The sequence below is a fragment of the Spermophilus citellus genome (assembly GCF_964194105.1).
Source record: "Spermophilus citellus genome assembly, chromosome: 10".
In the NCBI taxonomy this organism is placed as follows: Eukaryota; Metazoa; Chordata; class Mammalia; order Rodentia; family Sciuridae; genus Spermophilus; species Spermophilus citellus.
In genome coordinates, this window is record NC_138197.1 from 87,998,977 (window position 1) to 88,071,065 (window position 72,089).

Genomic DNA, 72,089 nt, shown 5'->3' on the forward strand with positions numbered 1-72,089 from the left:
CGCCAAATAGTTGTGTATTGTGAGCCAGTCCCATCAGATAATATAGAAATTAGTGGATATAAATTCTATCAGCTTTGTGAGGCCCTCAATGTAAATTAGATTATGTTTGAATTCTTAACTTTACCATAATATTAGAACCATTCACCCATGCCCCTTTGCTATATCATAGCCATCATATGTGGCAGTTTATTTTCTGAATTAGTGTTGTTGCAATTGTTAACTAAGTGGATTTGCCAATGAAATGTTAACAGACTTTAGGCAACAGAAGTTTAAAATGTGCTGCATAATTTGGCTTGACCTCTTGTACTTCTCCCATCTACCATGAGAAGGGCATGCCCTAAGTTGCTATTGATTACAGAATGAAAGCGTGGGGCACATACCTGAAACAGCACAAGCAGCTGGAAGCCTATATGAGAACAACTCAGCTGACCCAGAGACCCATGAACCAATTTAAGACACTGAGATTGGGGTTGTTAAGTAGATTATCATAGTCATATTAATCCTATCAGTGCAGAAGTTGAAAGATCAAAGCTCAGTTAAATGATTTATTCCTCTGTCCCCTTCATTAGTTAACTTGCCATTTTGTTTGCTTAAGTGCTAAAGATTTCATCTACATCAGCAACACATTATGATGAACAAAACTTCAGCCAATGAAAATTTATCAATTATCCGGAGTCTAACTAATTCAAACTATAAAATTCCAGCGAGGGAGACACATGTCTTTTTACCTTTGGGAACTATTACTGTTTTTACCATGAGGGAAAAGTCCTGATAATGAACCTACACTATCCTTGATTCACCTGTTCAAGGATTTATGTAGTAGCATCATAACAGGTTCCCAGTCTTATTCCAAAAATTTCAAAGCAATGTTCATTAAAGTTCTTTTAAGAACCCTGTAATGGGTTGATGTTTTGTATCCATTTCAGATAACTACTATCCAAAATTGAAATCCATCTATGTTCCCCAGTACTCTTCTCCAGAACACTGCTTCTGCAGTCTTTGCCAATGGAAGCAACTTGTTTTTACTACTCAAATTACTTCTGAGAATAGTCCTTTATCTCTTCTTTTTATTTAGAGACAGGGTCTCACTAATTTGCTTAGGGCCTCACTAAGTTGCTGATCCTCCTGTCTAAGAAGTTCAAATTACTTCTTAGAAGCAGCTTCCAAACTATCTATTATAGATTATGTTTTGGCCCTAATTCTTTACTCTACATTTTATCCATTCCCTTTGTCATTTGACTTTACAGTTCCTCCCAGGAAGTGGACAGAAATATTTCTCAACTCCCTGTCTTTGAATTGGGCTTGCGTTGTCCAATCAAAGAAGGAGAATGTGACAATTTGACAGATCAGAGCTTAGGATTTGAGAGTTCTGGTCTTAAGAAGACTCACATGCCTTCACTCACTCCCTTAGGTGCTAGGAAAGGAATTAAAAATGGTGGAGCAGAACCAAGCCATGATAAACAATGCTATCTAGATAAGCCAGACGTTGGCCAGTGGACCCCCCGATGGCCTGCAGACATGAGGGCTAAATGAGTACTTAAATTGTATGAGGCAAATATTTGGTGAAAATATGTTATGCAGGATTCTGTTCCTATAACAAATGGATATACTTCCTTGTCTGCTTTCTTCTTCTTCCTCTTCTTCCTCCACCTCTTCTTCCTCCTCCTCTTCTTCTTTTTTTTTTTTTTTTTTTTTTTTTTTTTGGTACTGGAGATTGAAACCAGGGGTGTTTCACCACTAAGCCACATCCCCAGTCCTTTATCTATTCTTTTTATTTAGAGACAGGGTCTCACTAATTTGCTTAGGGCCTCACTAAGTTGCTGTTCCTCCTGTCTCAGCTTCCTAAGCCACTGGGATTACTGGCATGCGCCATGGCACCTGGCACTATCTGCTTTTTTGAGCCAAAAAATTCTTTTAGGTCTATAACATTTATCTGTTATACCACTTTTTACACCTACTTATTGATAAGAGCCCTTAATATATTAAAGATCTTTTTAATCCATGATACCAGCCTATGTCGCTTTATTGGAGAGTTTAAGCCATTAACATTCAGAGTTACTATTGATATATGGTTTGTACTTCCATCCATGTTTGATTATTCATCCTTTTTTAAAAAAATTTAGTTTGTTTCTCCATGATTATCTTTCCCCTCGCCCTCTGTCTTTACCGAGGCACTTCCCACTGATGGTTTTGGTTATTGTTTTTCATTTCTTCCTCGTGTAGTGTTTTGCTCAAAATGCTTTGCAATGCTGGTTTTCTGGCTGCAAATTCTTTTAACTTTTGTTTATCATGAAAGATTTTTATTTCGTTGTCATACCTGAAGCTTAATTTTGCTGGATACAGAATTCTTGGTTGGCATCCATTGTCTTTCAGTGTTTGAAATACATTGTTCCATGACCTTCTTGCTTTCAGTGTCTGTGATGAAAAATCCGTTGTTAACCTTATTGGTTTACCCCTGAATGTAATCTGTCTCCTTTCTCTTGTAGCTTTTAATATTTTCTCTTTTTCTGTATATTGGATATCTTCATAACAATGTGTCTTGGCGTTGGTCTACTGTGATTTTGTGTGCTCGGTGTCCTGTATGCATCTTCAATTTGTATATCTGTTTCCTTGATAAAGGGGCTAAAAGCATGCAATGGAGGAAGGATAGCATCTTCAACAAATGGTGTTGGGAAAACTGGAAATCCATATGCAACAAAATGAAACTGAATCCCCTTCTCTCGCCATGCACAAAAGTTAACTCAAAATGGATCAAGGAGCTTGATATCAAATCAGAGACTCTGCGTCTGATAGAAGCAAAAGTTGGCTCCGATCTACATATTGTGGGGTCGGGCTTCAAATTCCTTAATAGGACACCCATAGCACAAGAGTTAATAACAAGAATCAACAAATGGGACTTACTTAAACTAAAAAGTTTTTTCTCAGCAAGAGAAACAATAAGAGAGGTAAATAGGGAGCCTACATCCTAATAGGGAACAAATTTTTACTCCTCACACTTCAGATAGAGCCCTAATATCCAGAGTATACAAAGAACTCAAAAAATTAGACAATAAGATAACAAATAACCCAATCAACAAATGGGCCAAGGACCTGAACAGACACTTCTCAGAGGAGGATATACAATCAATCAACAAGTACATGAAAAAAATGCTCAGCATCTCTAGCAGTCAGAGAAATGCAAATCAAAACCACCCTAAGATACCATCTCACTCCAGTAAGATTGGCAGCCACTATGAAGTCAAACAACAACAAGTGCTGGCGAGGATGTGGAGAAAAGGGTACACTTGTACATTGCTGGTGGGACTGCAAATTGGTGCGGCCAATTTGGAAAGCAGTTTGGAGATTCCTAGGAAAGATGGGAATGGAACCACCATTTGACCCTGCTATTGCCCTTCTCGGACTATTCCCTGAAGACCTTAAAACAGCATGCTACAGGGATACTGCCACATCGATGTTCATAGCAGCACAATTCACCATAGCTAGACTGTGGAACCAACCCAGATGCCCTTCAATAGATGAATGGATAAAAAAAATGTGGCATCTATACACTATGCAGCAATAAAAAATGACAAAATCATAGAATTTGCAGGGAAATGGATGGCACTAGAGCAGATTATGCTTAGTGAAGCTAGCCAATCCCTAAAAAACAAATACCAAATGTCTTCTTTGATATAATGAGAGCAACTATGAACAGAGCAGGGAGGAAGAGCAGGAAGAAAAGATTAACATTAAACAGAGACATGAGATGGGAGGGAAAGGGAGAGAAAGGGGAAATTGCATGGAAATGAAGGGAGACCCTCATTGCTATACAAAATTACATAAAAGAGGTTGTGAGGGGAATGGGAAAATAAACAAGGAAAGAAATGAATTACAGTAGATGGGGTAGAGAGAGAAGATGTGAGGGAAGGGGAGGGGGGATAGTAGGGGATAGGAAAGGTAGCTGAATACAACAATTACTAATAGGGCATTATGTAAAATTGTGGATGTGTAACCGACGTAATTCTGCAATCTGCATTTGGGGTAAAATTGGGGGTTCATAACTCACTTCAATCTAATGTATGAAATATGATATGTCAAGAGCTTTGTAATGTTGTGAACAACCAATAAAAAAAAGATTTAAAAAAAAAAAAAGACTGCTTCCATAAACCCAGTCTAGTATACCTGGTTTTTGTGGAAAACTCGGCTTTAAAATGCTCCCCTATCAGGCTGGGGCTGGGGCTTGATGGTAGCGCACTTGCCTAGCATGTGTGAGGCACTGGGTTCAATTCTCAGCACCACATAGAAATAAATAAAATAAAGGTCTATCAACAATTTAAAAATATTTTACAAAATTAAAATGCTACCCTATCCTCCAACAGGTATCCTAGAACAAATGCATCTGTCTGTTTAATTATGCTTCATTCCTAAAATTCTCAGCCATGTTTGCCTTCTGTTTCAGACTTTAAGGGACACACTAATTCCAAGAAACATATTTAAAAAAATAAATTAAAAAATAAAGATCTTAAAATTCTGTCACAATTTTTAAATGAATCTTTTTCCCAGTATCTTACCTTTTACATTTGTTTAAGGTAATTTATAATACAATTTTTTAAATTTGACTAAATAAAACCTATGGATCTATTCTTCTATGTTATTGCCTACTATTTTTGTATTTACAAAGTTGATCGGCAACCTAACATCAGTAAATTGTTTATCTGTATTTTGACTGGAACATCTTTATTCATATATTTAGTTATTCTGTTTAAATATGGAAAGTTTTCTACAGTTATATCTTTGTACATTACTGCTATTCCAGTCAAGGGCAGAAAAGTTCTTGACAATATCTGCATTTCTTAGATTTTGTATTTGAGAACATGGAGATAGAACTCATAGGACACATTCTATCTAGCTATGATATTAACGAGATACAAGATTATGTGCTGGAAATTTTAAATCAGGAGTCATGAGAACAAAATCTGTCTAGTTATTTGTAAAATTGCACAAATTTGTCCTTTTATTCTTTATAAGTCTGTTTTGGCTCTTCTAGTAACATTGTTTTTGTAAGGCAAAGGCCTAATGTGGAAGCCTAATATTGTTAACTACTCTTTCTGCCTTCGACAACCATTTAAGGAAACAAAATTCCCCAAAAGGCAGCTTCAGCAGAAATCACAAATCTTTTGGGATAAGGAAAAAATATTGATTACCAAAATATTTCTAGGGGCAGATTATATTTCAGTCAAGAATACACTCAATGGACTGGGGTTGTGGCTCAGTGGTAGAGCACTTGCCTCACATGTGTGGGGCACTGGGTTTGGTCCTCAGCACCACATAAATAAATAAAATAAAGATACTGTGTCCATCTACAACAAAATATTTTTTTAAAGAAGCTGTTAAAAAATACATTCATATCCTAGTCAGGCCTAGGATAATCAAGACCAACTCAGAACCTCAGTGACTCTGGATAAGACAAGTTGAATTCTTTGAACTGTGTATTTGCCTTCAACATCATCTAAGTTCCAGGAATTCAGGAGACTCCTATTTCAGGAACCAAGTGATGACAGAAGAGTCTCCTTTCTGGAGCTTCTTCCATTAAAAAAAATAAAAAATAAAAATCATTGTTTAAGCCAGAAATTGTTGAAAACCTACAATGTTCCAGACACTGAGAAACCTGAGAATACAACCATGAACAAAGTTCCTGATGTCATGTAGCTTATAGTCCTGGATGAGGAAGGATGGATAGTAATTAAATAAATGTACAAATGAATATGATTAAGTTGGTATTTAATTAGTATTTACAGAGTGACTCCTGTGTGCCTGATCCAATTCTTAATGCTGGTGATACTAGTCAGGCAAAAATCCCTACACCTCAGAGCTTAATTCTAGTGAAGGAAAGATAGGTAGATGACAGATGATGATCATGATCATGAGGATGGTGATCATGATGATGATAGATAATAGATATTAAAATCCTAGGAAAAAAATGAAAAACAGATATTTGAGAGCATATAACAAACAAACCCAATTAAATTGGTAATGTTCCAAATGGCTTAGTAATGTGGTTAAAAGGGTAAACACTGGAGCCAGAATGCCAGAATGCTCATACCAGGTCCTAGTCGGCTGCTGTGTGATCTTTTGCACTTTTCTTAAATTTTCTGTGCTGATTTCCTCATCCGTAAAATAGGTAAAATAGTATTATTGTGTGTATTATACAGGTTAATAACTGTAAAGTGCATAATATGTGCCTAGCATATATATAGTATATACTTCTTATAGTATACACCATGAGAAGAGTTTTTTAAAGCATTAAATTGAGAGACAAATATGTGTAATACAAAAGGCACAGAATGTATGAGTTCTGTGTTGCTTACACACACCAATAAAGACATGCCAGTTATTTACAAACCACCATTCATTCGGATTGTCAAAGTCCACGTTCTATATTTTGACTCTGACCCTTACAGATTTTCCTGGAAAGATGGTGGAAGGCTAAGAGTTTAGAGCCTGAAGAACAAGGATGGTGCTGCAAAGTGAGTTTGAATGAGAACACATGATACCCTGGAAACCCAGGCCAGAATTAGGGTTAGAAGAGCAAGGTGTCTGGGTTGCACAATTTAAGAAGACACTCTGTAGGTCAGACAAGTACCATTTACACAATGCTAAGAGTAAGTGTTTCCTTAAAATTTGTACCCTAAGTACTTCATTGGCTCCTTCTAGAGCAAGCCCTGCTGGAAGCCACCTTATGGAGCTTGCTTATCATAACAGAGACAATGGAAAACCAGGGAAGGTTTTGAATGATGAGGTGTCACATTCCACAACTAAACACTCAGGGTCACTCCAGGTGAATTGGGCTGCACGAAATAATCACACAGAGACAGAGAAATACCTTTTTCTTTGGGTCCTGTGATGGCTCCTCCGACCTTAGGGGTCCACGGAAAGAGAGAGAGAGGGAGAGGGAGAGGGCACATGCTGAACCCTTTTTTGGGGGAGATGCCTTTCAAATGAGGCAAGGGATCAGGTTTCAGGGGGTTTAGTCTAGCTTAATGATATCTGCTGTCAGCAGATTGACTGACATGTAGGGAGGCCATGCCCATCTCGAGCTGTGTGGGGATCATGGCAGAGCAAATGAAAAGACCAGAGCGAGGCCCTCCCAAACAGAAGGACAATGTCAGTTCCATCCACTTTGTGTGCTCAGTTCTCATAGTTCACACACACACAGCCCAGGGCTGGCTTGCCACATCTCCACATTCTCATCACTCAAGGCTAAGGAGCTCTAGGTTCCTAAGTGGCAGCTCCCGACAATGAGGAATGTTGGCTTTGTGACAGCATTTGCTCCTGTTTTCCAGATAAATAAAAAGTCCGAGGGAGGTCACAAGAAGCAGTTTCTATCTGGGAATTCAAACCATTCACTGCCTAAGAGCTTCTGGAATCCTGTCAACTTACCAAAATGTTCTCCAGTGGGCTCACAACTAGCCCTTAGAGACTATATAGACAAAAAGTCCTGTCTTATACAGGACTTTCTGTAGCCCACGATTCATGGCACTATCTGGGACTCCAGCACCTAAACCAGAAATGGTCCTGTGCAGTTTTGAAACCTAATCTTGGCACTTAGACACTGCTGAAGCATCATCATTCTTAAAAGGGAGGGCAATAATGTGAAAAGGACAACAAAAGAACCTCTAAAAATAACTCAGAATCATAATAATTGTGTATAGGCCCCAGATTCATGTCTGTGATAACTAAAATTTAGACTGTATAGCTAGTAGGATTGGGGTTGTAAATCATAGAAAATTCTATACAGCTTGTCTTATAAAAATGAAGGGATTAGGGCTGGGGATGTGGCTCAAGCAGTAACGTGCTCACCTGGCATGTGCAGAGCACTGGGTTCGATCCTCAGCACCACATAAAAATAAAATAAAGATGTTGTGTCTACAGAAACTAAAAAATAAATATTAAAAAATTTTCTCTCTCTCTCTCTTAAAAAATTTTTTTTAAAAAAAGAAGGGATTAATTATACTACTCAAAGAAGACTTAGGGCAGGTTTGGGTTATTGTTTAATTTAGAACTCAACTCCACTTCTTTATGATTCCTGAACTTTAATGTCCTTATATTGGCTTTTTTCCTAAGTCAGATTTTCTCGTGGTAATGAGATGACACCAACAGTAACTCATCGTTATCATTTGGATCTTAAATGCCCCCCTCCCAACAGACATGTTTTGAAGATTTGGTCACCAGACTATGACATATTTGAAGGTAGTAGAATTTTTAGGAGGTAGATCTAACAGAAGAAGTTAGGTCATTGGTTATGTGCCCTTGAAGAAAACATGGAGACCCCATCACCTCTTCCCTTTCTCTTTGATTCCCAGTCGCCATGAGTCTTTGTTCCATCATGCACTCCCCACCATGATGTTCAGCCTTGCTAAAGGCCCAAGAGCAGTGAAGCTAGTCAACCATGAACTGAAAACTCTGGATCCTTAAGTCAAAATAAATCTTTACTTCTTTTAAGGTGTTTATCTTAGATATTTTGTCACAGCAACAGAATGCTGACCAAAACACTCATAATGTAATCTTTCTTATTCACCTCAGGAGATAATACTCCTTCCTTTAGTTACCGATAAAACATATTTAGGGGCTTCAAAATAATTGGATTTCCTTGTAATTAATCCCCATTTCCAGGTTAATTCTGTTGGTCCTCTGTTGCCTCAGCCATTCACTGTGACAAGGATATTGACCAATTGTTCTCCTTGCCCTTTGCCACTTCCTATCTACTTTGTATTTCTTTAACTTTGTTCTTTATCTCTGATCATTCCCCTATATATATATACTTATTTACATACTTGTTTGTTGATTTGCTGCCTGTTTTACCAAAAAATGTAAGCTCCATGAGGGTAAAAACTGTTTTGTTCCCTGTGCCCAGAATTATGCCTGAAACAAATAACTATTTGTTGAATGAATGAATGAATTGAAGAAGTATGAGTAGTGAATAGTGATTGAGGAAGTAGAAGACAGCCATAGACTACTGTTGCAGGAAAATTAACTTATCAGTAGAAGAACTATAGGTCTGCAGCTGTAGGTTTGAGGCAAAGTTTTTGTTGTTGTTGTTGTTTTGTTAAAGAAACTTTTATTCGCATAAAAGTGAGGGTCTATTCAGTTTTTGCTCAAGAAAGAGATCCAGGGAGAACTTCAAGTGTGAACTGCAGGCTCTTTACCTAATATGATATATTTGGAGGAAAAATGGCTTCCATCTCTTTTTTTAAATATATTTTTAGTTGTTGATAGACCTTTAATTTTTTTATTTACTTATACGTGGTGCTGAGAATCAAACCCAGTGCCTCACACATGCCAGGCAAGTGCTCTACCACTGAACCACAGCCACAGTCCTCCACCTCTTATGTTAAGATGCAAAGCATATCGGTTTCAACCCCTATTTTGTTTTCCTTGAATGACATCTAGAGTTATGCCAGAAGTACTAACACTTTTCCAGCTCTTGCTTTATCTCAATATTATCATTTTCATCGACTGGCATTGCCAAACTATCTTCTGTGAAACAAAGACAAAAGATATTCCTATAGAGCTAAGAATATTCTTGGAACAATCTTCTAGAAACTCCAATTAAATAAAGTTGAACAGTTTTTAAATGCAAAACTTCTCCAATCTCTGAATATCCTAATATACATTATAATACCCCAGATAGAAATTATAGTTTATACCATTTCATATCAGACTTGCTTAATAAAAAGATATTTTTGTAAGTTGAAAACTGTTAACATGGTGAGAAATGCTTAATATTTCATAGAACCAAATGAGAAAAGCTAGTTTTGATCATGTTTGCCTTTTTTATTTTTTCTTTTAGGAGCAAAGTACACTGTAGTTTTTCTTTAGTGCTTGCTGTTGAGTCCAAGGGATCTATGGACCACATACTCTTTGTTTAGTGTCAACTCCCAGTTACTTGGTCCCATTGTCTCTCTAAGCACTTTAGAACTTCTCAGAGTTTCTTACCCAATTTTTCTTTCAGAAAATTAATTGACCACCACTAGAAAAACAGTTTGGTAAAGAAAGAGAACTTGTTCTAGACAGTTAAGAAATTATTTCTGTCATTTATTAAGTCATTAAGTTACTTAGATACTTTCTGGAGAAAAAAAACGAGATAATTCCAAAATATATGTATACATACTCTTCTAAGGTACAGATTTAATCTGCTTTGTAATAATTGTGTGATGCTACTGAAAATGTTTAATCTTCCCTAGCTTCAGTTTCAATATTCACTTCAATTACACAAACATAAAATCAATAACATATTTGCTGCCATTGTGAGGATCTGTTAGGCCTTTGCAAAAATATCAGCTCATTATTGAGCCTTTTCCTGACCATATTCTTTAAAGAGCAAATCACTGCCACCTGCTTCTTCCCTCCCACCTCCAGCTTGTTTATATCCCCCCCACTTTTTTAATCTCCCCCTCATTCTACCCACCCCACCCCCGCCCACCCCTGTCTTTATCAGTGCTGGGGATTGAATCCATGGCCTTGCACAGGCTACACAGCTCCCAGATCAATCATTCTTCTTAACATTTTCCATCCTGACATGCTTTATATTTACATCCTTATTTGTTTATTGTTAGAACAGAACCTGATGCATAATAAGGTAGTCTTTGTTGACTAAATGATTTTTTTAAAAAACAATGGGATCAAACTTGTGAAAATAATTGGAAAGCTGCAAAATTGAAAATAATATTAATAAAATTAAGCATATTATAAAAGCTCAAAATATTTATATAGCCAATCTTCAATATTACTGAGAAGTTAACTGAAAGATAATACTCATCATGGGCTACAGTAGCTGCAGAATACTCTATAGAGCAGAGGAAACTGGGAAGAAAATAAAGAATATGACTTGAAGTTAAAGAAAAAGTGTAAAGGACAAGACAGCATCTACAAGGACATGAAAATAGAAATAAGCTTTTATTATATGAGGAGCACTTATTTTTTTTAAAAAAAATGGACTGGTCTGAAAGGAAGCATACATGCCAAAGTCAAATGAGAGATGGATTTGTAAACTCATTCAATCACTTCTAGTTAGGAGGTATGACAGTAGAGACCTGATGAAGGACTGACTCTCTGAAAGTCAGGCTAATAAATTAGTAACTGTTAATGCCATTCCATGGGGTTACTTTAAGGATTAACAAAATCATGCACCTGAAGTGCTCCATAAGCCATTTCACCGTAGGATAATATACATCTGTATCATTATCCAGCTGGGGACTGTTGTGGTGAAAGCAGCATGTTAGACTATGCACATTTAATCAGGAGCCACAGCCAATATATTTCTGAGGATCACATAGAGCGTCAGAATTTAGAAAGCACTGTTGTGGGGAAAATGGAAAAGTCATAAAATAGATTAAGCACACCAAGATACAGACCTGTTTCATTCTTTAAGAATAGAAACTGCTAGAAATAAGTTATAAATTCAGCCTTTCCAAGATGGGACCCAGACTAAAAAATAAAAATTCTGAAATGAATGAAATATTCTTCCATTACCTCATTTAGAAATTGCTGAATGGAAAATTATAAGTGACTAAAAAAAATAATAAGTAGCTGTCTATAAGACCCAATGTCTACTGGGAATATATAGAGAATGCAAACCTACGTCATGACTCTCCAAGCACTCTTCTGCCCCTTGCTAGTTAATGGCAAATATCATTTTTCTCAAAATATCTCTTATTATGAAAATTATTCCTTTCATCCTCAAAAAAATTGATCATGCCTCTTTTCATTCTCAAAAAGTTGTCAAAACCTTTGCAACAGGTAACAAATAATGCCTAATTAATTCATTCATTTGACCTTGTTTGAGCCCCAACTATGTTCTAGGCTGTTAAAAAAAAATGTTGACAATACAAAGATCAAGACTTACTCTCTACTCTCAAGGAGCTTCTGATTTAGTTAGAGATTCAGACAAGGGAGTCAAAGGTTGCAATACAGTGTGACAAGTGGTAGATCACAAGTATTCAGCAGGAATCATGCCAGGAAGAGGAATCTAAAGAAGGACTCTAAATGCACCAGCAATGGGGTTGAGAACACGGCAGGGGGCCAGAATGAACAGATATGTAGAGTCATAAACAATATAAACAAGACCTCTGTTCTCATGAAGCATGCACGTTAGTGGAAGCAGAGGGGGGTGGGGGATGATGATAAATGAGTGCCATAGTCCGGCTAGGCTGCCTAAGTCCGGCTGGGCAAAATAACTGAGAGGTGACAAGCAACTTGAAGGTTGAAGCAGGAACTACTTTATTGCGAGTGAACTCGGTAGGAACAGAGAACTCAAAGTAGCAGGCACCCAAGGTAGCAGGAGCCGCTTTATTACAGGACAGCAGAGGTATATATACCCAACTAATTACACACAAATTAACTTAATTAACATCATCTAGATACAGCAGTCAGTCATTAAGAAATCCTCATCATCTTAATGGCTCCAAACCACTCCTCCTGATTTCAACAAAGGCCACTGGATGAGGAATTTATAGTCACTCTCTGTACCATCTCAGCAACTTTTCTGTAAATATGAAATTCCTCCAAAATTGAAAATTTATTTAAAAATAAGAAAGGGTTGGGGATGTGGCTCAGGGGTAGGGGCAATCTGCCAGGCGCCATCTTGACCTGGTTGTGGCCCTCAACAAATGAGAAAGTCAGCCAATAGACAAGATAATGGGGGAGGGGGTGGAGTATTGGGAATGGAACTCAGAACCTCTACCACAGAGCTACACCCCCCAGGCCTAAACATGATAACTTCATAGAGTGGAGATAATATGAAGGAAGTAAGCAAGGAGATTTTATTAGAGTTACTAGGGGTAACTGACGAGCCTTATTTAGCTGGACTGAGAACATCATCTCTAATGAGGGTACACTGGAGCTGAGGCCTGAATGAAAAGAGACAACTGTGCAAAGAGAAGTAGCAAGCACAAGTGCTCACGACAGAATTAAATTTGCATGTCTCAGAAACAGAAAGGTCAAAAAAAAAAGATGAGGTCAGAGAGGAAGGGTGGGCAGTTCATGGATTATTATTATTACCTGACAAATAGCCAACAGGCAGAATTATTTTAAGGCCTTTCTTGGCCACATAATAATAAGGTTTATCCTCAGTGTAAGAGAAGCCATGAAAAAGTATCAAACAGGAAGGTATATGCTTGATTTTTATTTTTTTAATTCTCTCTGGAAGCTGTGATTAAGCTGGATTAGGGGGAAGAGCTGAGTGGAGACTGAGACCAGGTCGAATTAAAAGTTATGCAATGTCCAGGTAACAAATGGTACTGACACACACCAGGGAGACTTGGGTTGTGTTTGGGAGGTAGAATGAAAGGAAGTGCCAATTAATTTATTTGGGATATGAAGGAAAAGAAGAAATCAAGGACCTTGGCAATTGACCCTAGCAATTGAGTAGGCAGCGTTTATCATGTAACAATATTAACATATGCTTATAAAATTTTTATTACATGCCAGTCAAGACTCCAACCACTTCACATATATTACCTCATTTAGTCCTCACAACCACTGTGCCATCACCCTTATTATACAGATGACAGAAGAGAAGGATAGAGAGATCAAGTTCATTAGACTAAGCTGCACTCTGGATTTGAACCCAAGCTTTATTGGCTACATATTCTGTGTGCTTAAATATCAGTCTTGTCTTACCAAGTTTCTATCAACTATAGAATGAACTGGTGTTAGAAGGAGAAGCAAAATTTCTGTTTTTGAAATTATTCTTGAAAGCCTAACATGGAAATTTCACTGCTGTGGAAATGAAGGGAGACCCTCATTGCTATACAAAATTACATATAAGAGGTTGTGAGGGGAATGGGAAAATAAACAAGGAGAGAAATGAATTACAGTAGATGGGGTAGAGAGAGAAGATGGAAGGGGAGGGGAGGGGGGATAGTAGGGGATAGGAAAGGTAGCAGAATACAACAATTACTAATAGGGCATTATGTAAAATTGTGGATGTGTAACCTATGTGATTCTGCAATCTGCATTTGGGGTAAAATTGGGGGTTCATAACCCACTTCAATCTAATGTATGAAATATGATATGTCAAGAGCTTTGTAATGTTGTGAACAACCAATAAAAAAATAAAATAAAATAAATGATCAGTACACCAATCCCACTTGGCTCACCAAATTTCGTTCTTCTATCTTGAAGCGTTTGTTTGCAGTAACACTTTTAATTTTTAGGTTTCTCTCTATTTTCTCCTATATGGATATATGTAGTTGGAACTCTAAATCAAACACGGTTTGTGCTAGCTCTTTGAAACTTGACACAATAAAGTAGTTCCAAGTTCTAAAAAAAAAAAAAAAAGAAAGAAAGAAAGAAAGAAAGAAATTTCACTGCTGAATATGTGAATGTGGAACTCAAGGAAAAGGTCAATCTTGGAGACATTAATCCACTGCTAGTTTTAAAGCCATGAAACTACATTGGATAAAACTAAAGCAATAGAGTAATCGAAACTAGAAGAGGCCCAAGAGCTAGCCCTGTGTCCTACAATTTATAGAGTTCAGGTACAAAACAAATTCACTTTTGAGACCAAGAAGCAACATTCAAGCAAGAAAGAAAAAATCCTAGGAGAGTGTAGATTCCCAGAAACTGGGTGATGAACACATTGGCTTGATTCTCAGCCAGTTTCTGTCCTCATGATAACAACATAGTCACAGTGGTTTCAGTCTAAATTCCTCCAAGTTTCAGGTTCACAGAAAGATAGACTCTTTTCTCAGGACCCATTGACATAACCTGGGACTCATCTGGGCTTTTTTGGGTTATGTGTGCAGCCCTGACTCCTGTACCACCCATTGTGACTAGGAAACTGTAGGATAGATCCCATGCATAACATCCAGATGAAAAGCTGAAATTCCACCATCCAGAATACATTTTACTTTGTAGGAAATTATCACCAGAATTTTAAAAACTGTCATAACTAAAAATTACCAGAGGAATCTGAATTATGTGAAGAGAATGCTTTCTCACTAATTCCAAAGAATGTCAATAGATCATTTTATTATGCAAGAGGTAGAAATACTTGAGCTGTCCATTTCTAACCCCCAAGTATGCTTCCTCAGACTAAGCCACTCTAAGCCTAGTCTAAAAGGACTCAATCATAAAGGATATGGGTAAATGGAAAGTAGAAAGTCATCAGAGCCTCATTTTGAATAAACTTTGGAAACCATTCTGTTTAGAGGAAATGTGACCACAGGTTGGGAAGCTATTTCACCCACTCCTTGAAAGAGTTTCTAGCCTTGTCATAGAGGGTAAGATTAGGAATCAGCCATGACTGGGATCTTCAGTACTCTTAGTCACAGAGGTCTCTGGGTTTTTTCCCCTTTTCCCTGAACATACCATTTATACATTTATTTATTTCACAGAAATTTATTTATTCATGTAATACACTGCTCAGATTCTATAGATACAGCACTGAACAAAACATATGAAAATCTCTCCTGTCAAGAAAACTGAGAGAAAATAGGTGATGTCAAGTAAAAAGAAAATATAGGGGGGATCATGAAATCGATTTCCATGCATGTATGAGTTTGTCGGATGAGCCCAACTGCTAGGTATAACTATAAATACATAAGAAAAAATAGAAATGCTAAAGGGAGTCCTTATAGCTAAAATGAAATGCCAATGAATAGTAGCTTGAAGCTATATGAATAAGTAAAGGAATATGTAAATAATTAAGAGGGTGTTTTAGAAAGAGGTAAGTGTTACACAGAGAGAAGAAAGGCATGTGGAATGTCATGGTAGAAAGTTTGCAATTTTAAAGAGGATGGGCAGCTCTCTTCAATACCTTTTTCTACCTTTCTTTAAGAAGAATATATTTATTTGTATCAACTGCCCCTATTTATGAAGAATTTTTCCTCATTAGTTAAAAATATAAAACCAGTGATACATGGAGGTATTTAATATAGAGGAGGCTCTGAAGTCAACATCGCACCAGTCCTGGTCCTTAAAGGCTGCTGGGAGTTCATTCTGGGAAAGTGGGGCGATCATCACTTACCTCAAATCAGCTGGGATTGTCATTTCCTGTTTTGGGGTGTGGGGAGCAGAGGGAGTCAGGAGAAGCTTCAGCCAGGACCTAAATACACAAGTAAGGAAGAGGTTGGTTAAACCTGGGGGATTCTCAATCTCCTCTCTACCTCCCTGACCTTGAACACCAGAGGAGAAGAGAGCTGGGGTAGAGCACCCTCAGTTTAGGCTAGAGGAGGCTGGAGGGAGATGTCCTCATAGCAATCTCATGCTGAGGGATGTTGACCTTTTAGGAGTGGAGAGGAAGCACAATGTGCTTTTCCAGGGTATGTTCCTCTTTATTAAATTATTTGAAATGTTAAAACCAAATAAAATGTACCATTTGTTTTTAGGTTTAAGAAAGATTGCTAAGTTATTATTAAATAAATGACTCATAGGACATTTGGAAGTTAGTATTAGAAAAAAAGAAAATACAAATGAAGTGTGTGTGTGTGTGTGTGTGTGTGTGTGTGTGTGTGTAAAGATGATCAGTTTAATACATTTTAAGAGTAATGCAAATTAAAACAATGCAATATCATTTTCAACCACCAGGCTCGCAAAAAAAAAATTCAACTATTGAGAATATTCAGTGATAGCAAGAATGTGGGGGAAATTAGCAAAAAAAAAAATACATTAAGTCAAAATAGCTAGTTTAGAGGTTAAAATAAATGGTATGATACCACTTTTGTTTCTAAAAAATGTAAAGACACTACATACATAAATATTTTTCTTTTTGTTGGTAAAAACAGAAATATTGTGAGGTCCCAGCAAACTGTTACAGTAGCTTACTTAGAAAATTAGAGTTGGAAAGGCAGGAAAATTCTATTTTGGCCTTATATACCTTGATGTTATTTCTGTTTTGCAGCAAGCACATGTTATTTGTTGTAATTTATAAAACCCCAATATAATATAAAAGAGAAAAACAAGAATATAACTATAAGAGAGCATGGCCCCAAGACCCCAACAAAGACTCATTAAAAACAGTTGGGAGTATGTTTGGAAGAGAATAAAATCTATCTGTTGAAAGCACCCAAAACCATGGCATTTGACAATACATGGAAAGGACTAGAGATATTTAGCCTAGAGAAGGCCTTTTTGTGGGAGGAGATGATGAACCTGGGATGGAAATAAGAGAAATGATGGCTGTCCGTAAGTGTTTAACGTGTGGCTGGATTACCTTTTATCCACACTCTTCCTCTTTTGCATAGCATGGAATTCTCAATTTTTATCTGGATGCATGACTGCCCAAAAAGCCTATAGTTTCCTCATTCTTTGCAACTCAGTGTAATTATGTGCCTAAGTTCTGGCCTTGGTCTGTTATGACACACATGGTGTATATAATTTCCAGCTTATTCTTTTAAAAGGATGAGTGAAGGTCTCCTCTTCCCCATGAGACCTCCAACTAATACTCCTATTCTGTAGAAATGGGGCCTATGTCAATAGATCATATTGAAGAAGACAGATTTCAAATTAATATAAATAATTTTATAATAGGCCAGATTATTTAGAGACAAGAAGGGTCTTGCAGGGGGTATTTAGTCTCTCCTAATTGTAAGTGACCAAGCATATGCCAGATAGGGACGGTGTTATAAAAAAATACTGATATAAGGTGCCAGGTTGCACAATATGACCTTTCAAATTATGAGATTCTGTTTCCATAGAGTTCAAATTCCAAAGCATTTCTGTTGGACTAAAATGAGATGCTATAAAATAAAATGCTGAATTTTTATGAGTCCTCATTTAATCACCTCCCAACCAGTTGGCCACCAAGTACATCAACTTTACCTCCTAAGTACCTACCAAATCTATTTTCTCTTTTCCAGTCTTACCGTCATTGTTTTATTTCACTGATTAAAAAAAAAAAAAAAAAAAGCTTCCAAGTGTCTGCTGTGTCACAAGCTCTGTGCTGAGCACTGAGTAACCAATGCTGAGTAAGACTCAAGTCTGAGCCTTCATCAAGGAGATAAGCAAGCAACTGGAAAGTTACCGTACATTATGAAAATACTATTCTGAAAACATGCTCTGCAGGGGGTGTAACCCAGCTGGGAATACATGGTCGGTGGGATGGAGGAAGGCTTGCTGGAAGAGGTGACCCTGAACTGAGTCTCAAAGGATAAGTTATCGCAAACCTAACTTCTTCATGAAAACGTGTGCAGATCTCCACCTCACTGCACTTCGTATCTTATAACCATCTAGTTATTGGTCTTCATATCTGTCTTCCTCTCTCGATTCAGAATTGCTAGTAGGTATCTATGGGTTTTATTTATCTTCATTACCTGTTGTGACTGTGTGACTAAGAGATCTTAAGCATTCAATCAATGCTTACAGAAAAAAATTGGGTTTGGTCTAGCAGTGACTCACAGCCATGGCGAAGGATATCCGTTCTTAGGAAATGTAATGATGTACAGTCATTCCCAGCTCGGTTTAGCATCTGCTTTCAAGATGTTCTGATGCTTTTCTTGCTCCACCTGACTGGGCTTTCACTTTTGCTCCTATCTGTGCACATCTGAGCAATCCAGAAGCTTCACTAATAGGAAGGCAGTGCTTCCTCCAGCTTTCCTTCTTGGGAAGCTGAACCCACCATGGTGATCTCACCAGGGCTGATGGGGACAGATGAGAGCCACGTTGCCACCCCAGCATCCTCTGTCAGAGCCACAGTCATCAGAACCATGGAACGACTGACTGAGCATGCTTTTGTCCTTCCATCTCCGGAAAAAATGACAGGAGCTCTGAAACCAGTTTGAAAGCTGAGCATTAGGCTTGACTTTTTGTAAACTGGTATCTGTGGGTAGGTTAAAATGGCCTTGTTTCAATTCTGTACGTTCTAAGCTGGACCAAAATGAGGCAGTGGAAATTCATTATTATGCAGTGTTTCCCAAGCTGTAAGACACAGTCTGCCCAAAGTTTGCAAGATGATTCCATGGTACACATGTGAACATATTTTAGTTAAGAACGAAATTGTTTAAATTCAAGTAATCTATTTTTTAAGTCAGACACTGAATTACCTTTTATTTAGAGCAAGTAAAACAAGGTGTTGATTTAAATTCATTGCTGTGTAAATAATAATATAGGTGCTTTTAGAGGATTAAAGTCAGAAAGCACTATTAAATTCCATTCCTTAAGCTCATGCCAACCAGGAAATTAGAGTAGAAAAAAAAAAGACAGAGATGGAAGAATCCTTAGAGACCATCTAATTCAATTCACTACTTTATTTACTTACTTACTTCGCAAGTATTTGTTGCAAACTTCCTATGTATAAGATTCTAGGCAGAAATACAGTGAATCAGACAGTCCAATGAGGGATACAGATGTTATACCCAGTAAAGAAATTATTATGTGGGTTCTGTGAAGACATAATAGCATATAAGAAACCATTGGGCTGGGGTTATGGTTGAGTGGTAAAGAGCACTCACCTAACATGTATGAGGCACTGGGTTCGAACCTCAGCACCACATGAAAATAAAAAATAAATAAAACAAAGCTATAAAAATAAGTATAGTCTTAATAAAAAAAGAAACCATTAACATCAGGAGGATGTTTGCATGAAATCTCAAAGGATCAGGAGAAATTAACCATTCAAAGGGCTTGGGATGATAGTAGAAGCAGTTGAGGGCAAGGGAGGAGAGTATGTTATCTGAGAGCGCCAGGGTAGCTAGAGTACAAGAGACCTCAGTCTCTCAGTGGGAAAATGTCTGAATGAAGTGCCTGAAGAAGCTAATTGCAATCAGGACCCACCCAGAAACAGAGGCCCAGGAGGCAGTGTGAACTGGCCACAAATCCCAAGATGACCACACACCCCAAGAGCAGTCAGACCCCAGCTTCAATCATTCTCTTATGGGTTTGTACATTGTATCAATGCTGGTTTAGAGAGCCCTGTGTTCAGGTTCTATTCAGGTTCAAGGGACCCTGGAGAGACGAGAACAAAGCAGACCAAAGCCCTGCCACACACAGCTAATACTCTAAGATGGTCCAGACAGTCTATAAACAGGCATGCTTGCCAGCAGGATAGAAGTAGTTTAGAGAAAAGTGAAGCAGTTTTGTGTGGGTGTCCCCTCAATAAGTCAGGGCTGGCCACATCCCTTGACCTCACTGAGGGGTCTTTTCAGCACCCAGCACTGCTTATTGATACTCAGACTCCTTCTACTTTACCCTGTACTATAGATTTGTTTAACTAATTCTAATAAATGCTAGCAGACAAAACATTTTAACAGGACACTTAGTCTCATAGGAATGTTCCAGGAAGAATCAACAGTAGGGCATCTCCTTCTATAAATGCTAAGTGGATTTTGAGTTGACATAGCATGGGCATTTGGGGGAGTGCAACCATTTCCAAAGTGTCATAGTGTCTGGTGAAATTGCAGAATGCCACCTGCACACCAGTGGGCTTCACCCACAATGACCCCAGGAAAACACATCTCCCTGTGCACAAGGATCTCAGCTTCTCCACAGCTGCCTCTTCAATATACCAGTCCTTACCTCAAAACACAAACATTATGCTTTTCCCCTCTAGAATTTGAAAATTCTCATGTGGGAACAGGTACCAACACATGGGCATTGGTTGTTTCCCCCAGTGATGGCTTTTATACTCCTATATTGCACCTGAGCACAGTCACCTTTTCATCCATGACTCTGTGGGTTCTTGTGCTATCAGAAGAATAAGATAAAAGTACAGTGGCACAGAAGCAAGATTTTATTATTACGCTTGAGCATAAGGGAGGTAGCATATGGGAGCCAGAAATCCCAAAATGACTCTAACAAAGGACAAAGGTGTGCAGCCTTTATGGCTTCTTCAGGGGAGACAGGGACCTAGTCTCTTGATGTCAGCACATACATACTGCTCCTGTGCTTCTTCTTCGGCATGCCTCTTCATGCAGCACATATCTAATTTCCATATGAAGTGTCCACCTCAGGGTATGATTTTTATTAAGAAAGTAAAAGTAACTGGAGAATACTGGAGCTGTGGTTACTGGGACTGAACCAAGGCTTGCACTCATACATATGAGGCAAGTGATCTATGCTCAGCTACATCCCCGTCCCTTTTCCATTTAATTTTGAGACAGGGTCTCACTAAGTTGCCCAGTCTGGCCTCAAACTTGTGATCCTCCTTCCTCCACCTTCCAGGTAGTTGGGATTACAAGTGTGCACCACCACGCCCAGCCAACTGTAGATTAGTTTACTGACAATTCTATGCATGTGTTTGCCCCATACCATCTGGAATTGTTTCTTATCATCAAGGAGAGTCTGATATTTCTTTTTTCAGAGCAGAGAAAGCTGTTGTCCTGTCTCTTTTTAGTAAACTTGTCTGCCTCTAGCTTCTTGGTATTTCTACTGACCGCATGGTCTCAGAAGGCTGAACTGGCTTCTCAACCTCCCATCTCCTGGTGTGTTATCTTAACTTTATAGACTTGAAGACTGGTCCACTTTTTAACTTCTAATTTTCTGGTATGTATGTTAACTGTATAAGACCGAGTGCTAACTTGACTGTCTTGTTCCCCCCTGAGAGATTTTACTCACTTAATCCTAAGGGATACTATTTTCCATGGGAATCCCAGATAATGTCATTTTGACTGTTATTGGCAAACAAAACAATTTGGGAAACAATCAAACTAAAATACTGACTTTAGTTGCCTAAAAATATTAGGGAGGTAGGTGAGTGTTATCCTTAAAGACCTAAAGTCCATTTCTTTGCTGACTGTCAGAAGAATGTTTCCCAGCCTCACTGAAGTCTAGAGACCCTAAGTAATGGTCAGATTAAAAATGACTTGTCAGCAAGACTGGACACTGGGGACCTATGGAAGTCCAGCACAGTGAGACTCAGCCATGAGGGAGCTGTTCCCATAATGTACTAAAAGTGGGGTAAGGAGAGGCTGTGGGTACAAAGTCTCCTCTCTGATACAAGGCAAAACCAGGGACCAAGTTTCTGAGTCCCCAGATCCCAACTCTGTCAAATGTTCCTGAGGAAAGAAGGCTGTCCCACTACTGATGGCCTCAGAGCCTACTCAGGAAGCCGTGCATTGAATGTTAAATGAAGATAGTCCTCCAAGCGCTCCCCCAGATCCCCAACCCATCACAACATCTTCCCTATCCTATGGTCTTGTCTAGTAAAGAGGTCTGCATAGAGCAAGATAAGGGGTCGAGGTTGATGGGGAAAGCAGAAAGAGGTGACTTTGAAATACAAGATCAATCAAGAGAGGATGGTACTTAGTGAACAGCCTAAGCACCATATGATTGAAAAGAACTGGATGGTAGGAAAATAAATGAAGTTTTCCAAGTACATCATGGGTGAAGATCTTAAGGAAACTAAAAGTTCCTAGCACAGGACACCAAATCAGTGTTGTCTGCACACAGGAGAATGTTATGAATGTCCTGAGAGTGACCTAGCTGGCTGTCAGGCCATGAGGTCAGAAACAGCCCATGTCTTCTACTGCCATGTGCCAATAACAGTGAAGCAGGGTCCCTTTTATAAGAAACAGTGGCCAGGCCATATTACTCAGTTAATAGAAAATCTAACTGTGAAAATGAGGTTTTTAGACCTTGCAAAAATTGATTGTGTGACACCTGAGCTACATTTTGACCTTGACTTGGCCTCTGGCGACTTTCCAAATTTTATGACACCCGGAAGGAGCATTATCGAGCTTCAGCATCATTTCAACTTGACTGCTTGTGGTCTTTCCAGCTTGGATTATCTGTCAAAGATGTTCCTAGTAAATCATTCCGAATAGGTAGTTGACCAGTATGTTCTATTTGATCTGATCTTATCATTATCTACTGCAACCAATGAAATTAAAGTATGCTATCATGGAAAGGATATCCAGGAGAAAGAAACACCATTCAATTAAAATCAAAACCAGTTAAGAGCTAAGTTCTCACTGGGCATAATTAATAACTATCAGACCATTAAGTAGGCAATACCATGTATATAGCATCTATTTATGTCTCCACAGCATTATATCATATCCCAGTAATTTGTCATTTTTCTTCCACAAATAATATGTGAGTTAACTCAGTTTGTACATCTTTAAATTAAATTTTTACTATACACTTGTAAATAACAAAATAGAGCCAAGATATTCTTTAAAAACATAGAAAATGTACAAGTTATTGACGATTTACTTATTTCCAAGACTTTATTACTTTAAATCTCTCTCATCTATTCTGAATTACCTAATTTATTATCAGAAATGTGTACAAAATTTTTAAAGAAGAATGCTGTTATAAATTTATTTCTAATTATTATCATTGTATTTCAAAATAACTATCAAATCAATGTGTTTGGGCTCTTGATTTACTGAATGCTTTCTAACAGTTCTTTAATCCGGGACAGAAGAATATCCAGTTCACTGATGGCTTTATAGATTCCTTTGTTTCCAATCTGCAGATAAAGTAAAAAATATAAAAGAAGAAGTCTTTCATACTGAAGAAAACAAATCATTCAAAAACAAGAATTTGAAATATTTACCCCATAAAACGTTCTTTTCATTCTGGTAATGGATGTCACCTCTCTAGCTGGTAAAGCACAGGATATCTAAGAAATCAACAATAAGTACAGATAAAATTGTTGAAGATGCACTTTTTTTTTAATTCTTTTCAGTTGTAGTTGTACACAATACCTTTATTTTATTTATTTATTTTTATGTGGTGCTGAGAATCAAACCCAGCGCCTCGCACATGCTAGGCAAGCGCTCTACCACTGAGCCATAACCCCAGCCCCTGAAGATGCACTTATAATGCTCTTCCATACATTCAACAAATGTTTATTGAGCAAGTATTATATTCTGGTCACTGGATATGGTTCCTGTCCTCACAGAACTTACAGTTTCAGAGGGAATAAGATGATAAATAAGAGTACAAAAATGAAAATTTGCAAATTATAATTAAAGCTATGTTTGCAATACACAGTGCTCTGTGATAGAGATTTATAGTAATAACCAACTTTCAATTGGGTGGTTACAGAGGGCTCCTTTGAAATAGAACATTTAAAATAACATCTGAAAAATGAGAAGGACCCAGTTTGGGCTGTCTGAGAAAGCAAGGAGAGGAGAGAGGAAGTTGGAGAAGAAACACAGGCAGAGTGACTTGACAGAGGGAAAGATGTTGCCAAGGCCTGAGCAGGGAAGAGATCAGTGCCTTCTAGACACTGGAAAAACGAAAGCATGACTGGAGCAGTTGAGAAAGAGAGCTGTTGGAAGTATGGAAGATAGGAGAAGGACAAGAAATGTTTACTTTTTGAAAACTCACCCCAGCTGTCACATACAATTTACAGTACAATGTTCAGTGTGGATTATCAGGAGAAAACTCCCAAGAATTTCATATTAATTGCTCCAGGAGTGAGCTGATATTTTGAGAAGCTGGCTGGTAGCCTGGTCAGGAGAAGATGCCAGTCTCCCTTTGTGCAGTTATGCTTTAAAACCCTATCTGAGTGCAGAGATCACTTAGGAATAAAATAGGAAAACAATTAACATCTTCTATTCTCTCACAAATTTTTATAGGGTTAAAGAAAAGGGAAGAGAAGGAAAAGTTGGAAACGTCTAATTTATTCACTTAGTTTTTATTCATAAAACTTTTGCATTCGAATTGACCAAGGAGACTTTATAGATTGGTTATTCACAATTTGCAAAAGTGAAACTACAGTTCAGGTAGTTTAGTCACTTACTTAAAGTCTCACAAGAGGCTGTATCCTAGTGACAAAATAGTGTAGAGGCACATCAAGAAAAAACTCATGAAATGGAAGTGGATGAACGATAATACATGGCAAAAGTCAACCAACAGGTGTTTTTCTCCTACAGATCTGGTAGGATAGCTAGACTTCACTACCATAACTAAGGAGGACTCATCTGAAAGGAGGGCTTTCTAAAAGAATGCTCTCATTTTTAAAAAATTTTTCAGTATACTCTTGCAGTTGCTAAAATTGGGCTACATGACAAAAGGGTTAGTAGTATCATTATAAAAACCACTGAATGACCAAAAATGGCTGAAAATTCAACTGAAATAGACATGATTTAAACTAGAGGCAAATTATTTGTAGTAACAGAATAACTAGAGAACTAATCAAAGAAAAGTGTGAGGAAAGTCATGCAGTAAAAAACACTGCATGCTTATCATAGACTACATTATCATTCACCATTAAATCAACACGTTTATTGCAAACTTGGTATATACTTGGCATACAATTGTGCCTCTGCCATATAGTGCTGCTATATTTCATTCATTTAGAAAAGTACCTTACAGAGAGGGATAGATTATGGACTTGAGGTACCCAGTATATACTGGCTGCCTGAGATTGAAAGAAGTTGATAGAGGTATGGCTGCATAATGAGTGGTGCTGGTGATTGAACAATTTCATCATTACAATTGGGTGCTTTGATGCTGAGCTATACCCCCATGCAGGGAATGTTGTAAAGAGAAAACTACTCACACAGCAGAGGAAGTCAAATCCATCACAATACATGTACAAGCAACAACATAGAAACACAGGAAACATGAGGACACAAGCAAACAAGACATCTCCAAAAGTTCATAGCTCCCAAGGAACCAAATTCAGATATTGAAGTAGATGAAATGTAATACAATGAATTATTTTTGGGTTTTTTTTTAATTAGTTGTTCACAACATTACAAAGCTCTTGACATATCATATTTCATACATTAGATTGAAGTGGGTTATGAACCCCCAATTTTACCCCAAATGCAGATTGCAGAATCACGTAGGTTACACATCCACAATTTTACATAATGCCCTATTAGTAATTGTGTATTCTGCTACCTTTCCTATCCCCTACTATCCCCCCTCCCCACCCCTCCCATCTTCTCTCTCTACCCCATCTACTGTAATTCATTTCTCTCCTTGTTTATTTTCCCATTCCCCTCACAACCTCTTATATGTAATTTTGTATAGCAATGAGGGTCTCCCTTCATTTCCATGCAATTTCCCTTTTGTCTCCCTTTCCCTCCCATCTCATGTCTCTGTTTAATGTTAATCTTTTCTTCCTGCTCTTCCTCCCTGCTCTCTTCATAGTTGCTCTCATTATATCAAAGAAGACATTTGGTATTTGTTTTTTAGGGATTGGCTAGCTTCACTAAGCATAATCTGCTCTAGTGCCATCCATTTCCCTGCAAATTCTATGATTTTGTCATTTTTTATTGCTGCATAGTACTCCATTGTGTATAGATGCCACATTTTTTTTATCCATTCATCTATTGAAGGGCATCTGGGTTGGTTCCACAGTCTAGCTATTGTGAATTGTGCTGCTATGAACATTGATGTGGCAGTATCCCTGTAGCATGCTCTTTTAAGGTCTTCAGGGAATAGTCCGAGAAGGGCAATAGCAGGGTCAAATGGTGGTTCCATTCCCATCTTTCCCAGGAATCTCCAAACCGCACCAATTTGCAGTCCCACCAGCAATGTACAAGTGTACCCTTTTCTCCACATCCTCGCCAGCACTTGTTGTTTGACTTCATAGTGGCTGCCAATCTTACTGGAGTGAGATGGTACCTTAGGGTGGTTTTGATTTGCATTTCTCTGACTGCTAGAGATGGTGAGCATTTTTTCATGTACTTGTTGATTGATTGTATGTCCTCCTCTGAGAAGTGTCTGTTCAGGTCCTTGGCCCATTTGTTGATTGGGTTATTTGTTATCTTATTGTCTAATTTTTTGAGTTCTTTGTATACTCTGGATATTAGGGCTCTATCTGAAGTGTGAGGAGTAAAATTTTGTTCCCAGGATGTAGGCTCCCTATTTACCTCTCTTATTGTTTCTCTTGCTGAGAAAAAAACTTTTAAGTTTAATTAAGTCCCATTTGTTGATTCTTGTTATTAACTCTTGTGCTATGGGTGTCCTATTAAGGAATTTGGAGCCCGACCCCACAATATGTAGATCGGAGCCAACTTTTTCTTCTATCAGGCGCAGAGTCTCTGATTTGATATCAAGCTCCTTGATCCATTTTGAGTTAACTTTTGTGCATGGCGAGAGAAAGGGATTCAGTTTCATTTTGTTGCATATGGATTTCCAGTTTTCCCAACACCATTTGTTGAAGATGCTATCCTTCCTCCATTGCATGCTTTTAGCCCCTTTATCAAATATAAGATAGTTGTAACTTTGTGGATTAGTCTCTGTGTCCTCTATTCTATACCATTGGTCCACCCGCCTGTTTTGGTACCAGTACCATGCTGTTTTTGTCACTATTGCTCTGTAATATAGTTTGAAATCTGGTATCACTATACTGCCTGATTCATACTTCCTGCTTAGAATTGCTTTTGCTATTCTGGGTCTTTTATTTTTCCATATGAATTTCATGATTGCTTTATCTATTTGTACAAGAAATGCCGTTGGGATTTTGATTGGCATTGCATTAAACCTATAGAGAACTTTTGGTAATATCGCCATTTTGATGATGTTAGTTCTGCCTGTCCATGAACAGGGTATATTTTTCCATCTTCTAAGATCTTCTTCTACTTTTCTCTTTAGGGTTCTGTAGTTTTCATTGTGTAAATCTTTCACCTCTTTTGTTAGGTTGATTCCCAAGTATTTTATTTTTTTTGAGGATATTGTGAATGGAGTGTTTTTCCTCATTTCCGTTTCAGAAGTTTTGTCACTGATATACAGAAATACGTTTGATTTATGCGTGTTGATTTTATATCCTGCCACTTTGCTGAATTCATTTATTAGTTCTAGTAGTTTCTTTGTAGACCCTTTTGGGTCTTCTAGGTATAGAATCATGTCATCTGCAAATAGTGATAATTTAAGTTCTTCTTTTCCTATTTTTATGCCTTTAATTTCTTTCATCTGTCTAATTGCTCTGGCAAGTGTTTCGAGAACTATATTGAATAGAAGTGGTGACACAGGGCATCCCTGTCTTGTTCCAGATTTTAGAGGGAATGCCTTTAACTTTTGTCCATTCAGAATGATGCTAGCCTGAGGCTTAGCATAGATAGCTTTTACAATGTCAAGGTAAGTTCCTGTTATCCCTAGTTTTTCTAATGTTTTGAACATAAAGGCATGCTGTACTTCGTCGAATGCTTTCTCTGCATCTATCGAGATGATCATATGGTTCTTATCTTTAAGTCTATTGATGTGGTGAATAATATTTATTGATTTCCATATATTGAACCATCCTTGCATCCCAGGGATGAATTCTACTTGATCATGGTGCACAATTTTTTTGATGTGTTTTTGTATTGGATTCGCCAGAATTTTATTGAGGATTTTTGCATCTAGGTTCATTAGAGATATTGGTCTGTAGTTTTCTTTCTTTGAGGTGTCTTTGTCTGGTTTCGGAATCAGGGTGATGTTGGCCTCATAGAATGAATTTGGAAGAGCTCCCTCTTTTTCTATTTCCTGAAATAACTTGAAAAGTATTGGTATTAATTCTTCTTTAAAGGTTTTGTAGAACTCCGCTGTATACCCATCTGGTCCTGGGCTTTTCTTGGTTGGTAGTCTTTTGATGGCTTCTTCAATTTCATCCATTGATATTGGTCTGTTCAAATTGTGTGTATCCTCCTGACTCAGACTGGGCAAATCATATGACTTAAGAAATTTATCGATGTCTTCACTATCCTCTATTTTATTGGAATATAGGTTTTCAAAATAATTTCTAATTGTCTTCTGTATTTCTGTAGCATCTGTTGTGATATTGCCTTTTTCATCCCGTATGTTAGTAATTTGAGTTCTCTCTCTTCTTCTCTTCGTTAGCATGGCTAAAGGTCTGTCGATCTTATTTATTTTTTTGAAGAACCAACTTTTAGTTTTGTTAATTTTTTCAATACCTTCTTTTGTTTCAATTTCATTGATTTCCGCTCTGATTTTAATTATTTCTTGTCTTCTGCTACATTTGCTGTTGTTTTGCTCTTCCTTTTCTAGGGCTTTGAGATGAAGTGTGAGCTCATTTATTTGTTGGTTTTTTCTTTTTTTGAGGAATGACCACCAGGCGATGAATTTCCCTCTTAAAACTGCTTTCATTGTTTTTTTTTTTTTTTTTTTTTTTTTTTTTATTGGTTGTTCACAACATTACAAAGCTCTTGACATAACCCACTTCATACATTGGACTGAAGTGGGTTATGAACCCCCAATTTTACCCCAAATGCAGCTTGCAGAGTCACATCGGTTACACCTCCACATTTTTACATAATGTCCTATTGGTAATTGTTGTATTCTGCTACCTTTCCTATCCCCTACTATCCCCGCTCCCCTCCCCTCCCAGCTTCTCTCTCTACCCCATCTACTGTAATTCATTTCTCTCCTTGTAAAACTGCTTTCATTGTGTCCCATAGATTCCGATATGTTGTGTCTGTATTTTCATTTATCTCTAAGAATTTTTTGATTTCCTCCTTTATGTCTTCTGTAACCCATTGATCATTCAGTAACATATTGTTCATTTTCCATGTGATGTAGGATTTTTCCTTCCTTCTTTTATCATTGATTTCCAGTTTCATTCCATTATGATCAGATAAAATGCAAGGTATTATCTCCACCCCTTTATATTTACTGAGGGTTGCCCTATGGCATAATATATGGTCTATTTTTGAGAAGGATCCATGTACTGCTGAGAAAAAAAGTATATCCATTTGATGATGGTTGATATATTCTATATATGTCAGTTAAGTCTAGGTTATTGATTGTGATATTGAGTTCTATAGTTTCTTTATTCAACTTTTGTTTGGAGGATCTGTCCAATGGTGAGAGAGGTGTCTTGAAGTCACCCATAATTATTGTGTTGTGGTCTATTTGATTCTTGAACTTGAGGAGAATTTGTTTTATGAATGTCGCAGCACCATTATTTGGTGCATAAATATTGATAATTGTTATGTCTTGTTGGTAAATGGTTACTTTTAACAGTATATAATGTCCTTCTTTATCCCTTTTGATTAACTTAGTCTTGAAGTCGATTTTATTCGATATGAGGATGGCCACCCCTGCTTGCTTACGAGGACCGGGTGCATGGTATATTTTTTCCCATCCTTTCACCTTCAGCCTGTGTATGTCTTTTCCAATCAGATGTGTCTCCTGGAGGCAGCATATTGTTGGATTTGTTTTTTTAAATCCATGATACCAGCCTATGTCGCTTTATTGGAGAGTTTAAGCCATTAACATTCAGAGTTACTATTGATATATGGTTTGTACTTCCATCCATGTTTGATTGTTTATCCTTTTTTAAAAAAATTTAGTTTGTTTCTCCATGATTATCTTTCCCCTCGCCCTCTGTCTTTACTGAGGCACTTCCCACTGATGGTTTTGGTTATTGTTTTTCATTTCTTCCTCGTGTAGTGTTTTGCTCAAAATGCTTTGCAATGCTGGTTTTCTGGCTGCAAATTCTTGTAACTTTTGTTTATCATGAAAGATTTTTATTTCGTTGTCATACCTGAAGCTTAATTTTGCTGGATACAGAATTCTTGGTTGGCATCCATTGTCTTTCAGTGTTTGAAATACATTGTTCCATGACCTTCTTGCTTTCAGTGTCTGTGATGAAAAATCCGTTGTTAACCTTATTGGTTTACCCCTGAATGTAATCTGTCTCCTTTCTCTTGTAGCTTTTAATATTTTCTCTTTGTTCTGTATATTGGATATCTTCATAACAATGTGTCTTGGCGTTGGTCTACTGTGATTTTGTGTGCTCGGTGTCCTGTATGCATCTTCAATTTGCATTTCTGTTTCCTTTTTTATTTTTGGAAAGTTTTCTGTAATTATTTCATTCAGCAGGTTACTCATTCCCTTGGTTTGAATCTCTGTACCTTCTTCTATCCCGATGACTCATAAGTTTGGTTTTTTTATGTTATCCCATAACTCTTGGATGTTTTTCTCGTGATTTTTTACCAGCCTTTCTGAGTTGGCTAGACTCTTTTCAAGATGATATATTTTGTCTTCATTATCTGACATTCTGGCTTTTACTTGCTCCACTCTGTTAGTGATACTCTCAATTGAGTTTTTAATTTGGTTTATCGTTTCCTTCATTTCTACAATTATTGTTTGATTATTTTTTATAATCTCTATCTCCTGATAAAGATGCTTAACTTCTTCTTTTATCTGTTTATGTAATTCATTCTCAATGTGTTCTTTCGCTGCTTGAATTTGCTGTCTTGTATCCTCTTTAAGGTTCCATTCCATCTGTCTAAGGTGTTCCTTGAGTTCTTTATATGACCATTTTTCTGATGACTCTAGGTCCTCCTGAATATTTAGGCTGTACTGCATTGTTTGTACTCCTTTTCTTCCTTGCTTTTTCAAGCTGCTCATGTTACTTCTTGTTCTGTTTGACTGATGAATTACTGTTTACTCCTATAAATTTATTAGATGCTTGGGAGGAAAGGTATTAGAAGGGAAGGGATGAGGTCACTAAAGAGAATGAGAGTAAGCAGGTAGAATTCAAGGAAGGGGGGATAAGATAATTGAAAAGAAATGAAAAGACAAAAGAAAAAAATAGGAAATAAAAAAGAAAAAAAGAATTTTAAAAAAAATAATAAAAAAATTAAAATTAGAAGGAAAAAAATTTTTAAAAATTGTAAAAAAAAGAAATTTAAAAAAACAACAAGAAAGAAAAATGAAAATGAAAGAAAAACCCAAATCAAAAAAAAAGGGAAAAGAAAAAAAGAAAACAAAACTTATAAATGCAGTCTTAGAGTTTGATTAACTTCCTTTCCAGTAGGTGGCGGTGTGCCCACCAGGCCAAGTTTCTCCTGTCAATACGCGGGAACCAATCACTGTGCAGCAGCTCCTCCCAGACTGGGCGAGTCTCCAATCCTGAGTGCCTAAGGCCTCCTCTTGTGTCTAGTCATTTCCCACTTTTCCTCTAGCCAGGCCCCTCTCACGGGTGCCGCTCACCACAATACTGGCTACACGCCAGGTCTGCTGCTCCCGGGAGCCCTGTTTTCATGAACGACTGGGCACACTCTTCCAGTTTGCCATTCCCTCAGACCCTAAGTTTGTAGAGCCTGGGGCTGAGAATCCTCAGCGAATTTTACTTGCCCTCCGGTAGCCATGCCCCCGGTAGCTGGTGCAAGAGACCTCAGAAGTCAGCACTGGTGGGAGCGGTAGTTCCGCTCCGCGGGTTCCGCGCCACCTTTGATTCCCTCGGTCTGGCTATCGTGCTCACGGGAGAGCTGGGAGGGGCCCTTAAGGTTTCCCCGATGTGTGGAGAGGGAAGGCTAGGGAATTACACACCTGTAGTCGCAGGTTTCAATGAAGTTATCTCCTCTGATGACGTCAGTTCTCTGCCATGGTGGTATCTCTTGCAAATGGCGACAGTTTGTTTCCCTTTGCCGGGCGACCAATGCAACAGGTGGGTCCTTACTGTCTCTCCCAAGCCCCGTTTCAAACCTTTGGCCACTACCTATGAAGGCTCGGTAGGCATTTACCTCCGTAGGATGAGAAGGGCTGACCAGTTGTTTCAGCCGGATGGATTAGTGCTGAGTCACAGCTGTTTGTCTGCGGGAAGCAGGCGAACAGGAGCTTGAATTCAGCTGATCCGGGCTCAGTGTGTGTTCTGAGGGGCCCAGACTGTTCGCCCCAGATCCACGTTAGCTCAGCATTGCCTAGTGATCCTGAGCAAACAGATTTAGGTTGTTTACGACTCCCTCTGCCTGCACAGCTGAAGAGGTCAGAGACTTGATCTCTCTGTGCCCGCCGCCATGTTGGAATCCAATGAATTATTTTTTTTAAATTTATTATTAAAATGATTAGTGAATGAAAAATAGCAATGAACTAAGGGAGAAAGTACAGGTTATAAAAGAATATATCAATAAAAAAGATTCTGAAAAATAACTAAACAATAATCATGGTGATGAAAAATTTAATAAATCAAATGAACATTTTAGTAAAAACCTAACCAACAGACTAGATGAAGCAAAAGAAAGAAAATCGGGGCTTGAAGACAAGCTTGTTGTTTTTGAACACTCAGACACTAATAAAGAAAAAATAAGAAACTATGAGCAGAGTATTCAAGAGCTCTGGGACAACATTAAAAGACCAAAAGACCCATAGGTCTTGAAGAAGGACCAGAAATACAGACTAATGGTATAGAAAACTTATTCAGTGGATGAGATTAACATTCAGGTATTCAAAGCACTTAGAACCCCAAATAAACAGGACCAAAAAGTCAAAAATTCAGAACAAGGAAAGAATCTTAAAAGTTGTAAGAGAGAAGCAACAAGTAAATTACAAAGGAAAACCCATCAGAATAACAGAAGATTTTTTAGCAGAAACTCTAAAGGCCAGGAGGGCATGCAATTATGTATTTCAAGACCTAAAAGAAAATAACTACCAACCTAGACTACTATATTCAGCAAAGCTATTGTTCAAAATCATTCTTCAAAAAGCTATTCTTCAAAAATTTAAATAAAAGCTTCTGAGATAAGGAATTCATGACTACTAAGCCAGAATTTTGGAAGATAATTAAAGTAATCCTTTATTCAAAAAGAAAGACAAAAAATAGAGGCACAGAAAGAATAAATCACACCAGGAAATATATCTTACAGGCAAAGACATTCACAAACTGAAAGTCAAAGAATGGAAAATGATGTTCCATGCAAAAGCAATTCAGAAGCAAGAAGGACTAGCTACTCTGCTATCAGACAAAGCAGACTTCAAAGTAAAATGCATCAGAAGAGGCAAAGAAGGAAATTATGTGTTGGTCAAGGAAATAAGATGATATAACAAATGTAAATATTGGTGCACCCAATTTCATAAAACATTGATCAATATAGAGGGACAGATGGCCCATCACAATAATAATAGGAGATTTCAAGAACAACACTCTCATTGATAGGTCATCCAGGCTGAACAACAAAGAACAGATTTAAGCTATATTATAAATCAAGGGGACTTAGCAGAATATTTCTTCCAACAACAGCTGAATGTACTTTCTTTTCAGTCACTCATAGACTTTTCTCCAAAATTGATTCTTCATTAGGCCATAAAGCAAATCTTATCCAATACAAAATATTGAAATAATGTTGTGCATCTTTTCAGATCATAATGAAATGAAATTTAAATTAATAGCAAGAAAAACTAAAAACTCCATTATATATGAATTCAAAAAGATACTTTTCAATGATGGCTGGGTCATTGAAGAAATATTGAGAATGTTAAAATATTCCTAGAATCGAACAAAAATGGAAACACAACATTCCAGAATCTGTGGAATGCAGTGAAAGCAATTATTAGAAGAAGGCTTATGAAGCTATGAGTACCCATCCTAAAAAATCAGAAAAATCTCAAATAATAACCTAATTATATATCACAAATTTTTAGACAATGAAAAATAAACCAATCCCAAAAGCAATAAAAGGAAAAAAGTGTAATAAATATCAGACTGAAATTAAGGAACTAGATAATAAACAAAAAACTACAAATAATCAATGAAACAAAGGATTGGTTCTTTGAAGAGACAAACAAGATTGATAAACTGTTAGCCAAATTAATTTAAAGAATGAGAGAAAAGACCCAAATTAACAAAATTAGAGACAACAAAGGGGATATTACAACAGACATCATTGAAATCCACATTAGGGACTATTTTCAAAACCTACAATCCAATAAATTGGAAAATCTAGGAGAAATGGATGAATTTCTAGACATCTACAACATATCTAAATTGAACCTAGGGAATACAGAAAACAAACAAGCTAGTAACAAGCAATTAGATTGAAATAGTAATTTTTTAAAAAAAACCCTCCCAATGAAGAAAAGCAGGACCAGATGGATTCACAGCTAAATTTTACAAGATTTTTTGAAGAATTAATACCAATGCTCCTTAAATTACTCCATGAAATAGAAAGGAAGGGAAAGTATCCAAACTCATTCTATGAAGCCAGTATCACCCTAATACCAAAACTGGATAAGAAGAAATCAAGGAAAGAAAATTACATACCAATGCCCTTGATGAATGAATATATATATATATATATACACCCAAAAAATCCTTAATAAAGTACCTGTGAGCTGGGCATGGTGGTGCACCTGTAATCCCAGCAACTCAGGAGGCTGAGGCAGGAGGATCACGAGTTCAAAGCCAGCCTCAGCAATTTAGCGAGGCCCTAAGCAGCTTAGAAAACCATGTCTCAAAATAAAAAGAACAAAAAAGGGTCTGAGGAATGTGGCTCAAGTGGTTAGGCAGCCCTGGGTTAAATCCCCAGTACAAAAAATAAAAAAAATTTGTAAACCAAATTTAACAACACATTAAAAAGATTATAATCATGATCATGCTGATTTCATCCCAGGAATCCAATAATGACTCAAAATTCACAAATCAATAATTTGATATGTAATGTAAATAAAATCAAGGACAGAAATCACATGATCATCGCAATAGATGCAGAAAAAGTCTTTGACAAAATTTATTACCCCTTCAAGATAAAAATCCTAAAGAAAATAGTTAGAAGGAACTCACTTCATCATAATAAAGTCTGTATATGACAAACCTAAAGCCAACATCATACTGAAAGCATTTCCTCTAAAATCAAGAACAAGACAAGAATGTCCACTCTCACCACCCTATTCAATATAGCACTTCAAATTTAACACAGAACAATTAAGCAAGAGAATGAAATAAAAGGGATACAAATAGAGAAGGAAGAAATCAAATGATCCTTATTTGCAGATGATATGGACCCTAACAGTTCCATCAGAAGACTTCTAGAGCTGGTAAGACATTTCAGCAACATAACAGGATACAAAAGTAATATACAAAAGCAGTAGCTTTTTCAAACACCAATAATGAATTGGCTGAGAAAGAAATAAGGAAAACAATTCCATTCACCATAGTACAAAAAAAAAAAAAAAGAAAGAAAAACTCTAGGAATGAACTAACCAAGAAGGTAAATGACCTCTACAATGAAAATCATAGAACACTAAAGAAAGAAATTGAAGACATTAGCCACTAGAAAATGGAAAGTGGCCCATATTCATGAAGAGGCAGAATTGATATAGTTGAACTAGCCTACCAAAATCAATCTACAGAATTAATGCAATCCTCATGAAATCACCAACAGCATTCTTCACAGAATCAGAAAAAAACAGTCCTAAAATTCATTATGGAAGACAAAAAAGATCCAGAATAGCCCAAGTAGCCCTGAACAAAAGGAGTAATGCTGGAAGTATTAAAATGCCTGATTTCAAATCATACAGCAGAGCCATAGAAACAAAAGTATCATGGCACTGGCATAAAAACAGATGCATAGATCCATGGGACAAGGATGGAAGACTCAGAGACAAACCCACAAAACTACAGTCATCTGATTCTTGACAAAGGTGCCACAAACATGCCTCAGAGGAAAAACAGCCTCTTTAACATGGGGAAAACTGCACATCCCCAGGTAGAAGAATGAAATTAGATTGCTATGTCTCACCCTGTGAAGTCAACTCAGAATGGATCAAAGACCTAGGTATATTACCAGGAACTTTAGAACTGTTAGGAAAAAAAGGGGCGGGTGGAACACTTGAACACATAGGCACAGGCAACCAGTCTCTTAGCAGGACTCTTGTAGCTCAGGAAATAATACCAAGAATTAATAAATGGCACCAAATTAAAAAGCTTCTGAACAACTAAAGAAACAATTGACAAAGTGAACAGAAAACCTTTGGAACAGTAGAAAATCTTTGCCAGTTACTCTTCCTACAGAGGATTAATATCCAGAATATATAAAGAACTTTAAAAAAAAAAAAACTCCACACCATACAAACAAATAACCCGTTATGGTTTAGATGTGGTGTCCCCCAAAAGCTCACATGCAAGACAATGCAAGAAGGTTCAAAGAAGAAATGCCTGGGTTATAGGCTTAACCTAATCAGTTAATTAATCTCTGATGGGATTAACTGGCTGGTAACTGGAGGCAGATGGGGTGTGGCTGGAGGAAGTGGTTCATTGGGGGACTATAGGGTATATTTCTCTCTCTCTCTCTCTCTCTCTCTCTCTCTCTCTCTCTCTCTCTCTCTCTCTCTCTCCCCCCCCCCCCCACTTACTGATCATCATGTAGCAGAGCTGCTCCCCTCTGCCACACTCTCCCACCATGATGTTCTGTCTCACCTGGAGTTCTAAAGAATGGAACCAACCTTCTAAGGACTAAGACCTCTGAAACTGTGAGCCCCCAAATAAACTTTTCCTCCTCTGGTGGGTGTTTTAGTCACAGCAGCAAAAAAAAAAAAAAAAGCTGACTAAAACATAATCCAAACAATAAATGGGCAAGTGAACTGAATAGACACTTCTCAAAAGAAATACAAATGGTCAAAAATTATATGAAATAATATTTTGCATCTTTAGACCTCAGGGTAATAAAAACTACATGGAGAATCCATCTCTCTCAAATCAGAATGGCAATCATCAAGAATACAAATTACAGTGAATGCTAGCAAAGAAAAAAGAATTCTTGTACACTGCCAGTAGGAATGTAAATTAGTACTGCCACTATGGTAATCAGTATGGAGGTTCCTCAAGAAACTAAAAATACAACTACCATCTGATCCAGCAATGCATTTCCTTGGTATTTATCCAAAAGAATAATAGAAATACATGCATATTCGCATTTATCAGCATAAATTCACAAAAGCCTAATCACAGAATCAGCCTATGTGTCCAACCCAGCAAGCAGATCAATGAATAAAGAAAAAATATATACATACACACACAACGGTGTTTTATTCATCCATAAAAAAGAATGAAATTACAAAGTATCATGCTAAGCAAAATAAACCAGACTCAGAAAGATAAGTAATGTGTGTTTTCTCTCATACAATAGTAGAAATTAGCAGAGAAGAAAAGGAAAAAAGGGATGTCATGAAAGAGGAAGGAAGACCAATAGGGCAGAAGAAAACCAGGGGAGGAAGGAAGGAAAATGAAGGGTGTGAAGCTGATCAAATAATGTTGTATGCGCGTACCAATTATACCACAATGAAACACACCATTCTGTATAAAAGTACCCTACATGATAAAAAAAAATTGCCTCAGGACATACATGATGGCTCACAGTCTGCCAAGAGTCAGAGCAAAGCAAAATTACAGTAGTATGTGATAACTACTGTGATGGAAACAAAATTACAGCTGGATAATAGAGACAGAGGAGAGGAAATCTGACTGTGGAATCCAGAAGGCTTCTAGGAAAGAAGCAAGGTGCATCTTGAAGAATGAGTGGAAGGAGCAGAGAGAAGGGACCAGTAGGCAGAGGAAGCAAGTGTTCCAAGGCTGAAGAGAGCAGACTATTAAACATATTTCAGGTCCCAGCTGAGATCCCCAGAAGAACCTATTTTAGTTACAACCCCAACTTCCACCCTAGTGGCAGCACTTCTGCTGTCTGCTCCCTTTGTAGCCCCTATCACAATCTGACACCAGCAGAGGCTGGCTAGAAGCATTTTCAGTGAACTTCGTGAGGACAGAGAAATTAACTGTCAATTTTTGGTGAATCCCCAAGCTCTGGAAGAGTGTTCATCAAATAAATGCTTGTTAATAATAAATGTTTGCAAAAGAAATGCAGACATCAGCCTACTGCCCCAGCATCCACAGCCTTCTGGCTTAATAAAAGTTTGAAACATGCCCCAGACATTAGTGAGCACCAAAACTTTGTTTAAAATAACCACATAAATACATAATACAGTTCTTAATTTGTGTTCCTGATATCTTCATGTGTTTGGGGAAAAAAAGAATTTTATTATACTATGTCACGTTATAAACATATAGCCATTGTGGAAATTAAAAAACTATATATAAGAGCTTATATTTTTTATTTATCCCAGCATACTTCAGATTGGATCACAACCACCTTTCTTTGTTGTTTTTGTTAATTTGGGCAGGGTTTCTGTCGATCTTGATAGCTAAATAGTTCCTACTTGTGGTCATGGTCTTGATTTCCAGAATCGTTTTTTCCCAAAATACAAATGATAAATAAGGGATTAAAGACTAAATAAATGTCATCATTATATCATATGATACTAAATGAAGACTTTTAAGCAAATCTTATTCAATGATTTTTTTGCACAATTTTTCATGTGAGGTCCTACAAATATTATCCAAGGTGCTTTCAAAGTAACAATTGAGAAAAGTGTGTGCTAGTATAGCCTGTTTTGAAAAAGGACTAAATAAATAAATATCAGTTTGGCAAAAGGAAAGGCACTAGGACACAACACAAAACTACTGAGACCAAGAAGCCTTATGGAAAAGTCAAAAAGAAAATAACAAAGTAACATTATTCAAAAAAAATACTGTATTTAAAAAAAGTTTTCATGAAAAGAGGAAAGAGTAACTAAACTATTAGCCAGTGTCTCTCTGAAAAACCAAATTCCACAGACATTTAATTTTAACAAAACAAATGATAAATATCTAACAACTAAGTAAATATGTAACAGAAGAGCTCATAAAACATGATTTAATTTATATATTCTCTATAACTGGAAGAATGATCTGATATGGATAAGCGTAGATAATTTTGCCTGCATAGAATAATCTTAGACCATTACAAAATATTTTTTCATGTTTTAACCAGAGGAAAAGAATTAGAGTTTTCAAAACCCTTATTTACATACAGATATAAGGGAAGGGAAACTTTATTGCAGATTTTTTAAATTTCTCGATGTAATTACCACTCAGTAGAATGAGTCTATATAATTTAGCTTGTGAAAATTCTTAACCCAGCCAGAGAGCTGTGCCTCATCATTTTGACAGAGGTATTATATATCATTAACCCAGGAACGGCATTGTTGGCAGAAGTATTCTATAACATAATGAGAAAACATATTTATTAAGATTAAAACCAATTACTCATAATGATTTCCTCATTTTTAAATCAAACTACTACTGTAAATTATACACATACATGGTAGCACTAATATAAAGTACTAAAAAGTTATTCGCTTATTTAAGAGAACCACTCTCAGAAATTGTTCAGAAAATGTAACTGAAAGTAAATCAATGGTCTGTGTATAGAAAGCAGACAATTTTCCAAAACCATGATATGCTAGGCACTTTGACATTCTTTTGTTTAATTCTCCAAACAACCTCACAAGGAGACTACTGTTATTGTTAAAGAGATGGGTTTTGGACTTCTCAGTTACTGAAAGAATAAGACAAAACTGGTTTCACTTCCTCTTTCTTGCTTTAACAGTTGAAGCAATTGCAATTTTAAAAATTGACATTACAAAGATGAAGGATAATTCACAAGTTGGTAAGCTAATTGCAATTTATGATACAAATTATTTTTCAAACTGTTTATAAGAAATAGAAATACAAATATCATATTTGCCAAGACATCATATTTTAAATGTAATTAGACATAATAAATATGGAAGATGTGCCTTTCTAATTTCACAATTACTCTTCAGGCTCTCAAAATGCTAATTAAAGTAGATGATGAAATCTTGAAAACCAATGGAAATTTTTTTTCAGTTTCAACTTTGATCACTAGCAATTAGGCAAGTTATTTTATGAATCCAATGAGGCAACTGTTCAATTCCCTTTCAAGTCTGAGAGTATGAATTCTATAAGAATCTTTAAATGTCTTCTTTACACATAACTTTATTTTAACAATTATACCATCAAACTAACTAAACCAAATTACCCAAATCAAACTAATTGGAAAATGTAATTTTTATTAGCTGCTGCAAAATGTGCAGAATGTTACCAGAGACAATGAGTTGATATTCAAATACAGTGGTACTAAGGACTCTGGCCCTTGGAGTCTATCATAACTTTCTAGTGTCGTATGTATCCTAAGAGTGGCTCAAGAAGATGCTAATATAAGAGGACCTGCAAAGATGCCCCAAAGGCGGGTGGCTTAGAGAAATCAGAAAGCTTTCACAAAAATGTTTTTTAAATTAAACCATGAGTTAATAATGAAACAGAGAAATGACAACAAAAGTAACAATTTGTTAGACATCATAGAAGAATATTAGAAAAACTAATCCTTTATCTCAAAAACTGGTAGACAGAGAATTAAATATTAACCTGCCTCTCTTATATGGTAAGTAACTAAAAGTTAGAATAGTGGCCACAGACTAGAGTGGGATTGTGAACAGAAAGTCTACATTCTTTTTCTAATTTGCAAAAAGATCCGCTATAGGAATAGCCCTGGTTGTAAATATGAATGAACAATTCTTGAATAATTAGCAGAGACTACTACCTATAAATCAAAATTTTCTTCTCTTCTTTCTAGCCATATATGAGACAACATTTCTCAGAAATCTTTGCAATTATTTATGGCCATGTGACTAGTTCTTACCAATGGAATGGGATCAGGATGATACGTATCATTTTGGAAGCAAAGCTTATCTGAAATGGATAAGGCTTCTTCCTGTTCCTGTCAGCCTGCCACACACTAAATGCAGACAGTTCAGGAATGGCACAGCCATAATCTAGAAGAAACCTACATCCCTGACTCATAATGTAGAGAAAAGTGATTCCATCCAGAAAGCCCTGACTGTACTTCTACTTGAGTGGGCTCCTATGAAATAAAGGCTGAACAGGTGAAATCACCAAATTTGGGGGGCATATTTGTTACAATTAACATTATCATTCTAATATCAAAATTAGTACATAAATGTATTTACTATGGAGAATTCATCATATATATGTACATATATACACACATATATGTAGATCAATGTTAAATATTATTCATAAAAATGTTCATGCTCAGAAACATTCAATTCTTATGACTTTTTTGTCCCCTGTCTCCCTTCTCTCTGCTATTTCATCTCTAATACCAAACTTTCAATGGAGACAGAGAAGCCCTCAAAAAGAAGAACTTCTTTCTTATGAAGACAGCATTAGAGCTGTTCAACTAAAAGTAAATCAGAAAATGAAAGTAAATTCAACAAGGTCACTTTACATCTTGGCCATTTGACAAAATGTCCTGGAACAGACACATGTAACATTTTTAAAATATGTTTAGGGAGGCAAAAGGATTAGAGGAAGGAAGGAAATAAAAAGAAAAAAGTGAAGGAAAGAAAGGAAAAAAATATGAAGTCCCACCCAGTTGATGACTACCCACCAAATATAAACCATAACATCTCAAAAGATGGCAATGATTCATTTCTTTGCTTTTGTCAAATAGTAATGAGTGACAACACTATCTGATTTCAAACTACACTACAAAAGCAATAGTAATTAAAACAGCCTGGCATTAGCTTAAAAACAGACTCATCAACCAATTGGACAGAACAGAAAGGCTGGTAATGAATGCAAGCATGTAGTCAAGCAATTCCCAGCAAAGGTGCAAAGCACATGCATTAGGAACAGGACAGTGGGCTGGGGACATAGCTAAACTGGTAGAGTGCTTGCCTTGAGTTCAATCCCCAGCACCATAAAAAAAAAAAGAACAGGATAGTCATCATGGTATTGGGAAAACTAGATATCCATATGCAGAAGAATAAACCCCAAAAGCACATGCAAAAAAAAAAAAAAGCAAATAGAATTACATCAAAATAAAATCTTCTGTACAACAAAGGATACATGAGAGGAGAGACAACCTATGAACTGGAGAAAATATTTGCAATCCATATATCTTATTTTTTTGCAATCCATATATCTTATTTTTTTTGCAATCCATGTATCTTATTTTTTTGCAATCCATATATCCTATAAGGCATTACTATCCTTAGGGCAAAATATAAAAGGGTCACAAACAACTTTATAGAAAGAAAACAAATAATCTGATTTAAAATGGGCAAGAGACTTGAACAGATATTTCTCAAAATATTGTATATTGATAAAATGCTCAACATCACTAACCATTAAGAAAGTGCAAATCAAAACCACAATGCATGTGTGTCAGGATGGCACAAAAAAAAAAAAAAAGATAAAAAGTCTTGGCAAGAATGTAGAGAAAAGAAAATGCTTTTACGTTGTTGATAGGAATGTAAATTAGTACAGCCATTTTGGAAAACTGTATGGGAATTCCTCAAAAAACTAAAAATAAATCATCATATAATTCCATTTCTAAAAATAAATTGCCCAATTCTGGATATGTACCCCCAAAATTTCAAAATAATATGTCTAACAACAGATGTTTGCAGTCTTATATTCATTGTAACACCTATGTGTTCATCCATAGAAAATGTAGTGTGTATATATATATATATATATATATACACACACATGATAGGATACTATTCAAACTTAAAAATAATTTTTGTCCTTTGTGACAACATGGATGAAATTGGTGAACATTATGCAAAATGAATTAAGCCAGACACAGAAAGACCAAAACACAAGTTTTTATTCAGATGTGACATATAAAATAATCGAACTCAAAATAGCATAGAATGGTGGTTCAGAGGCTGAAGGGGTGTTGGAAGGGAGAGGATGACGCAAGAGTGTGAGGCTCAAGTTGACAGGAGAAATACATGATTATCGTTTTTTACTTTGATATATATTTCACAGTAATGTTAATATAGCAAATAATAATGTCTTGTACATTTCAAAATTGTTAAAGGAAATCTCAAATGTTTGCCGCTCAAAATTCAGTAAGAGGCAGGAGAACAAGAAAAACCAGAGTCCCATGGCACTTGGGAAGGTTGATGCGATGCTGTGTTCGAATTTGACCACAAGGGGGAGCCAGCCGCTAAGAGGTGACACAGCTCCACCCTGCGGTGCATCGTTGAATCTGAAAACAGCATCTCAATTATTAACAGGTTCAAGTCCCTTTGGAGGAAAAACTGCTCAAAAACAAATCAGGGAAAACCAGGGTTGCTAGACAGATTCAAGTTTTCAGAATTTTCTTCCAGAAAATTGCTTGGTTTGGGTTATGGCTATCATTATGTGTTTAGCTATTTGAGCCAATGAAATCAAACCAATGACAAAATGGATTGGCCAGTTCCATATGACCACATACATGTCCGGTATCAGGCAAGGATTCCTGTAGTGCTTTGCACTTAGAATAAGGAAAATTAAATCTCCTGGGTAGTGCCCTGGAGAGCACCCACAGAGGAGACTAGCAAAAGGAGAACTGGAAAGTACTTTGGTATTAATCCCGTAAAAAAGGATGCTCAGGTTTACAGGTACTACAATGGGAAACACTTTCTTGTCCTTTTGGGTGACTCCACCCTGGCCTACAGTGTCTGCTATGGGCCTCATTATTTCCCTTATTCTCCTCCTCTTCACATCTTTGTTGGCATAAGACTCTAACTAGGAGTGATAACAACATAATCAGCTGGTGGTAAAGAAATGTAAAATTACATAATTTACATGTAAGAGACTATTTTTAATTATTCACTGCCTTAATAAGATGAACTTATAGGTTGAATACAGAATAAACATAAGTGACCACGTTTCCATTATTTCAGGGATGAGGACTGACCCAAAGCACTTTCTCTGGGTTCTACAGAAAGATACCAGGTTGTAGTTTTTGTGTTTTGTTGTTGTTGTTGTTGTTGTTGTTGTTGTTTGTTTTTGTTGTTGTTGTTGTTTGTTTTTGTTGTTGTTGTTTGTTTCTTTTTTATCTTTGTTGTTATTTTCGTGGAATATGAGAGTTTATGAAAAACTATTCAGTCCAAGTCCCAAGGACATAAACACAAAACCAAAAGAGGAAAAAGAGAACATTAACTGACATATATAGAATATATCAACCATCATCAAGTGGATATACTTTTTTCTCAGCAGCACATGGATCCTTCTCAAACATAGATCATATATTATGCCATAGGGCAACCCTCAGTAAATATAAAGGGGTTGAGATAATACCATGCACTTTATCAGATCATAATGGAATGAAACTGGAAATCAATGATAAAAGAAGGAAGGAAAAATCCTACATCACATGGACAATGAACAATACATTACTGAATGATCAATGGGTTACAGAAGACATAAAGGAGGAAATCAAAAAATTCTTAGAGATAAATGAAAATACAGACACAACATATTGGAATCTATGGGACACAATGAAAGCAGTTTTAAGAGGGAAATTCATCGCCTGGAGGTCATTCCTCAAAAAAAGGAAAAACCAACAAATAAATGAGCTCACACTTCATCTCAAAGCCCTAGAAAAGGAAGAGCAAAACAATAGCAAATGTAGCAGAAGGCAAGAATTAATTAAAATCAGAGCAGAAATCAATGAAATTGAAACAAAAGAAACTATTGAAAAAATTAACAAAACTAAAAGTTGGTTCTTTGAAAAAATAAATAAGATCGACAGACCCCTAGCCATACTAATGAAGAGAAGAAGAGAGAGAACCCAAATTACTAACATATGGGATGAAAAAGGCAATATTACAACAGACGCTTCAGAAATACAGAAAACAATTAGAAATTATTTTGAAAACCTATATTCCAATAAAATAGAAGAAAGTGAAGACATCGATAAATTCCTTAAGTCATATGATTTGCCCAAACTGAGTCAGGAGGAAACTCACAACTTAAACAGACCAATATCAATAGATGAAATAGAAGAAGCAATCAAAAGACTTCCAACCAAGAAAAGCCCAGGACCGAATGGGTATACAGCGGAGTTCTACAAAACCTTTAAAGAAGAATTAATACCAATACTTTTCAAGTTATTTCAGGAAATAGAAAAAGAGGGAGCTCTTCCAAATTCATTCTATGAGGCCAACATCACCCTGATTCCGAAACCAGACAAAGACACCTCAAAGAAAGAAAACTACAGACCAATATCTCTAATGAACCTAGATGCAAAAATCCTCAATAAAATTCTGGCGAATCGGAATCAAAGGCACATCAAAAAAATTGTGCACCATGATCAAGTAGGATTCATCCCTGGGATACAAGGATGGTTCAATATACGGAAATCAATAAATGTTATTCACCACATCAATAGACTTAAAGATAAGAACCATATGATCATCTCGATAGATGCAGAAAAAGCATTTGACAAAGTACAGCATCCCTTTATGTTCAAAACATTAGAAAAACTAGGGATAACAGGAACTTACCTCGACATTGTAAAAGCTATCTATGCCAAGCCTCAGGCTAGCATCATTCTGAATGCAGAAAAATTGAAGGCATTCCCTCTAAAATCTGGAACAAGACAGGGATGCCCCCTATCACCACTTCTATTCAATATAGTTCTCGAAACACTGGCCAGAGCAATTAGACAGACGAAAGAAATTAAAGGCATAAAAATAGGAAAAGAAGAACTTAAATTATCACTATTTGCAGATGACATGATTCTATACCTAGAAGACCCAAAAGGGTCTACAAAAAAACTACTAGAACTAATAAATGAATTCAGCAAAGTGGCAGGATATAAAATCAACACACATAAATCAAAGGCATTTCTGTATATCAGTGACAAAACTTCTGAAACGGAAATGAGGAAAAACACTCCATTCACAATATCCTCAAAAAAAATAAAATACTTGGGAATCAACCTAACAAAAGAGGTGAAAGATTTATACAATGAAAACTACAGAACCCTAAAGAAAGAAATAGAAGAGGATCTTAGAAGATGGAAAAATATACCTTGTTCATGGATAGGCAGAACTAACATCATCAAAATGGCGATATTACCAAAAGTTCTCTATAGGTTTAATGCAATGCCAATCAAAATCCCAATGGCATTTCTTGTAGAAATAGATAAAGCAATCGTGAAATTCATATGGAAAAATAAAAGACCCAGAATAGCAAAAGCAATTCTAAGCAGGAAGTGTGAATCAGGCGGTATAGCGATACCAGATTTCAAACTATATTACAGAGCAATAGTGACAAAAACAGCATGGTACTGGTACCAGAACAGGCGGGTGGACCAATGGTATAGAATAGAGGACACAGAGACTAATCCACAAAGCTACAACTATCTTATATTTGATAAAGGAGCTAAAAGCATGCAATGGAGAAAGGATAGCATCTTCAACAAATGATGCTGGGAAAACTGGAAATCCATATGCAACAAAATGAAACTGAATCCCCTCCTCTCGCCATGCACAAAAGTCAACTCAAAGTGGATAAAGGAGCTAGATATCAAATCAGAGACTCTCCGTCTGATAGAAGAAAAAGTTGGCTCCGATCTACAGATTGTGGGGACGGGCTCCAAATTCCTTAATAGGACACCCATAGCACAAGAGTTAATAACAAGAATCAACAAATGGGACTTTCTTAAACTGAAAAGTTTTTTCTCAGCAAGAGAAACAATAAGAGAGGTAAATAGGGAGCCTACATCCTGGGAACAAAATTTTACTCCTCACACTTCAGATAGAGCCCTAATATCCAGAGTATACAAAGAACTCAAAAAATTAGACAATAAGATAACAAATAACCCAATCAACAAATGGGCCAAGGACATGAACAAACACTTCTCAGAGGAGGATATACAATCAATCAACAAGTACATGAAAAAATGCTCACCGTCTCTAGCAGTCAAGGAAATGCAAATCAAAACCACCCTAAGATACCACCTCACCCCAGTAAGATTGGCAGCCACTATGAAGTCAAACAACAACGAGTGCTGGCGAGGATGTGGGGAAAAGGGTACTCTTGTACACTGCTGGTGGGACTGCAAACGGGTGCGGCCAATTTGGAAAGCAGTATGGAGATTCCTGGGAAAGCTGGGAATGGAACCACCATTTGACCCAGCTAGTGCCCTTCTCGGACTATTTCCTGAAGACCTTAAAAGAGCACACTACAGGGATACTGCCACTTCGATGTTCATAGCAGCACAATTCACAATTGCTAGACTGTGGAATCAACCCAGATGCCCTTCAATAGATGAATGGATAAAAAAATGTAGCATTTATACACCATGGAGTATTACGCAGCACTAAAAAATGACAAAATCACGGAATTTGCAGGGAAATGGATGGCACTAGAGCAGACTATGCTTAGTGAAGCTAGCCAATCCCTAAAAAACAAATACCAAATGTCTCCTTTGATATAATGAGAGCAACTAAGAATAGAACAGGGAGGAAGAGCAGGAAGAAAAGATTAACATTAAACAGAGACATGAGGCGAGAGGGAAAGGGAGAAAAAAAGGAAAATCACATGGAAATGGAGGGAGACCCTCATTGCTATACAAAATTACATATAAGAGTTTATGAGGGGAATGGGATAACAAACATGGAGGGAAATGAATTACAGTAGATGGGGTAGAGAGAGAAGATGGGAGGGGAGGGGAGGGGGGATAGTAGAGGATAGGAAATGTAGCAGAATACAACAGTCACTAATATGGCAGTATGTAAAAATGTGATGTGTAACCGATGTGATTCTGCAATCTGTAATTGGGGTAAAAATGGGAGTTCATAACCCACTTGATTCTAAAGTATGAAATATGATTTGTCAAGAGCTTTGTAATGTTGTGAACATCCAATAAAAAAAAAAGAAAAAGAGAACATAAATGTGTTGAAATTTTTTAGCCTAATTGATCAGTTCACACTCAAAACACCTAAATACCTTGGCCTTCTGCTTGAGAGCCATTGGTTAAGGACATCCTCCCTCTCAGAAATAAAAACCTTCCTGTACTCCCCACAGGAGAAATTCAACTAACACTGCAAAGATCCTGACTCCCCCAGCCAGCATTGATATTTTGTTAATGTGGGTGAGTTTCTGTAGGAATTCAGTCACTTTTGCCTTGTTAATTTCGTATTGTTTACTGTGAACCATTCTGAAGCTTTGAATAATCCAAGTATGAAAGAAGACACACTCCTTCTTTTTAGATTTTTGACTGTGACTATTTTTTTAAAAAACATACATTGCCGGGCACAATGGTGCTTATCTATAATCCCAGCAACCCCGGCAGCTGAGGCAGGAGGATTGCAAGTTCCAAAACCAGCCTTAGCCACTTAGGGAGACTCTAAGCAACTTAGTGAGACCCTGTCTCAAAATTTAAAACAAAAAAGGCTGGGAGTGTGCTCACTGGTTAAGTGCCCCTAGGTTCAGTCCATGGTACCAAAAAACAAAAAACATATATAAAACTATTAAAACATAGATATTTGGGCTGGGGTTGTGACTCAGTGGTAGAGCGCTTGCCTAGCATGTGTGAGGCACTGGGTTTGACTTTCACCACATACAAACAAATAAATAAATAAAGGTCCATCAATAACTAATAAAAAAATTTTAAAAAACATAGATAATTAAGAAAAAAGCAATCTAAAAGCTCCCATCATCATGGTACAAAGAGACATGGAGAGAGAAAAAGAGGAAGATGGAGAGATGGTGAAAAGACAGAAGAGAGAAAGCAGCCTAGACTTAGTGCTTGTCACCAAATTGGTGCTCAAGAAATACTTGTCAAATGAAAGACGAAATTACTTGGGCATTGTATAACAAGGGAATGATTACAAGGTGAATATTTACTTGAGGACCATTCCCTGTTATTTCAGCTCTTCTCAACATGCCCTATGTGCTGTTCTTTAAGAATAAATAAATAGTGCCGTCATGAGCTGTGCATGGTTCTTTGATGCTATTTCCCTGGTGATGGACTCTCATTTTGGACTCCAAGCCAACAATCAGAAAGTCCTTTTTACTCACCTGCTGGTATGGAGACAGCTTCCCACATGCTGTTTTTAGGTAGTTTTCTAGGTTCAAACTCACCACATTTGCCAGGCATACTTACACAGCGGCTCAATTTCTGCCAAAGGCTATGAAAGTCTTCCACAAAGTCTATTTCCTTGCAAATTTGTAATTGGAGTCCACACCAAAAACATCTTCCATGAAGAAGGACAGAAGCTGTTCCTGGAATCTGCAGTTTTTCTACGAATAAGATACAAGAAGTTCTTAATTTATAAGGTCTGAATAGTTTGGAACATTTTTTCTTTTTAATGTCACTGAAACACCCCCCGGATTATTACTTAATGACTCTGGGAAAAAATCAAAACACGGGGCAAAAGCATTGAACTAGTAGAACCTAAAACTGAACTTCCCATCTTACCATAAAGAGCTTTTTTGTTTCCTTTTTAAATAATCGTATATTTTTTATGCGGTCTTCCTACAATAAAATAAAGCAAAATCAGTGGTATCCAGGATTACAGTGTCCTTTAGGTCCTCCCCTCAAGCAGAACCTAATACTCACTGGAATTGTTGCTTTGAGCCAGGCTGCCTTGACATAGAAAGTGTCGACAGCTTGGGACAGCAACTCCCTTGAGTGACAAGGTTGGGTGAAGGAGGATTGAGATGGCTTGTGCTTAGCAATAGCAAGAGACAGAGTGGCACACAGCAGCCCGGACCTCAGCATGCAACTCACCCACATCTCTCTCCCCACTCACAGCAGCCACAGCATCATGTTGGTTAGATTAGAGGATGACCTACTTAAAGCTGCCTACTCAATGCAATGCCGTGAGCGATGACTTACAATTTATATACAGGACAATCACTTAATTTTGCTTCATAATCAAAAAAGGTTGACTGCACCATCTGTAGTGTTATGTAAAAGTTCATTTACCAGCAAGATCTGGCCCCCATTTCCAAAATAAAATTCAGAACTTCGGATGTGTATCACAACAGATCGCATTATTTCAAAAGTCATGCCATTTCAATAAGAAAGCACGAGCTCGAAGAGGCTGTGTGATTATTTTAATCCTCATAGGCAAATCTTCTTTTTAAACCAGAAACTCTGAAAAATTAACCAATGGCTAGAAAGAATAGCCCTGTGAAGCTTGCTTATGACCCCAAGTGTGTTTTATGTCCACCTCTTACAAATCCTTCAGCTTATAAACCTCTCATCCAGAAATCATCAACCTGCTCCTAGTAGCAGGGCTTTTCTTACCCTGAAAATTGTAGCTCCCCTAACATTTTCAAGATTTCTTTGGATCTGGACTTGGGATAAGGTCTACAACTTAATCTTTATCTTTATCCAAATTTATCATAGACTTTTCCTCCAACTGCATGTCCAGTAAAGTGAGACTCCCTTGAAGAAAGGGACTGTGTTAGTTAGCTTTCCATCACCACGACAAAAGACCTGAGAAAACAACTTGAAGGAGGAAAGATTTATTTTGCATCATGGTTTCAGAAGTTTCAGTTCAAGGTCAGCTGACTCCATTGCTTTGGGCATCAGTCAAGGCAGTCAACCCACTAACACAGTCCCTTTCTTCCAGGGAGTCTCACTTTACTGGACATGCAGTTGGAGGAAAAGTCTGAGTAATGAACTTGGATAAAGATGATAGAGCATCTATTAAGTTGTAGAACTTATGATGGTGGTAGGAGTGTGTGGCAGAGGAGGCCGCTCACCCCATGACAGCCGTGAAGCAGAGAGAGCCAGGCAGGGGGAGAGAAAGGGAGGGAGACTGGGAGCAGGAAGGGGAGAGATCGGAGAGCTGGGGACAAGATACCCTTCAAAGCCATTCTCCCAGTGATCCATCTCTTCCACCTAAAGTTCCCGCCACCTCCCAATGGTGCACTCAACTTAGGACCAGGTCTGCAACACATGAGACTTTAGGGGACATTCCAGGTCCAAACTAGAGCAGAAACCATATCTTTTCATCTTTGTATCCTCTGTATCTACCATAGTGCCTCATCTTAAGAATAAAAGCACATTTTCCTCATCATGAGGTGCTATCATAACTGCTTTTTAAAAAAATTTATTCCATGCACAAATTTTTCATAAGGACCTGCCTATACAAAGAACAGTTCTAAAGTTCTAAGTACTAAGGGGCTCACAGGAGGCTGCTCTGTGAATCCCCATCCTCAATTCTGCCCCAGTTCTTCCTGTAGTGACAAGTAAGGTTCGTTTTGGATAGCAACCCCAGTATAAGAGATGGGCACAGCCCAGGGTCATATACTGAGAAGCAGAAGTAGGTCACCAAGTCCCACCAAGAATAGAGTTAATAGAGCGAGAGGGCACATCAACACTGGGAATCTGGTTGTAAGAGATTCATCAAAACCAGGCAGAGTCAATAGTAAGCATCAGAACCCAAGACTAAATTCTAAATCAAGGCAAGCAGGCTGTCAAAGGAGCAGGAGAAAGAAAGAAGAGGTGATAAATCTAAAATCTTATGAGTATTTTCTATCATTTCTAAAGTGAGAGGATCCCTTTGAAGATTTAAAGACGCACTTTATTAAATGACATAAAGACTATTCACAAAGAATAACAGTACAGACAGCAGGATGGAAATGCCATGTGAGACTCACTGAAATTTTATAAAAATTCAGAAGGAAGAAGTATTTTTGACTGGGAGTGGCTGAAAGGGTGGAACATGAAGTGGCTGGGGGGTTTTGAGAACAGGAGTGCTAGTATTCAAGGTTCTCTTGGGGAAAAAAAAAAGTGTAAACTCCAGGAATCCAACCCTTGCATGCCTGTGGAGGGTGTGGGATGAACATGAAAGCTCTGCCAGACTTAATGTAGGATGCTTGTGGTTAAACTGCCTGTGTTGTCACCAACCCCCAAATCTGCCAACTGCATAGCCTATTGACATCTGTGTGGTACAATCAAAGGACCACATAAAACACCTCCAGGAGCCAAATTCTGCCTTGAAGGCCAAGTGGGATCCCTGGTGCATCCCAACAAAACTTCTGTGCAATTTGAATTGCTAGTATTAATAAATGAAGATGATGTAGGTTCTGGGTATTTTTTAACCTCTGGAATTTCATTTTCCCAAATGACTGTGTCCCTCAAATCATCGTCATTCAAAGATCATACATATTCCAAGAATGCCTGTGCTTTGATTTGTCACCACGTCTATGACTGAAAACTCACTCTGTGGATCATAGTCATCATCTGGGTCAGCAGACCTGCCTCATTAGGCTCCTTTAACAGTCAACTTGACCTCAAAGGATAAACAGTGCATACTACAAAGGATACTCAGCACACGGGGCCTGAAGGCCATTTCAACAGGGAGTCCCCAAGTGGAACTTGTACATAGGATCCTTGTGGCAACAATTTAAAAGACAGTCCTTTGCTTGTTGGGGTATATGTTTACTATGCCACTTTCACAGGTTTCTTGCACAGAAATGTCTAAAAATTATTGTTAATTACAAGAATTTGTGACTTAGAAACTGATCCACCATTCACTAGCTGTGTGGCCTTGAAGGAATTACTAATCCTCTCTAAGCTTTAGTTTTTGCCATTATAAAAATGGGACAATCAATATACCTACTTCTGATAATTTTTATAAACAAACAGAAATTGCAGTAATACAAAAATAAATGTCCTCAACGACAGCCATAGAAGCACTCTGTAAATCGTGGCAATTGCTTCAGAAGCTGTGGGAAGCTTTGGTTGAAGAAAGTGAGAAGTGATCCACAGTCCAATATTTCAGAGCGGGTAGGTGTGAGGATGCAATTACTCTCACTTACTTCCAGAGGGCAGACAAGGACCATCAAGCAGATATTTTAGGGCTGCCAATCCTGCATAATGTACAGTGAAAACACAAACAATTGATCTGCCCAAAATCATAGTGAGTGCTCCAATTCCCAAACACCAGCATGGTAATTAATCATTCCCCTTAAAAATTAAGTTCTGTCCCACCCCAAAGAACATAAGCTACAAAGTCCCTGATAGCCCAGCTTGTCCAATAAATGAAATGTGTGGGAGGCCAACCTTACAGGTGACTGAATTACACTCCCCGGCTGGGTGCTGAGGCTCTCAGTCGCAGAAATGTGGCAGAGCTTTCCCTACCCTTCTTGGGTTTGAGGGTCGGTGTCTCGTGCATGGGTGTGTCTTGCTACAGCCCCATGGGTGAAGCTAGGCTCACCTGTTCCTTTGTAATATAACCCCTTGCCCTGTTTAGGGTAGAATCTTCCATGGAAGTGCCTTGTGTGTGTCCCCTTCTCTTACTGTGCCCTTGGGTGTGGCCTACCCAGGTGTCAGTCAACCTGCTGACAGTGGACATCATGAAGATAGACTCAGCCCTCTGAAACCTGACCCCTTGCCTCATTTGAATAGCTTCTCCTCAATAAAAGGGGTCAGCGCGTGCTCTCGATCTCTCTCTTTCTGTGGACTCTTAAGGTCAGAGGAGCCGTCACAGCAACCCAAAGAAAAAGGTACTTGTGTCTCTTGTGTGGCTATTTTGTGCAGCCCAGTTAGCCCAGTTAAACTGGAGTGACCCCTGAGCCTTTTAGAACAGAAACCTGGCAGAAATGAGTGCACCAACTCACACAGCACAGCGTGTTTCCAGACAACACAACTTCTTTACTGCTTTCCTCCTGTGGGAGAAAACAACAACAAAGAGATCCCTCAATTACTAATCCATTTAATTGACTCTAAAATACTTTTTCCCTTCATTTTAATGTCTCTGAAATCATAATATGTCTTTTAATCCACAGAGACTTTAACTGCACCCCCCCAGTCTGAGTCTTGTCCCATGCAGTCCCAAACTTGCTCATATCCAGTAATGATGTAATCACTTCAGTTGAACTTTGTGCATACAGACAGTTGCTGGGAAGATGTCCTCAGGGAAGTGTTTTCTGCATGAGATTGTCGTGGCCTTTGCACAAGGATGTGATCTAACAAAGCCTTTTGAGACAGTTCCTGTTACCAAGCATATGAGTATTAGAGCCTCTCCTTCATAACCCCCTGGATTCTCTCACTTATTTATTTTTGTTAGCATTTGACTCCATCTTCATTCTGAAATATTTCCCAGGGATGGAGGTACTGAGATGGGTACGAAAGTAGGAAATGGATGATCATAGCAACCCTCAATATAAAGGTAACATTTAAGCAATAGCTTGAATGAAGTAAGGGAGTAACTATGATGATCCATGTTTCAGTCCAAAGAAATAGTAGGAGACAGGAGCGTCAGGGAAAGTGCCTGTTCAGTACAGCCTGGGTGGCTGGACAGGATGGAGGGCAGTAGAAACAAGAGAGAGGAAACACAAACCAGATCACACAGAACATTTTGGGCTACTGGCAAGACTTTGAATTATAGTCTATTATATGGGAGTTTTGACAAGAGAAGCTCTGTCATTTGATTTATGTTCCTTAAAAAGAAAATGGGACTCACATGTCCATCAATGAATGGAGAGAGAGGCCAGTTGCTAGAAATACCTATGGAATATTACTGAGTCATAAAAAGGCTGATACAGGCTACAACATAGATCCACCATGAAGGCATATGTCAACTGAAAGACACTAGACACAAAGACCACATATTTATAATTCCATATATATGAAACATCAAGAATGGGTTAATACCTATAAGAGCTAGAAGGAGAGGTTAATGGGACCTAACTGCTGATAGGTATGGGGTTCCCTGTGGAGGTCTTGAAAATGCTTTGGAAGTAGTTAGAGGGGGTTGCATGACAATATGAATGTGCTAAATGCCAAGGAATGATTCACTTCAAAGTGACTAATTTTATGTTATGTATATTTCATCTCAATAAGAAAGAAAGAGGAAGAGGATGAGAAGGGGAGGTGAGCTGTCTGGATGCCGCTGCTGATGCCTCAGGAGACAGAGACCACATCTGAGTCCACACCAAGACTGTGTCACATCTTGATGTATCAAGCTTATCTCATCTCTCTACCCAGCCTTATCTGAGGTCCTGGCACCTCTCTTCTTATATAATTTCAAAAGAGCATTTTTTAAAAAACAACAACGTAGGTATAAGCTTTTTTACTAGCTCTAGAAAAACATTTTTAAGAAGAGACACCTTCTCATCCAATTATTAAAATCCATTTAAACACTTTTTTAAAAGGGAGATCATGATCCCATCGCGTGCTTGTCTATTGAAGGAACTGGTGGAGTTGAGAGGGACCTTGAGCTTCATACCTGGCAACTGAATACCCACAGGCTGGTTGGGGGAAGGCAATTTTTATTTCCTAAAATACAGGACGTAACTGAATGCTTCCTACTATATTTGAGAAGACTATTAGTCCTTAGAGCACCAGATATCGAATCTGAGCTCCAGAGACATTTAATCACTTGCCACACAGATTATAAGAGGCAGGGAATGGGGCTTCCAAGTTTGTGCGACTCCAAAGCCCACGTGTTTCCCACAGTCTGTGCAGCCTCCCAGCACACTGCAAAGCAGGACACAGGAAAGTCTGAGACTGTGGCACAGTCTAGAGAATAAAAGATGGGACAGTGACTTAGGGGAAAAGGAAGGGATGGGACAAGAAGAAAAACACCTAAGGAATAATAAATTGAAATTCTAGTGTGCTGTCAGCCTCTTGCACAGACATTATAACAAATACCTAATTTTACCCAGTATTTCAAAAGGCACCATGTTACTTGGCCATCCTAACACTTCCGTAAGAGGTAGAGGGGGTCTTGTTTTCTCTTGTTTAAAAGTGGGAGAGCCAACACTGGAAGAAGTGACTTGTCCAAAGGGGCACAGCCAAGAAGTAGCAAACCTAGGCCTCAACGCAGGTTTGTCAAGCAACAAAACCAGGTATATTAGCAGCATTCTATCTTGCCTCTGGTTCATAGGTAAACTTTATTTATGTAGAGCCCCAAGATATTATTGGGGATGGTCTGAAAATAAACCCATCTTTTAAAAAATGAAGTGTTGTACATTCTCATAGCTATTATGCAGGATCAATACTCACCGTAGCTTTGGTGGTTGTTCATCATTTTCAAATTTGAAAACTGCCTTCACATATATTGGACAATCATTCTCTGGCAATGAGAGAATGCATCATCCATACAAGGTATGAAGAATGTAGCACCCTAACTGTGATTTCAAATATAGCAAGTCAGAAGCAGATTTTCCAAAATGGTCCCAACAAAGGATGATGGGAAATAGGCCTCCACTGCCTCTTTGCCCTCAGCCCAGCAAAAGAAAAGTGGGGAAAAGATGATCAAGGCACCAATTCAAGCTTCCTCCAAGTCTGGTCCAAGCACATGTAACTTTAAAAAAAAAAATGCCCTTTCTATCTCATTTTCTAAGTGCATCAAGAGTCATTGTTCAGAAGTCATGATAATGAGAGCTCTAGAAATGTGTGTCTTCTCCCTCAAAGCGTACTAGCTATGGTTCCATCTCTTTGGTCTTTTGTCCTGGGTGTGGTCAGCAATAAGCACCTGACAGACTCTACTTGGGCTAAGCATTGCATCTGAGCCTGACCTTGCTGGACAGCAGCAATGTGACTTCTCCCTTAAGGACTCGCCTTCACATCAGAGTAAAGACCGAAGTCCTGGGTGCAGAGAAACACACCTGTGGTCCCAGCCACCAGGGAGACTGAGGTAGGAAAATCACTCAGGCCCAGGAGTTTGAGACCAGCCTGGGCAACATGAGACCCCCATCTCAGAGACAGAAAGCACCAAAAGCAAAGTCCCTTCCATGGTCTCAAGACCTACCTTGTTTCTCCTCATTGGCCCCTTGTCCTACTCTACCATCTTGCCCCTCACTCCAGCCACGGTACTCATCTTGCTGCTCCTCAAAATCACCAAGCAGGCCCATTGTAAAGACTTCACACTTGCTATTTCTTCTGCATGGGGTGTTTTGCCTCAGATATCTGCATATCCAACTCTTTCAACTCTGTCAATCCTTTGTTCAAGTATCACCTTTCCAGCAAGGATTTCCCTGGATTCCTGTCATGAACTGAATTGTGATTCCTTATCCACCTGAAATTCATGTAAGTATTAACCCCGGGGATCTCAGAATGTGACTGTGTTTGAGGTAAGATTGTAGAAGTGGGGATTAAGTTAAAGCAGGTCATTATGGTGGACCCTAACACCATATGACTGATATCCAATAACAAGAGATTAGGACACAGGCACAAAACAAAGACCAGATGAAGACACAAAGAAGGTGGCTGGGTAGAAGCTGAAGAGGGGGAGGAACCAACCCTGCTGACCCCTTCATGTTGGACTTCTAGCTCTCAGAACAATGGGAGGATGCATTTCTGTTGCTTAAGCCACCCACTCTGCAGAGCACTATTGTGGCATCCTTGGTTAACTGCTCAAATTAGAATTAACTCCTCCACCATTCCCCCTGTCTCTTTTTTCACTTTTATTTTTTCCCAAAGCCTTTATCATTATCTCACATACATGTTTTGTCTATGATTTTTGCTTACTATCTTTCCTTTTGCTAAAAATCTAAGCTCAATTAGAGCTGAGATTTCTGTCTGCTTGTTCATTGCTATTACACCAGTTCTGAACAGTGACTGGCACATGCTATGTGCTCAGTGTATACTGTTGGATTGCTGGGTAGCTCCCCTTGGGGTCTTCATAGAAGGCTCTGTGAGGGGAGAAAAGACCAAAGGGCAGTCAGGGATCTGAGGAGGAAGGGGATAGATGCAGGCGCACTTGACACAAAGATGCTAAAGTCCGCTTTGAGAGGACCTGTCTGGACGCCTCTTAACTCACTTCAGAGATCCACTGGGCAACCACAAACAGTTCTTCATCTTGGTAATGTTACCTAAGGGAGTTGCAGAACCCACAGTGGGCATCCTCTGCCCTGCCTTCATCTTTGTTTCTTGTCTTTCCTCTGCATTTCTAACAGAACCAAAAGGGTAGGAAGGGCAGATCAGGTGAGCATCTGGGCAAGAAGGAAACCTCAAGGACAGCTCTGCCTTAGCTGATGCTCATGACTCCTTTGTGTTCTATCTCTTTTCTTTCACAGCTTCCTGCCCAGCAGCTCTTCTCTTTCCCATCATGAAATGCATCCGTATTTTTGTTTTTGTTTTGTGTTGCAGGCCTGGGTGCTCTCTGATGATGGAAATCAACTAATAAGAAGACTCCTGTGCTTCCTGCAATGCTGTCTGGATGCTCTTGACTTTCAGTGGTTATATATATAGGGGGGGGGGAGAGAGTATGAATCTTCTGGGTGCCAGGCAATAATTTAAGCAATGAACAAAATAGAATAAAATCCTTCCCTTCATGAAGCTTGGGTTCTTGTAGAAAACTGATTCAGTCTAGGTTCCAGAAAACAGAGCCTGAGGATGAGCTTGTATGCCGCTGCTTTATTCAGGAACATAAGGGTGGTGGAAAAGAGAAATGAAGCCGCCACGGATGGAAAGCAAGTTCATGGTAGGGCATGAATGACCTGGTCATGTTTTACAAAAGGATGCAATCTGTCTCTTTTGTAGTGGAGGACATTTCCGGATAGACCATGCATAAATACCATGCCTTGGGTCAGAGCAAGGGAAGAAGAGAAGGGATGGGAGTTATATGCCAGCTTCCTCCTGTGAAAGTGAGTCCCAAGGGAAGTTAACTCTTACATCTCTGGATTGCCTGACCCTTTAAGTGGCCAACAGACAGATTCCACAACCTGCTTCATGACACTTTTCTGAGTCCAGAGTGACAGAAGGAGCCAGAAATTATCATTGCAGTATCAAATGGGAACAAGAGAACCTAAAATGGCTCATATGATGATATAAAGATTTATTTGCTACTGTAACAAAAACATTAAATATCACAAATGACTAATAGCGATGTGACAAATACATACCACTGGTGGAAGATGTTGAAAATGGCAGAGGCTAAGCAAGTGTGGGGGCAGAGGTATATGGGAACACTCTGAACCTTTGGCTCAATATTGCTGTGAACCTAAATAACTGCATTGAAAAAATAAAGTCTATTTTTAAATGGCTAACAAGATGAAATGGTACCACAGTATAGTTCACTGTTCTGCAATAGCAATCTGTGGTTGATAGGGAAATTAAATACAATTCTTGTTAACTCTGAGTATCACTCAATGCTGAATACATTTGGCACCCTGCTTCCCATTGCAGATTTTATTACTCACAAAATAATTTTCCTTTATTCTATTTTTTTCAAAAAATATTTTTATTAGAGCATTATAGTTATACACAGTAGTTGGGTTCATTTTGACAAAATCATACATGCTCCATTTCAGTCCCTGTTTTCCCATCCCTGCTTCCCTCCCCTTGTCCCTCTCCCTAGCTCCTTCCTCTACTCTACTGATCTTCCATTTATTCATTCATTCTTTCTTTCTTTCTTGATTGGTGCTTTCTACATATACATAAATGTGAAATTCCCTGTGCTATAATTACATATGCACATGAGTGATTTTGTTAAATTCATTTCTCATCTCCTCCCCTTTCTCAAACCTACTCTCTCCTTCTCAATCTTCTTCTTCTATTCCACGGATCTTCTCCATGTGTTTATGATATCTGACCCCTACCTTTTTCCCTTATTTTATTCTAGCTTTCACATATGAGAGAAAACATTAGACGCTTGATAGAAATTTCTGAGTCTGGCTTATTTCATGTAGTATAATGGTCTCCATTTCCTTCCATCTAATGGCAAATGGCATTATTTCATTCTTCTTTATGGTTGAGTAAAACTTCATTATGTATATGGACCACATTTTCTTAATCCATTCATCTGTTTATGAGCATCTGGACTGGTTCCACAATTTGGCTTTTATGTATTGTGCTGCCATAAACATCCATGTTGTTGTGTCACTATAGTATGCTGATTTAAATTTTTTTGGATAAATACCAAGGAGTGGGAGAGCTGGGTCAGGTGGTGGTTCCATCCCTAGTTTTGTAAGGAATTTCCCTACTGTTTTCCAGAGTGGTTGAGCTAATTTAAAATCCCACCTGCAAAGTATGAGTGCACTTTTTCTCCACATCCCCACCAGCATTTATTATTATTTGTATTCTTGATAATTGCCATTCGGACTGGAATGAAATAAAATCTTAGTGTAGTTTTCATTTGCATTTTCCTGACTACTACAGATGTTGATCTCCTTTTTATATATTTGTTGACTATTTGTGTCTCTTCTTTTGATAAATGTCAGTTTAGTCCTTTTGCCCATTTATTGATTGGGTTATCAATAAATATCCAAGTCCTTTTCTGCATCTATTGAGATGATCATATAATTCTTTTCCTTAATTCTATTTATGTGGTGAATTACGTTTTTTGGTTTATGATTTTTGTATGTTGAAACAACCTTGTAACCCTGAGACAAAACCCACTTGATTGATTATGGTATATTATCTTTTAATGTGATTATATTATATCATTAAGAATTTTTGCATTTATGCTCATCAGAGACATTGATCTGTAGTTTTCTTTCCTCGGTGTGTCTTTGGTTTTAGTGTCAGTGTCATATGGCTTCATAGAATGTATTTGGGTTCCTCCCTTTCAACTTCATGGAATAATTTGAGAAAGACTGGTTTTAGTTCTTCTTTAAAGGTCTATTAGAACTCAACTGAGAATCTATCTGGTCCTAGCTTTTTCTTTTTTGTGAAGCTTTTTAATTGCTATTTCTTTTTTTCAGTTTTCGGTGGACACAACATCTTTATTTTATTTTTATGTGGTGCTGAGGATCGAACCCAGCACCCCACGCATGCCAGGCGAGCGCATTACCGCTTGAACCACATTCCCAGCCCCTAATTGTTATTTCATTACTTGAAATTGGTCTGTTTAGGGTTTTGGTAGATTCTTAGTTCAATTTGGACAGGTTGTATATGTCTAGAAAGTTGTTAATGGCTCCTAGATTTTCCAGTTTATTGAAGTGTCCCGTCCCCAGCGACTTAAACACTCAAACCTGCCCACCCAGGGACGCCACCTGCTGTGTTGCATATGACTAAAACACTCAGGGATCACTTCCGGGGAACTAAAATAACTGGGCTCCACGAAATAACCACATAAGAGACAGAGATACCTTTTTCTTTGGGGGTGATGTGACGGCTCCTCTGACCTTAAGGGTCCGCAGAAAAGAGAGAGAGAGAAAGCACGTGCTGAATGGGCTTGGAGGGGGGTGGGGGATCCTGCACCTTATTTCTCTTTTCTGAGTATCATTAAGATTCCCTTTTATTGAGGAAAAGCCATTCAAGTGAGGCAAAGGGTCAGGTTTCAAGGGGCTGAGTCTAGCTTCATGATGTCTGCTGTCAGTAGCTTGACTGACACCTAGGAAGGCCACACCCAAAGGCAGAGCAAGAGAAGGGGACACACAAAGGGTATTTCTATGGAACATTCTAACCCAAACAGGCCTAGGGGGTAATATCACCAAGGAACGGGTGAGCGTAGCTAGGTCCCTGGGGATGTGGGAAGGCACGCCCACGCATGAAGACACATTTGCGTTTTCTCCACCCTCAAGATCCGGCTAACATCTTTGGTTACTTAAGCAACCAAATCACGGGGTGACCAAAAGTGCCTCAGTCGACCAGGAGGGGAAGCAAACGCTGGTCACATGCTATGTCGGCCTCCCACATTGGAGTATAAATTTTCAAATTAGTTTGTAATCATCCTCTTGTTTTCAAAAGTGTCTATAGTGATTGTTTAGGTCGGTGGCAGCAACTTAGGACAAAGCAGCCCATGAGGGAAAGGAACATCAAGCAGGCGCAGAAACACCTGTCAATCAGCGAGATCTCCTGACTAACGCCTGTCAATCAGCAGGACCCCCTGGCCAATCCTGGAGTTCAGCCAACTCCCCTGACCACTCCTAATGGGGCAAGGGACCCTAAAAACACCTTTTCCTGTTGTAAGCCCCGTAAAAGTCCAGTCTGGTCGAGCTCCTGCGGTTTCTCCTCAGACCCTTCTCCTGTCCACTCTGTGGGTCTGATTGAGTTCCTCCTGGGAGTGATATCTCAATAAAGCCTTATTTGGAGGCCTTTTTAAATCTGCCTCCTTTGGTCGCTTCTCGTCTCACCTGATCTGACAGTGATAGATCCTTTTTCATTTCTAATTTTGTTTATTTGGGTCTTCTCTTTTGACTAGTTTAGCTAAGGGTTTATCGATCTCATTTGTCTTTTCAAAGGACCAACTCTTTGTTGCGTTGATCTTGTATGTTTTTTTTTTATTCTCAATTTTATTAATTTTGGCTCTGATTTTAATTATTTCTTGTCTTCTACTGATTTGCTATTTTCTAAGGCCTAGTTCCAAAAAATTAATTGTGAATGATCCAAGCCAGAAGTCAGCAAACAATGACCCAATTCTAGCCAAACTTTGTTTTCACAAGGTTCATGAGTTAAGAAGGATTTTATACTTATACAGGGTTGGGAAGGAGATGGAGGAGGGGAGGGAAGGGGAAGAGGGGATGTAGAAGATGAAAGAGGAGCAGGAAAAAGAAGAAATACACAACAGAGACCATATATGGCCCCTGCTATTTTACCCTTTATAAAAAAGTTTTCCCATTCTTAATCTATGGCAATGTTGTCATGAACATATGAGCCATTTCTGGCCAAATAGATGTGAAGGGAAGTCCACCTGGGGCAGGTCCACTTTTGTGACAGGGAAAACAGGACTTTTTCTGGGCTCCACACTTAAGGGCTTAGAGGGGGTGGAGGGTCCTGCACCTTATTTCTCTTTTCTAAATATCATTAAGATGAAATTCCACTTCCAGACATGATAAAGTGATTTAATCCTTCCATAAAGATAAGTGTCATTATCCTTGCTTTAATGGAAAAAAATATGCAGCTTAAAGATCATGAGGCAGTGAAGAACAGACCTTAGGCACTCCGGGGACAAGCCCCAGTGCAGTGGAACCACCTCTGAAGATGAAAACATGGAGAGCTCAGGAAGAAAGCTCAAGATGATGTCACCACGCTTCAGAGCAGCGGCCTCCCAGAAAGCTTCTCATATCAGTGGTTATCAACAAAGGGGAAGAAGATTGTGGATGGGTCCTGTACAGTTTTAATAGTCCCCTTGAAGTAACATCTCTGGTCTGGCTATGTCAGAAACCATACAACTGCTTTGTATTTAGCCTCTTGATTAAATTTCACTCCACTCCTCCAGCAACATTAGCTTTCCCATTATTCTTAGGAGGCATTTGATGAAGAAAAGGATTTGTGGGTGTTAGCTGGCCAAATACAAGGGCAAGCTCAGAGTGTTAATGCCATGGTGTCGTTAACCTGTGGTGAGTTAGAGAGGAAGGTGAGGTGTCAGCCCAACTTCTGAGTTCACTAACTGAGCCCAGTTTTCATTAGGTCTCATCAACCGAGCTCCAGAGACTAGAAATAGAAAGTTGTGTAGAATTGATGCTACCCGTTTCTGACCATGTCCCCCTGCATCAGCTCAAATAACCTGTGCTCCAGCACACTGGACCTCTGGTCTTCCCCTGAGCACTCTGCCCCATTTCTTATCTGGAACCCTTTATTTATCCAGGATGCTGCTCAAACCTGTCTTCATCCTCCCAAGTATTTGCTGATAGTGCCAGTCATTTTTAGTCCCCAGGAACACAAATGTGAAAACTGTTTCTGTCCTTGAAGAACTCTCAAGATAAGGATATAACAAATCATTAAACTGCAATGTGACAAATGTGAAGATTCAAAATGTGCTGTAAGAATTCTGAGGATTAACTATGCCTAGGTGGCAAAAGGGAAGGAAAGGAGGACATTTCACAGAGAAGATACTTGAACCCTTAAAATCTTTCCCATCCTTCCAAAAATCAGCTCAAATGCAACTTTGATGCCTCCCCCAATGACAACTCTCATCTCTTGGTGCCTCTGCTGTAGCATATTTCACCGCATGTGTGAACTATGCAGTTGTGTGCTTCTCTCCCAACAAGAGTTCAGGCTCCTTGAAGACAGTATCCAGATAGAACCTAAACATACTTTTTCACAGCCTCAAGCACAGGATCATGTACAGTCTATGATCTAAATAGTGGGTTACTGAACAAAATTCAAGTGTAATTTTTAAGGGTATCATTGTGACAAGCAGCAACATAAGATTTATTAAATTCCTGGGTTCTCATTGTACCTAAAAATAGCACCTGCAGCAGTGGCAGGATGAAAATGTCACAGATGAAAAACTCAAAAAGGCATTTCACAGCTCATGGACCTCTAAGAGAAATAGCACCTACGAGTCAGGGCACAACTGGTCAATTTCTTGGAGGTACTAAGGTTAAACTGCACACCCAATGTTAAAATAAGATGCAGGATGCAGAAAGTGACCCAAATGGTTAAACTCCATAGGAATAAGGAAGGACTGTTGTTACTTGAGGCACACACAGTCACCCTGAATAACTTTAGCAGCTGTAACAGGGAAAAGGAAAAGGAAAGCTACATAGAAGAAAAAGCCAAAAGGCAAGATGGAAGGGGTCAGAATTATTCAGGATCATAACTCTGCTGTCCTCTAGCCAGCATGACCCCACTTCAACAAAGAGCTCAGTGTGCCCAAGGGATCAGCATGGAGGAAAGTGGGACCACAGAAAGGTGCAAGAGTACTCCTGTGGCTAGGGGAAGAAGATTTTTTTAGATCCATTTAAGTAGCGGTGCACATTGACCTAAACCCCTCTATATCCTTGTGGAGGAAACTATTGGAGAAATGGGAGGAACATTATTAAATGATATACTTTCATTTTAAAAACCAAATTGCTCTTGTTTCTCATTTGTTTTATTACAGGACCAAATATTTACATAAAACTCAAATATATCAGAAACAGGCTTTATTTTTTGTCTATAAATAATCTTATCCAGATCCCCTAATGCTGGGGGTGAGGAAATCAGTGGAAAAATGGAAGGGAGAAGAAGATATGCAGGTCAGAGTCCCAGTAGAAGACATTGGCACACTTAAAGAAGAGTTTAATAAGGATTTGATTTTTTTTTCCAAGACGTAGAAGGAATAGTACAACAAGAAATAGTGCAATGCCATTGGGCAAACAATTGGGGCCCAAGTTGAGAGTAGTTTCCAGAACCGCCCCCCAAAAAAGAGAGACAGAGAACTACTGAAGAAAGGCTAGCTACAAGGACCCTTGGTTTTTCAGAGAAATGTACAGCTAACCTGAATGGCAACCCAGCAGGAGGGCTCTGCGGAATCAATACCCTGACCTTATTCTCCTCCCACTCTTCAATTTCCTAACTTCTCCCATTGACCAAATACAAAAAAAAAAAAAAAAAAAAAAAAAGCCAGAGAGAAAGAGCAAGCCTGTATATAAGGCAATCTATATTCCAGTCTCTGGGCACAAAGCCGACTGGGGAGGAGAGAGTATGAAAGTGGAGGGCCAGAAGCGAACAATCCATTTCTTTGGTCGTCAGCACTCAGTCTTATCTTTTTCCAGGTGAAAATTAAATGTATGTCCCCAACACAGGAAACACATAGGATTTTATCAGCCATCATGTCATTGTAAAATGATATGAAAATAATCATTCTTACCCGAAAACTAAAATATTAGGCACCACAAATATTCTTCATATAAGGAGTGGGGAAGAGAAGAAAGGACAATTAATTAATAGAAAGTATATGTACTACAGTTTCCACTTTTATAACTGTTCATAAGACCTGGCACAAACTCCTTCCTCCTCCACCCTTTACCTAGCACCAAAGTTGGATGGGGCTCTTCACATGGCTCCGTCATTTAAATCCTCATTCTTGTAGAAATGGAGTGCTTGATGATTCTGCCTCTGGAGCAAATGCAATTCTCCATTAACAAGACTGTTGGGCAAGAAGTTATTATAAGACAATGCAGTGAGTCCCCACGGTCCACCTAGCCCTCATGGTACAACAGCAATACAATTTCCCCTTGGTGAGCAGGACCAGTCATTTCAACCGTCTCCATCTTGTTTTTCCAGTGATGAACATTCTTTGAAAATAAATTTTTAAAGATAAATTCACAGTGGCTATGGTGGCCTCAAGAACAATAAGACCTTAGCCTTCAATCCTTGGTAACTTCATTCTCATTTAAGTGTACTCACTACAGTACTAAAATCTTAACCACCTTTCAGAACAAAATCACCTGTCTTTACTTCAACTTCCATATAAAGCACTGTATGCTAATAAGTAATGTGGTATAAGTGAAGAACCAGAAGGAAAACTAATTTCCTGATAGTGAATATGATCCACAAATAACTCTGATTTATCAGGCAGTCTCTGCCAAGTATTGGAGTAATGATCACACATCAGTATTGTTTGGCCCCAATTCCCATCTATTCCAATATAATCCATACCTGTTTCCAAGGGCTCTTACCCTAGTCTGGCTTCTGTTCTTTGGTTCTTTTCCCTCCTAGATTCACCCTCCATCAGCAGCCAGAGTGATCTTGATAGAACATGAGTCAGGTCAGGATTTTCCCCATGGTTAAATCCCTTCAGTGGCATCAGCCTTAGAACAAAATCTAAAGCCTTGCCCTGGCCCACAAAGCCCTACATACCTGGTCTCCAGCAACTCTCTGGTCACATCTTCAGCTTTGTCCCCAACCATCCAGCTCCAGTCTCAACTTTCTTGCTATTTCCTGGACACCCCAGACTTGCCCCATCTCAATGCCTACGTCTTGCTATGTTCCCAGTCACCTGGCTCGTTCCTGCATTCAGGCATCTGTCCCTCCAAGAGACCCTCCCTGATCTCCCTGTCTAAAGTAATCTTCAGGGTCTATCCTCATGCCCTTGTGTTTTCCCCAGCACTCTTCAGGGCATGTATTATATTACATGTCTTCTGTTGCATTTGCATTTGAATACAATTTCCATGAGGACAGGGGCTTTGTCCATCTGGTATTCATCACCATATCCCATAGCACAAAGTTAGCATTCAATAAGGACCACAATGAAAATTAAGTGGATGGCCAAAGTGGATAAATAACTTTGTTTATATTGTAGTAAATAAACTACAGAAAAATGAAGTGGGATGATGAGGAAGTGAAGGGGGTGAGGAGGGAATTTTTGATAAGGTTGTCAGGATAGGTCTTTCTGATGCAGTAGCACTTGCAGAACCCTGAAAGAAGGGAGGGAATGATTGTGAAATACTCGAGGGAAGGTTGTTTGGGCATAGAACCAGCAGGTGTGTGTGTGAAACTCCTGGGCAGGAGCGAGACTGATGTGTAGCAGGACCAGGAAGGAGGCTGTGTGATTGGAGCATTGGAGGCAGGGGTAAGGATGGTAGGCCTTGAGGTTGGGGAGGAGGTGGGGACATGATGAGTGCACTGGATTTAATTCTTGGCATGATGGTAAGCTATTTGGGGAAGCCGGGAAGTGCCCAGTCTAATTTTTTTTTTTTTTGCGTTTTTAAAGTTTACTTGTATTATTAGATTGAAAAATAAACAGTAGGAGGATATTTAGAAGCTATTAGGATAATGCAGCAGAGAGATAATAGTGACTTAGGGAGGATTTAGCCATTGAGAGAATGAGAAAATTCAGCCTTTATTTTGGAGTTACAGCAGAGGGAATTTCTAACACATACAATGTGGCAAGGCTGGAAGGAGAAGCCAAGGTTGACTCTAGCATAGAAAGGTTCTTCAAGCCTTGTAGAAAAAAAAACCTTCCAATTTTAGGAATATTCTTTCAATCCTGGCTCAATTTCTAGAAGATTGGCTTGGAAAAAAATACAATATCAAATTTTGCTCAAAACATTGTTGCACTAGGCCTCATTCACAAGAGGAGAGGAAAAAGTTCTAAACATTAGTTTATCCCAGAAATAATGATAATTTTATCAACCCCAAAGGTATTCCACATTGTTATCTATCTCTCAAAATTTGGAGCCCAAACCCAGGAGCATTAACTCCATTTTATCCACAAGTCAGCTTGCTGTTCAGCTGCATGCTTACTTCTCACCACCAGGTTTGACCTAATCTGCAGAAACTTGGCAAGCCACTCATGAATGATATGTAGAATAATTTCACAAATTCTGATTTTTTTTTTTGGGGGGGAGAAGAAAGCTCTTTCGACAGCTGTCCACTGACCTCTTCTGACTACTGACCTTAACCTTCTATGAAAAGACCTATTAACAAGGAATGGCTCTTCAATGACGGTGCCATTTCTCCATTCTTCTAGATAGATCTAGTCCAACCTTTATCTTTGCCTTTGCTCTGTACCATTGTGCAGATTTTGAAGATGTACGGCTTTCCCTCTGTGTGTGTTTTATTTTGCTTATCTTCCTCTAAGAGAATTCTCTAGCAGTACTAAACTTCACTAGTAAGAAAGGCTCCCCGGGGCTGGGGATGTGGCTCAAGCAGTACCGTGCTCGCCTGGCATGCGTGCGGCCCGGGTTCGATCCTCAGCACCACATACAAACAAAGATGTTGTGTCCGCCGAGAACTAAAAAATAAATATTTAAAAAAAAAAAAAGAAAGGCTCCCCAACATAGTCCCCATTTTCTTATTGCCTGTTTACAGGAAGACTGAAGAATGCCCTCCATAATGGGTTTGACCTAGAAATAAACCAGGTCCTCCACCACAAGAGAGGCTGCATGTATTTCTCCCCAGCCACATCACTCCTTTATTCTATCCACAAACTGCTAATGACACAGATGAGTTCTTTTTCGGTGTCTTACCTTTTACTTTCAGAATGACATGCTGAATCAACAAAATAAATCTTCATAGGCCTTAAAATCAGATAAACCTGCCTCAATAAAGGTCAACTATTATAGTTGTAATGTATTTCTTAACATGTCCCTCATTCAGTTTTCTCATGTGTAAAATGGGGAGACATAACAGCCAGTTTTTAGCACTATAACAAATACCTGAGATAATTAACTCATAAACAGAAAAGGCTCACAGTTTTGGAGGTGTCAGTCCATGTGCTCTGTCAATTGGCCCTCTTGCATTTGGGCCTGTGGCAAGGCAACATTATAGTGGGGAGCACATGGCCCCACTCTCCCTATCAAGGGCACACCCCCAGTGAAGATCTTTCATTGGGCCCTACCTTGTAAAGATTCTACCACCTCCCAATAGCACTGTCCTGGGACTAAGTCTTTAATACAGTGGTCTTTCAGAGACACTCCAGATCCAAATTTTAGCAGTATAATATTGATCATTATTTGAGTCAAGGATAAAGTCATGAGAATAATCAGATGATGAAGATCACGATGATATTGGTGGTATTAAAAGAGAAAAATCACAAAGCCACAACACTTACAATACCCATGTGTTTATTGAAGTCAAACATATTATAGCTCCATAATTACTGTCATAAATATGAATATTAGCCTTATATACTCAGTAACATTTCAAATAAAGTTTCTATAAATAAATCCATATTAATAAAATGGCATAAATAAAATGCATTCTTATAATAATAAATAAATTTATAAATATAAAGTATTGATTATGGAAATGCAATTATTTAGAATTTTTTCTAAAGGAATGAGAAGAAATCTTTTTTTGGAAATAGACAATTAATTAAAAAATTGTTTTCTCTTGTATAAAACATCTGTTATAACAAAATGTTATCAAATAAATCTGTATGCGTGCAAGGTATACCTCTGGTCTTCTGACAAAAAAAAAATGATTGATATTTCTTTTGAGCTAAGCAGGGTTTCATGTGGAATTCACCAACAATGGTAGAATTTGGCTTCCCATTTTCCTTTTAGTAAAAAAGTTCCTTTAGAAATCTTATTGTTATTTTTAGCAGGCAAGCTATTCATTTTCCAATTTTACTCCATCAGACGCAGGCATTTTTCAAATAGAAAAATAGCAAATTCAGTTCTCCAATTACTTTGATCACTCCGCTCTCTCCAAGCTGTGAAAATAAGAACACAAATGTATTTAAGCATTTTTGCCATGTTTCCTAAAGAGGAACAAGTTAAAGGCATTTGGAGTGATTAGATTGCTAGAAACAGAAACCAGGATTTAGCCTTTTGAAAACAATAATATTAACCTTTTAGCCTAAGTATAATATGATTTGCCAAAGACCTTAAAATGATGGCTATCTGAACTGAGAAGGCACCAATAGGTATCCATCTCATTCATGTCCCCCTAATGAAACTATTGATGGATATGGTAATTAGTTTGATTGAATCTTTTACAATATACAGATAGATCAAAATATCACATTGTAACTCATAAGTTACACAACAATTATTTGTCAATTAAAAATAAATAAATTAAAATGCTAATGAGAGTCAGGGAATGCTGGGCAGAGGGCTGTATGGGTCCTAACCAGACTAAGCACATTGAAGCCACAGTGGGATCTAGGAACCCGAGTTCTGTCCATCATGGCTTGACCTGCCTGCCGCATGGCCTCCAACTGTCTGTGAGCAATCAGTTACAACTCAGCTCAAACAGCCTCAAATCAAAACCACATGTGTACCAACAAGCACTTGGGCTTTCTGTTCCCTCTTCTTGACAAAAGGGGTCATAATTCAGCAGTAGATCCCTTGCCTCGCACTAAGTTCGATCCTCAACACTACATAAAAATAAATAATATAAATAAAGATATTGTGTCCATCTTTAAAAAAATCATTTTTAAAAAAAAAAAGGGAAAAAACAGATTTTCATTTACGTGGGGAAAATATCAATTATATTATTTCCAATTGCCTTAATAAATAAAAAGCCAGATATATAGATGTTAACATCATTTCAAATAGAAGACAGATGACGCTTTCAAACTCAATGGGAAAGAAAACCCAAGTTCAAGTCCAAAGCCTCCTCCTCTGAAATTTAAATTTGTTCCAGATTATTTGAAGAAAAATCCTGTCATCATGGTCTTCTATACTTTGTTCTCCTTTATCTTCCTGATTTCTTACCCCCTACTAGCTTTCCATATTTTGTTTGACATAATACTTTTTTATATCTCAAAGACTCCCAACCAAGACCATTAAGAATTTCGTGGCTTATCTTGACCTGCTGTCTGCCCTTTGTGCTACCACAGCCTGCTCTCTGCTTTCCCCTCCACTCACGACTGCCCTCCCATTTCAGATAGCTCTGATCAGTTTTTCCTCTTATTGAACTCTCTCTGAATAACATTTTCTCTCTTGCCAGTGTGCTTTCTGAAGCTACAGGGAGAAAAAAAAGCATCATCACTTTTCCACATGGCAACCCATTGTAAAAATGAAAGTTGGTTCTCCCCGCATGGATTAAAGGATTTCAAAAAATCCTTTGTTTTCTTATACAGATCTCACCTCCCATGTGATTTCTCTCTCTCACACACACACCTCACTTTTCGAAAGACCACAAAGCAATCTGACATCAGGGGTTTTAAAAACGAGAATCACAAAGCACGTGTTCTCTGTGGCATGCTAACATTCAGCCCTACAAGTCTAGGTAACAGCTCTATAACAAGAGATTCCAGCTTCACAGTGAAAAACTACAAAGCTTTCAGTTATCAAAGGAGTGCAAACAGTCATGCTTGATAAATTATGCTTAGGAAGAAATTTCTTCTAAAAAATAATTATGATAGAAAAGGGGGGAATTGAGGCTAAGTGAGTTATTGAAAATTTCATCAACTAGAGCCTTCCTGTCTCTGAATATTCAGGTGCACCTGCTTGCAAAAAGCATTCACTTTCACTGCCACCAATCATTCCTCTGGTTTGGGCCTGAGTCATATTTGCTAGTCTGAGCCTTCCACTATTGGTCCTCAAATAGGCCACATAATTATTTACCATAGAAATATACACTAACTCACAGTAGATAGATACTTAATAGGGGTTTGTTAAGGAAATGAACACTTCCATTTCATTATAATAGATCCATGACTAATATTCTCACTCTATTTGAAACCATCAACAGTGATTG

At 38.2% G+C, this 72,089-nt stretch overlaps 2 protein-coding genes across 2 annotated transcripts in view; both read right to left on the reverse strand.

Annotated features, from left to right (window-relative positions):
• Window positions 1-23,302: 23,302 nt before the first annotated feature.
• Window positions 23,303-50,114, reverse strand: IL26 (interleukin 26; the record flags this gene model as incomplete). Its single annotated transcript, XM_081310919.1, is given in 6 exon segments — window positions 23,303-23,389; window positions 23,477-23,542; window positions 49,482-49,559; window positions 49,562-49,618; window positions 49,797-49,853; window positions 49,938-50,114. Coding segments are annotated over 6 exon segments (522 nt in total).
• Window positions 50,115-70,017: 19,903 nt separating this feature from the next.
• IL22 (interleukin 22) overlaps window positions 70,018-72,089 on the reverse strand; it is a gene marked incomplete at both ends in the record, with an annotated part of 4,708 nt that continues 2,636 nt past the window's right edge. The window contains one exon of the mRNA XM_081311273.1: window positions 70,018-70,095. Within this exon, the coding sequence (XP_081167399.1) occupies window positions 70,018-70,095 (78 nt within the window). The remainder of the gene's footprint in view (window positions 70,096-72,089) is intronic.